This window comes from Choristoneura fumiferana, chromosome 10 (genome assembly GCF_025370935.1).
Source record: "Choristoneura fumiferana chromosome 10, NRCan_CFum_1, whole genome shotgun sequence".
Lineage (NCBI taxonomy): Eukaryota > Metazoa > Arthropoda > Insecta > Lepidoptera > Tortricidae > Choristoneura > Choristoneura fumiferana.
The window spans coordinates 16,202,084-16,274,172 of NC_133481.1; the positions used below are offsets into that span (position 1 = coordinate 16,202,084).

General features: G+C 36.0%; 1 protein-coding gene across 2 annotated transcripts; it reads right to left on the reverse strand.

The window, feature by feature from the left end:
• Positions 1 to 27,889: 27,889 nt before the first annotated feature.
• Positions 27,890 to 48,872, reverse strand: LOC141432184 (sodium-dependent nutrient amino acid transporter 1-like). Of its 2 annotated transcripts, none has more exons than XM_074093667.1 (10): positions 48,721 to 48,872; positions 34,724 to 34,967; positions 34,205 to 34,347; positions 32,721 to 32,761; positions 32,136 to 32,228; positions 31,407 to 31,670; positions 30,713 to 30,920; positions 29,471 to 29,687; positions 28,652 to 28,908; positions 27,890 to 28,500 (listed from the first exon to the last, which is right to left on the reverse strand). In XM_074093667.1, the coding sequence occupies exons 1-10, from the start codon at positions 48,802 to 48,804 to the stop codon at positions 28,063 to 28,065; spliced, it is 1,989 nt and encodes a 662-aa protein (XP_073949768.1). In that variant the 5' UTR covers positions 48,805 to 48,872; the 3' UTR covers positions 27,890 to 28,062. The 2 variants fall into 2 exon arrangements, with proteins under 2 accessions (XP_073949768.1, XP_073949767.1); XM_074093666.1 differs by having other exon boundaries at positions 48,688 to 48,872.
• Between the last annotated feature and the right edge of the window lie 23,217 nt (positions 48,873 to 72,089).

Below are 72,089 nucleotides of genomic sequence, written 5' to 3' on the forward strand. Positions count from 1 at the left end.
TCACTTTCCATCAGGTAAATATACCAATAACCATCTACCAACTGAAAACCGATTTCATTGTATTCCAACCAACACAGAATCGTTGCCCATAATACAACCACCAATTCAAGTGTAATATTTCAAGAGCACAGGTGTCTGGAGACATGGGACCCTCGTCAAAAAGCGATTACCTTCCGACACGTCGAGTTTTGTACTCTTATAACCCTTTGTTAACCGACGGTGGAAATGGATAGTGTGATTCGATGTTACGTAATTGAAGAGGTTAAAATATTTCACGTTTGTCGGAAAACATGGAAGGTTCAAACCTGAGGGGACTACGAAATTGGCAAATCGAAATTCGCATCGTACCGTCCCTATCACTCTCGTATTAAACAATATTAAGGTCAGCGGGATGGCAAGATGCGAAGTTTGAATTTTGCACCCCTGTACATTTTATAGTTATTCAAAATATAAGTGTCTAATATTATGATTTTGTAACGTCGGGAGACCATAATAGAAAATCCCTTTGCAGACACTTATATCTGTCTGATCGAAGTCCGAAGGGAGAGATAGGAAGTGGTATTCTTGCGCCCGGTTCCAGAAACTCCAATAACGCGATTTAGGCACAAATGACGTCACCAGCTATCTACTCATGCATCGTAGTAGTTCTTCTCTTCAGTTACTTGATGGCGCCAGGGTAGTTCTGCTACAAACTCATCTTGAATGTAATACTATTGAAAATCTTGGCAGACTTGTATTTTTATTCGGAAACTATCTAAACACTGATTGAATTTTATAACAAGTATAATGATAGAACTGCGTAACCAACTGGATTGACTGGACTATTTTTTAGGGTTCCGTGCCCTGAAGGTGCGAAATCTAATAAATAAGCCTCAAGTGTTGTTCCGGTGATCCGCAAAAACTTTTTTTTATTTGAATTTGGCGTTCATAAGGCATTCAATCGGTAATTCAGACATGGCTTGTTTATAAGTATACGAAATTATATTAAGATAAAACTTATAATAAGGAGTATTTAAAAAAATGGTAATATATAATATAGATTTTAATACTGAACGCGCAAAACACCCAATGTACTAGATATGTAACTATATATATATAACTAACATAAAGTGTAACATTTTAATTATTACCAACCCAATGTACGTGCTAACATATAACCTGAAAGAAACGGTTTCAAAAAATGACGATCACACGAATTACAAGACACCCTTCATCTTCGAGTGCCTATACCTGCATTTCATCACAAAAAAAAACAATCAAATATTTTATGCAGCAAAAACAAAGTTAAATTGAGATTAAGTAAATAAATACAACTCAAAACTGCTGCCATTTTAATCGTAATTATACTTTCTTGATCCTCTTATTAAAGGTAGATTAACGAGTGGATTAATTAGATTTTGCCAGTCCTATTACAAACTTGAATTGCTTTACCTCCTTTAATTTTAAGCTACGAATGCTGCGAGCCTAAAATCCTGTGGACGTAGAGCTTTACAAATATCACAGTATAAAGAATTACAGAATAGTTATTCAAGATTTTTAATTGAGAATTTTTCGGCAAATGACATTTGGGTGTGTGTTGCAATGTTAATTTAGAAGACAATAATTACTTAATGTTCTATTTTAATTAAGATCAACAACTTATTTACTTTACATTTTTTATCAAGAAAGAAAGAAAGATTTTTTTTTTAATAATGATGACATGTTTAATTCATCATATTTGCAAAGTTATATTTGAACCACACAAATTTTACCCGGTCACTATTACCTGTGATTTTATTCATTTTTATAATTAATTTAGTTTAGAAAGATACAGGTTTATTCTCCAGTGTAATGTCATTCGTCTGCAAAAAACCAATAAAAAGTTAGTTTGACATTTTTAATTGATCTATTTAATCGAAATTGATCAGTAGATTAGATTTCTCTATTTTTAATATCGGAAGTTCATCAATCTCGTGGGGCCTGGCGTAATACAAGCTTTCTTCAAGTTTTTCCTGTATATTTCAATGGTGGCTGGTTTCATTTGACACAACGCCTCTGTACTATTACTTAATTGACATTAGTTTGAATTGTGAAATATAAATTAGTCGTGAGATCCTAATCTAAAAAATAATAAAGTAATAAATCATAAATCTATAAACTGTTAGAACTGATTGATATGAGTACATGGAACTATGTGGCAATTCTTATGTCGCCTTATATCTCTACTGTTTTCAAGTATCCTGCATTTTCAAGCTGAAGACAAGACACGTGATACATTTTATATAAGACTTCACTGCGCACTTAGACGAGACCATAGAGACACCGTCTCAACTTACGGCCAAGTTGCAACTGAGACTTGGTGTTAGAGAACACTACAATATAATTCTAATTCAAGAATGCATCTCGCAGGTTCCAAAGGTTCTTGTTAGGTTCTAAAATGGATAGATAGATAGATATAGATAGAGCAATTTATAATTTGAAGACGCGTGAATCTTTAAGATATTTTTTTAAGGAAACAGGTATCCTAACCCTGCCGTCATTTTATGTTTTTGAAATAATCATGTATAAAACCTAAAAGAAGAACGTATGTGATTTTCCCACTAACGTCCATAAGCCAAAGGCTACTAGAAACACAGGGAAGCTTAAAGTTCCATCATACAGACTGGCTAAAACCAAAAAGTCGTTTCTGGGAAATTGCATACGTTTTTATAATAAAATTCCAAAAAATATTACAAATGAAACGGATACAAAATTCAGATCAACTGTCAAGAAGACATTAATATCTAAGGCGTATTATAAAGTGAATGATTATATCATGGACAGGGATAATTGGAAATAATTCCGATCCGCATTAGCGATCCCTTCAAATAGCGAACCTACTGTGTTAAAAATAAAGTTGTGTTAAATTCTTGTGATGTATAATACTATACACACATTATTCGTTTTGGTTTTGTATCTCGAAAGAATCGTTTTCAATGTAGCCGTCTAAAAATCCAGGCTGATAGAAAATTTACGTATGTTTGTTGTGGTCAAGCAGAAGTCTATATTTTGTTATACAAGAAAATAAACATCAAAACTCTTTATTATATGATCACTTTACTGTCCGTCTGCCTATCTGTCTGTAGGTACATCTTTATAACTGTGAAGATTAATTTTATCATTTATACCGCTATTAGAGAATTACAAGGTGGGCCCTGTAACAGAACAAAAAATTAAACCACAGCTTCCACTCTTCATCTTGAGCTAATTTAGTTCTACAACTTTTGAAAATAAACTTGTATTATGATTTTTATTAAAGTTTAATTGGACAAGCAATGTATAATGAAATCCGTCATTTTGTTACGTGACAGGCGATGTCATTTAGGCTATTGGATGACGTACATTGAAAATAATTTTATTTGTCTGGAATAAACATAATGATAAAATTACATAATTTTTGAAAGTTTCAGAACTAAAGTAGTTCCATTTGAGTAGCAGAACCTGGGTTTAATTTTTTGCTCCTGTTACAGGGCCCACCCGGTATACCTGACGTATTTGTAAAAGCGCATGATCTTTACGATACACAAAGTAAACAATGTACTTATTAGGTATACAATATCATAATTCCCAAGTCAACCTGTTAAATAAATCTTATAGTTCTCCATACAATGCCCTTGCGATCTAGTATTAACACAATAAATGCATTTACGACGACTAGACCTGTCTTGTAACATGAATATTTTATTAGATTACCAAAATAATCTAAGGGTATTTGATACAAGCTATAACAAGACGTAAATCTAAGGAAGTAAGACTGTCTTCTGGAAGAACACGATGTTTGTCTCTTAGGAGATTTCGAATCAGGGTACGTTACAGGTAGAGATGTGACAAGTTTAAACTGAATGGGATTTGGATTGTTAATCTTGTTAAGATCTAATTACAATGCAATAGAAAACCATTATTCGTTTATGGAACCACATGAGGATCAAAAGACAAAGAGAAAATAAGGTAAACTATAGGCAGCCTGCTTTTTATCGCACTGCTCAAAGGAGAGTTGTGTTTTTAGTTTACTTTTACAGATATCATGTAAGTACAATTAAATGAGTTTTGTAAAAACTGACTTGATTTTTTTTGTTTGTCTATTTCATATTTTGCAATAAAATATATATAAAAACAACATTTTTCATTAAACTTTTATAAATATTTATGGAAGTAACAGTCATTAGTTGCTTACTTATTGTCAGACTTGAGCAAGCTGGTAAATAAACTATTATAACGTGGGATCATAACCTCGTAAGTCCTTGATTTTTATGAAACGTTTTTCAAAGCTCATAAACAAACTTCAAACAATTTTGTTTCAACCTTCAAACCTACGTTGTATATTCGGCAGTATTTTTTTACTATAGATTTTATACTCTTTAAAGTGCACTAAGACTTACTTAAATAAAATTTTGGCTTACGATAGCATAATCAATCATTGTGAAAATTATTGTCATTTGCGTTTCGAGTATTGAAAAGGTCAACTTCACCTACATGTCCGAAATAAGAAAAATGTTTTCTATAATAATAAACAGTTTCTTAGCGAGTGCAATTTCGCTGTTAACATCAACAATAAAGGTTGGTAATGACTTCGAACGTTCGATGCGACCAACTGTTTAGGCGGTAACTTGATGTTCAATGTGTAGATAGGACAGATCTTTGCTTTAGAAATATCATCACTACCTACTTTGAAAAAAAGTCTTGTATCTCAAATCAAAACGTTACTTAACACAATTGAATCTTAAAATAATATCTATGAAGTTCTTTCAGAAAAAATAACGGTTTCAAGGTTCGAGTTTTTTTTTAGTAGTGACTATAATGTATAAGTAGGTAGTCAATTTTAGTCTCCGCTTCGCTTCGTCACTACTTAAACCACTATAAAAAGTGTGCTTATATAAGTGATTAACTACGAGTATTAGCGATAACTCTAGGAGAACTGAACAGCGTAAGTAATATTACACTTAGAGAGAAATATCCAGGAATGGACGGGAAGTAAGAGTGTCGCAGAGCTTTTCAGATTGGCAAAAGACCGAATCAGATATGCGGAGCTGACTCCCATTCTTTACTAGTTGGAAAGGCACTTGAAGAGAGAGATCCTATGAAGGTTCTGTGCCTTCTACACTGTTCCATCTTTGACCTTAGCCAGTTATTCCTCGCCCCGTTTGTCCCACATTGTTCCACGGCTCTCTAATTAACTGGCAGTCAATAGCAGCGCCTCCAGACGCAACAGAGGCGTGCGTCCAATTACTCGCCTATTAATTTTGCAATAACAAACGGTGCGTACACTGAGAACGGAAATTGATTACGGGTAGAAAAATAATTTGATAAACGATGACTGCACATTCACGGGCTTTTTGGAAGTTTAAGTACTAATTAATTGATTCACGTGATTTACTGAGATCCATATATCGACGTTTCACATTGTTCTAGGGCTCTCAATTAACAGAAATTAATACCATTCTTATTTCTTGACTTGAAGGGGCTTTTCTGTTTTGTAAGCCCAGATTACTCCTGGCCTGTTTTTTCTGAACCTAATTTATTGAAAGCACTTAGTTACAGCCTATTTATCGTCCCGTTTGTGCCATATTGTTCCACCTAACCTAATTTATCTTGAGAGGTATTTTCATCTACGGACTTTCTCCTCTGCAACAAAATTAAACGAGAAATGGGGAAAGGCTTATTCTCAAATAATTTATTGGCTAAAAGTAAAAGTACAGATCTCAGTCATAAGAGCAGTGTCCATAAGTATGAGAGCCTCAAGGAGGCACATTAAAGCCCTTGGCTGCGAGGAAGGAGCTGGGATTCTGTGAAGAATAGGCTGCCATTGCCACCGATAATCACACGAATTCAGGACTCAGCTGACATCCTCAAACAGAACATGACAAGGCGACAAAACTCCAGTTACATACATTTGAAACTGTTTATTTAAATGAATTGTTATTACTTCTTTACTAAACTTATGGTGATACTTATATTAACACTTTTGTTTTTTTATGAAATAAATATATATTACATAAATGTTGTAGTTTGTTAAAGTACTTTGTAATTCTATGAACATTCAACCTCAAAATTTTCTGAAGATTTCACTCGATAATTTGTCAATTTTAGAGTTGCCAGCTGTGTGAATGATTAATTTTCTGGAATAATGAAAATAATAATTAAAAAAAATCAAAAATCCGCCTGCAAAATATGCCTAAAAGTTTTTAAGGTAAAGTGACCCGAAAAGAGCGAAACAAGACGAAAAAAATAAAATAATCAAAAGCTAACAGAATTGAAGGAAAAAAACCGACACAAGATCAAACACAAACGGTTTACTTAACACATGTTCATTGGCATAGTCCTTCAAAACTTAATGCAATGTTATGAAATGCAGGCGGAGGCATGAGATTCTGTGATGGTAACAAATGCATGCCTCCGCCTGCATCTAAGGACACTTGGGTTATCGGGACGATTCTAATGATACCTTAATTGTCTAAATCCGTCCAGCGGTTTCAGAGATATGCGGTAATAAAGAATATTACATACAAGATACGCGCGAAAAACAATGCCACTCCTTGCAGTCGGGTAAAAATACGGGTGTTTGTTGGGCGTTTTTTTTTCGACTTCAAAAAAGGAGATTCTTCATTTGTCTGTACAATAGACCGTTGTATCTAGTAATGATGTTTAAAAGAATCTACACTTTTGTGAAAGTTTTACAATTGTTTCAACGAATGCAAAACTTTGTCTATAAAAGAATGGGAGAATGCACTTGGAAACAGGATAAATATATCATAAATTATAATACCTGTTTCTTTTTTATTATAAACCAGAAGCTTTCTTTATGCCCCTTGTATTACTTATATATAGAACGTTTAACCTCGGCTTGTGTTGCGAGTCTCACGGAACCGGGGCCACATGGCGCGGAGTCACTTAAATCTAATTACAGGTATTGATTATTGATTTTTAACTGTCTTAACAATTTACATTAGTAGGAGCACATATTTTATATAAAATATAGTAGCGTAAAATTTTGGACAAAAAAACGTCTAGAACGCATACAAATTGGGAGACCGTACACTGAATTTAGTTGATGATAGTGCGTATGTTTGTAACTCCTTCGCGTTAAAACGTTATCTATCTGTTGATAGATAATTAATTAATTTTGGAATGTAAACAGCTGGAACTCTGAAATGACAGGCTAATTTTAATCCTAATAATAACCTCTTAACCACAAAATCAAGAGGTAAGTTACTAAATTTTGCGTAGTGTTTTTTACAACGTAGATTATTAATGGGAAAAATACAGGGAAAACAGTTCCCGGGGAAGGCGGAAAAAATCATGGCCATGGAATATAAGGGAGTGGACCGGGATCAGCAGTGCGGAGCAACTTTTCCAGATGGCTCAAGGAAAGAGAAAAAAAAAACAACGTAGATGAAAAGCACGATTTTGAGGATTCTCATGGAAATTTTATGAAATCCTAAAATTTCTATTCGGCTGACAGACCTAATGGTGAAAGCAAGCAAAGCCAGTGGTAGAAGCTAGTTGAATGTAAATCGCGTACCGTAAATGCTTTACGATGCCTCTTGATGTTCAAATAAGGCTTTAGCTGGTAACTAATTCAAATACTCCTGATCCAAGCCCGTTTCAGTCCAAACTGATTGGTTTTAATCAAATCCACGTACAAGATTGATCGCACAAACAAGGTAAGCGCAAGAAAAAGGGCCACAGTTTGTTAACGTAAAACGGGAGTTAACTACAGAACCCAGATCAGGTAAACGTGCAGAATTAATCACACCTCGATGGAAGGGATCGTACGCTAGTCAGCGTTTGTTCTAGTGTGGCCAGGAGAATGGCGGCAACATAAATTAATTGGCATTCTCGTAGTGTGAGGAAGACTTGCCCACCGAGGCTCATGTCCGATTTTATTGGTGTGTCAAAATATACGCTGCCTTATATAAAAATCCTATTACCAGGGTATTCTGGCAAATTGTACGCAGTGTGGAGTGATTTTATGTTAATTGATTGGAACCCCATTTCGTTTTTTCAATTTTATTTTCATTAATTGATGTAGTGAAGCGGAACAAAGGTATTCACTAATTATACATTTTATGTCTCTTTAGTGCGGTTTTTGAGATACAGCCCGGTAACGGACGGACGGACAGTGATAGCGACATTAAAATAAGGTGTAAGTTGTCACCCTTTTGGATAAGAAACCTTAAAAAAATCATGGCTGGCAAGAGATAAAGTACCTATCAGATACCTAAATCAAAAAGTTATTTAACTATCCAGGACCATAGAACCATGTGTCAAATTAAATAAGGTATGATTTAAGGCGTGCGCTTTCCTCGCGAGGCAGTTTGCTCTTTAGGGAAACGGATAGTTCTGATAACAACATGCGTGTCTGGTAAATACTAAATGTAGTTGATTAAAAACAATGAAGATAGTTTTTTGACAGATATTAAAATTAAAAAAAAACTTGGGTAGGTGTATTTAAGACTTTTTTTTCTAGTTAGTACGTTATGTGTTCTGTTTGGCACCTGCCATGTGCTCAGTTTACCTTAGAGAATAAACTCGTATACCGTTTAACTAACGTCTTATGTAGTATTTGTGATAGTTTGGCAACAATAGCACCAAATCGCTGTGCTTCCGGCCCCAAACAATAGTCAGTCGTCCGAACCTTTTCTCAGTCAAGATAGAGCCTCATTCAATTATCTAAATGAAATCCGGATCAGCCTCGTGATAGCAACGTTAACGCAATTTGTGAAGTCCGGTGGAGTCGGACCGGGGATTATAAGTTCCATAATTAAATAAGTACCTACGTCCTGTTTCATTTCTGATAAGAATAGACAAATTTGAAGCATATGTGCTAGTCTCGGAACCCGTTATATAATGCTAGTAAAATTTTGCCAGGTCGCTTTCAACATCAGGGCAAGAGCAGCGTGAAAGATTTTGAACCAGTCTTCGTTATGATAATTTCGATCGACCAGCGCCAATTTCATTCAGTTTTGAAAAGTTCATTGACCTTTGCGTGAAGCACGAGCAACGCGTCTCCGTTTTACCTTGGAAAATAATGCTTTTGCACATGACACGAGTTTATCCGATACGCACCCCAGGTAATACGTTCCAGTGAGGCCTTACTGTAGCAGAACATTTCGAAACCCTATGGATCACTTATGAGTCGTTTGATTTGTTTGATATATTTAACTACCATTATCTATTTGGTATTATGAAATAATATGTATACATCACGCAACCCAACGAGCTATGGTGAGAGCTATGCTTGTACCTAGTTTCTTTGGGCGATACAATCGAGAATACTCAAAATTCGTCGAAGATTTAAAGTCGCAGACATAGCGGAAAAAATATACAAGTTGAAGTGGCAATGAACGGGCCACATCGCTCGAAGAACAGGAAAACCGTTGGGGGATTAAAGTCCTCGAGTAACGATCGTGGACTGACGACATTGTGAAATTTGCGGGCAACCGGTAGATGCAAGTGGCGAGTTGTCGTTCAGTGTGGCGTTCTAAGGGGGAGGCCTTTGTTCAGCAGTGGACGTCTTCTGGCTGATGATGATGATGATAGTATCACATCCTAGTAAATTATACTATTAGTTTCATGAAATTAAGTGGTCTGTCGGGATTTTGTTGTTGAGATTTGTTTGAATAGTTCAACTTGTTACGGATTCCGCGTACCTATATCGATATCGCTATGGTTTAATAGTTCTGAAGAGGATTTGTTAAACTAAAGCTACTGGAGTGGAAATTAGTTTTGCTACAACAGTTTGCCAGGCACTTTATAATTAAGCTCGAATATTGAAAGTTCATCATCATCTCAGCCGTAGGACGTCCACTGCTGGACATAGGCCTCCAGTTGGTTCGGTTGGCAGCGGCTTGCATCCACCGACCCGTAGACACGGCTACGCCTCGTTTGATAAAACCACACTCGTGTTTTAAGAATCCTTATTACGTAACAGTTTCATTAACGATTCTCTATCGTTTGCTCGAATTCCACATGCCATAATGTATCGTTTTCCATAATTTGTATTTGCCATAAAGTAATTATTTAATAAGATGACATTTAAAAAAATCCTGAAAACAGCACAGTTCTATATATTTTATGGTAAACATTATTATGACAAGTGAAATGCGGGCAAGTATAGGTACGAGTATACGGCGTTAGTCCACCTAGCGGGAGACCTGCTAGCACTACGTCTACTTCCTGGACTTTACTCATACCTTTTGATATAAATTCCTTTAATAACCAAATAGCTCGACATATACACGGACACTTGTACTTGTAAGCTGTAAGCTCACAGCGGAAGTGAGCGGCACGAGCGCCGGAACTCGACGGTGTACACCGGATATGACGTACAAATTCCTGATTTCCGCCCAACGGTGCTTATATTTTTGTTTACGAGTAATAGGTTTACAGAGTAAAGTTGTGGGTTGAAAATATAACTTATCATTTTTGTCGATAGTATCGCTACAGTCCGATCGTTACTATGGATGAAATTTACACTAAAATAGTTACAATGTAGAGTCGATAACACGTATTTTTACACAAATCAGACCAAGTTAGATTATTTGTGTGCCCCCGTAAGCCCCCACATAACAAATTTCGGCGAAATTGTTGAGTTCCTCTCCGAGATCACCGAAATAATGAGTAAATACAAGTAAACAACAATTGCTAAACTAGATTATTTGAAATGGTCAAAATGTTACCTATGTTTAGTTTATATTGTTGTTTTTTTTTTGATGATACTCTCTATTGTTGGTTAGTTTACTAATGAAGTTAGTAATGTTAAAACGTATATTGCTTTGAATAAAATTGTCAGTACAATATTATAAAATGCAGGAAATACTCGTACAGCTTAGCATAATACATTAGATGTAAAGAGAATAGGATTAAGCAAGGAGTTTAAATCTTATTACAAATGCAAAAAGTTCAAATTACTAGGCGTGTTAGGCCGCCGTGTGCACCGCCGGAAGACAAAATAAGAAAAATGGTTAAGACTAGCTAAGTGCAACTAAGTTGTATACATTGGGTTCTGTTTGTTTGATAAAATACGCAAAAAAGTTTTATAAAGTGAAATGGCTTTCTTGCAAAGTAACAATGCAGGATAATTTTGTGTAGATACATTTACCACCAATTTTTAATTTATACCAAAAGAACAAAAAAAAATAGATAAACACTTTTATTCAAGTGAAATCACAGGAAATTTTTAATCAATGAATGAATATTTGCAAATATTAGTTTTGTTTAGGTCTTTTTCTTCTGATTAATTAGATTTTTCACTATCACTTTTATTAAAATAACGAACTGTGAAATTATAACTAAGCTGGCATTTTAGTAGCGGCCATTTTGTACTACAATTTAAAAACTAGTGCTGGGTATCAAATAATTAAGGGCTTGACCAGTAAGCAGTACCTACCTGCTAAGAATAAAAATACAAATCCAAGATGGCTGCCACACAAAATAATGGATTATCTTTTTTTGACTCATCATTAAGAGTATCTAATAAAAGAGTTTAATTAGTTTATTCTCCGCCTGCGGAACGCTATTATATTGCGTCTAAATGAACGTCGTTAGGAGAATTGTCAATTAATCCTAGACTCTTTCTTTTTCTAGATTATACTGCCAATGAGATCTACCTACAGACTAGAAAGATTTATAAATCTTAAATAAGCATTAGGATTTGCAGGGTAGAATTAAATTGTCTAAGGGAGAACAGATGTAACTACCTAAATTTTAGTGGAGTATTTTGAATGGAATTGTATAATTTTTATATGATGATGATGATGATGATGACTTACATTGTCACCCAACCTAAATACATAATTTCAAGTCAATTCGATCACCGAAAATGGATCAAAAATAACTTGCTTCATTTAAACAATCAAGTTACGAATAATATTATGTACATAAAAAAAGATTGTAAACGTAATCTTAATTTATATTGAGTATATATTGTTTTCATCAGTGGGAATTAAATTTAACTCAAGTCGTATTTTCAAATTTGGAATGTTGGATTTTTTTGTAGCAATCGTCAATTTACAATCCCAGGTAATGTCACTCCGCGTACCGCAAAACTAAAAATATTGCCGAAATTTCCTATATCCAAGAGTGGTTTGTGTATGACAGATACCTGTGATAAATTGCTGGTAACTTATCATTGCCGAGACAGATATATTTCGCGCGTGATCGGTATTATAGTCAGATAATGTAGCGAGAACCGATACAGTTCAGCAAATATAGTTTTTTTGGGATAAGTAAGTTTGAGGATTGCTGTCGTTGTCTTAGTATGATGGATTGTGTTGGATATTTTTCTTAGATATGTTGGTTAGGCTTCGTGATACAATACAATAACCCTTATTGCACACCAACACAGTAAGCAGTACAGAAAACACAGGTATATATATATATATATATATACATAGAGATTTTCTAAGGTAAGCAATAGGCGGCCTTATCGCTTCAGAGCGATCTCTTCCAGGCAACCTTTACAATGGACAGAAGTAAGGAATAAATTTTAGCAGGTGGTACAATTTACAGTAGATTAGACCAATATCAAGAATATAAAACTAACATAAAATACACATACAGAACAAATCTAAACAGATAGAAAGGTAGACAGATATGGATATGGATGGTAGGCCATAACAACACACATAAGCTAACTATAATATTCATACGCAAGATGACAGATAGTTCTATCTAAGCGTAGACTTAAAGATAGGCAAGGACTTTCCGCGCCTCAAGTCTATCAGTATTTACTATCGTATCAACTTCTTCGTATAATTAAATGCACCAAATTTTGAAACTATTATAATAATAAACCAATACTGAAGAATACACAATCTTTATAAGCTGTTTTATTTGTAATACACACTTAGGGCCTTTAAGTGTCAGATAAAAGTAAACCGTCTTTGTTTATTCGGAAAAAACAAACAGAGACGGCATCACTGATATCCGTCACTTAAAGTTAGTCGACAAGTGAACAGGCCCTTAATCTACTAGAACAAAGTTTAAATGTGAGGACCATTTGGTTTCCGCTTAAACGGCAACAATAAAGTCACATGGATCAATGGAGTCATATTATAATTTGAGTTCAAAAGTTACTATGTAAATACCAAAATGATTTAAAACGATTACTTGGATTAAAAAGTCACAAACTATTATGATTTTCAACTCAAAAGTCTTGGATCTCAATTACCGCACTAAAAAAATCCAACTCAGGAAAACGTTTCCAAGAGAAAAGGCACCAAAACCAAAAAGCGCTAAGCGCCAAATATTAATTAGTGACTCGAGTCTTTTTGGAGCAGTTGAACTGGCACAGGTTAATTTGCACCAGAATCATGAACTAAGTACAGAACACTCGTATAACAAAGTTAACGAACCGCGAATGGGTGGCCAGGAATAGTCCGGAATGGAGGATTGCAACAATCGCGCGAAACGCAGTCATTTGGGTTTGGCTAAAGTTGCAGAAGAGAGCGAATTATGCAAAAAATGCAGTAGTCGATTAGTGAAGGATGTTTTCGATACTTCGTTTTAATTTTGGTTGTTTCGGTCATCTGTGAACTTGACTTAGAAAAAAATATTTCCCAGAAAAATTTCGTGCCTGTGATCTGAGTAGATTGTCTTATTTTAAATCATTATTGTCTTTGGAAGCGTAGGTTTGTATTTTACCGACTGCGCCTAAGCGAAAAGACTTAAGTGAAAAACAAATTAAGAATGCAAATTCTATTGTTTCAAAAGGGCATTCGAGCGTTGTGACTCGATTACATCCATTAATTACTTTTCTACCTTTGTTTGCACAACGTAAGAACAAGTCACAAGAATTTTGATTACGCTAGATTCTAAGTTAATTGAAGAATAGCCAAACTAGGTACAGTCCGAAAATAATGTTTAATATAATCTAAATATACCTTTTTAGTAACCAAAATTTTTTTTTTAATTATGTACTTTTTATTTACTATGCCACGGAGTGGGTGCCACAGGCCGCATGGCGATGGCAGGGTAAGCCCAGACGGAGATAGCGGGACGACCTGGATGTATTTCTCGAGGACTGGCCTCAGGCTGCTTTGGATCGGGAGGAATGGAGTATTTTGAGGGAGACCTTTGCCCAGCAGTGGGACGTCGTCAGAACCCAGGCTAAATAATTATCAAATTATATAATTATTTGATCCGCTAATAACCATCACTTTTGTCTTATTTGCACCAAACTCAACCGCGCCATTTGTACAAAGTTGCGCTGCTAAACTTTGAGCGAATTATTCACTGCCATTGAGGATAACCTAGCCGTGTCATAAATTCTGAGGTACATGTAAATTATAATGCGTATTTGCTGTAGTACCGAATAAATAAATAATTCAGATTCAGCAATGACGTCACTATGACGTTTACTGTGAAATGGTTCCATGGTGGCTCTAGAATTAAAGTCCTTGACCGTATCGAAAATACAAACTGAGACATGGATGTACAGAAAAACCAGAAAAAGAGACCTACACGGGGAATCGAACCCAGGTCCTCAGCATTCCGTGCTGCGTGCTATAACCCCTACACCACTGCTGGACAGAAATCTAGACACGAATTTTTCCGATGCATACATATCTCAGGTTGCATATTTCTACTTTGCTACTTACGCAGCAGCACTAGCGACATCTATGTTGCGTCGACAGACGTCACACTCTTTCGGAACCAACCGCTCACCCGGACAAGAGATGTCGCTACTAAGCAATCAAATTATGATTGTTTTTTTGGAGTCTTTTTGAATATTTCAACTCCAAATTTGTTACTTTTACGGGTATCCCGTGAAACCAACCGTACCTCCTCCTCCTTGACCGTACCTACTCGGTTAAATAATAATATGGTAAATACTAAATTTTAACTTTCAATACTTGTAATATTAATGTTACACACTAAGTCTTCATACTTAACTACTTAAGTAGTTAAATAATTTAGTTCTGTCGTCCAACTTTATCCCATGGTACCTATTCTAATTGCACGAAAGTCACACATAGCAACTTCTAAATGAAACTTTCCTAAGACTGTCTCGAACGTCAACTTGCAGCCAGGGGGTGTATTATGCAAGTTAGATTTCATGCACTAGTTTGCGAACACAAAGACAGAAGCGGTGTCGGTGATTTTAGATTAGAGTTTACATGATTTTACACTTAGTTAATAGCTGTAGTAGCCTAATTGTATGACTTACTGCCTCTCAAAGGTCGTGGGGTAACCAGGCATGTATTTTTAAGTCACCAAGCTTTTTTAGTTGTAACTGATTTTTATGGTTCCGTACCCAAAGGGAAAAAACGGGACCCTATTACTAAGACTGCGCTGTCCATCCGTCCGTCGTCTGTCTGCCGGTCTGTCACCAGGCTGTATCTTATTAACCGTGATAGCGAGATAGTTGATATTTTCACAGATTATATATTTATGTTGCCGCTATAACAACAAATACTAAAAGCAGAATAAAATAAATATTAAAGGGGGGCTCCCATACAAAAAACGTGATTTTTTGCCATCTTTTGCTCGATACTAATAACGGCAATAGGTAGACGCTTGAAAAATTCATAGAATATTTGGTCATATATTCACTTTCAATATAAATAATAAAATAATAGTAAAATAAATATTTAAGGGGGGCTCCCATACAATTAACGTTTTTTTTGCCAATGTCTAATGTTGTATAGATAATGGTACGGAACCCTTCGTGCGCGAGTCCAACTCGCACTTGACCGGTTTATTATTTATTAATTAGCTGAACACCTCAATAAAATGTAAGATTTATAAGTTACTAATAAGTTTTATTTGTTTGGTAAGTTTGGCTATAATCATGGTGTAATTAGACTGAGATGATAAGCCAAGAGATTCGGATCAAATCCCGGATAGCACACTCGAACAGCTTTTCATTTAAAAATAAATACTTCAAAAGACTCTGGTGAAACTATTTTAACAATTTATATCCCGTTCACAATTTGTACTCAATTTACATTAAATAACCGGTGTACACCACGAAGATTCAAAAAGCTGGCAGCTTCCTCACATTACCTTCGCATGAGCAAACGTTACACTTTGGTTTTATGCCACGGGTGGTAGGTACTATTATGTTTAATTATAATTGGTACGTAATAAATCAAAGCAAAGTCAAAATATCTTTATTCAATTTAAGCTATAAAAAGCACTTTTGAATGAATGTCAAAAAAAACTAACACCGTTTCGGAAAAACCTCTGTTGAGAAGAATCCGGAAAGAAACTCAACGAGGTATATAATTTTTTTATTAGTTTATTTACATTGACAAGTTATCTTAGACAACTTAACTTGACAAGAATTATAATTTAAATAATTTATTGAATCAGGCGTTACTTTGCGGAGGTCCATATCAATGAACTAAAATAATTTCCTTGCTCACCCGCGACCTTACGATAGCTAAGCTTATGCAAAATATGCGTGTTCATGCAGTTCCTCCACCTCCACACTGTAAGAACACACACAAATCACACAAACCCATCTATCACCACCACCACACTACACTGACGCGTTTCGAACTCAAACAGAGCTCATCTTCAGAGTGACACAACCGTACACCATGCTACCAGTTGTTAGGTGTTGTTAGCTATCGTAAGGTCGCGGTGAGCAAGGAAATTATTTAGTTCAATTATAATTTATCTTATCACAATTAACCACACCTGCAGTTATTATAAAATTCAATGATGCGACATTTTGTAATCTCAATGTCATTCATTTCGTAGCCACAAGCAAGGGTTCCACACTCAATTTTTTCATTTTCAATTATTCCAATGGATATAAGTCGGTCGGTTCGTTTCGTTTCAATCTAATATAGGTAGTGCCACGAGAGTTGAAGTGAATTATTACACACACAGCTACAAAAAGAACTGATTGTACAAAAGGAGAATGAATGAAATAAATGAGTAAATGTCAAAATCCAGCTGTCATTACACTATATGTTCTTGTGAGCGTGACCACTATTTTTGATGCTGACTGTACTACCTATTCCACAGGTTACATAACAGTTGCAATGTATTAGGCGACACCTATGATTGACAAAACGGACTTCATCTACTTAATAGCTCTAATAGAGCTTGTTAGTTCTAATTTATTGTTCCCACGGGTGGCAGACAAAGTAGCGGGCGGTTTATAAATCCTACTAATATTATAAATGCGAAAGTTTGTGTGTGTGTGTGTGTGTGTGTGTGTGTTTGTGTGTATGTTTATAAGTCCTTCACGCTAAAACAGCTGGACGCATTTAGATGAAATTTAGTATGTAGATAGCTGGACATCTATAATAACATATAGGTTACTTTTGATCCCGATATTCCCACGGGATAGGGTTAAAATAATAATTTAATATTTTTTTTATTTCATTTTTTTATTTTTATTTTAAGTTAGTTTTTAGATAAGGTCCTCACTGAAAATCTTGCCGTGGCATTATGCTGAGTGGGGACCTATTTAGCGTCATGTATGTCTTTATTTGTTCTATGTTTGTTCCTATGTTTGTTTTTTATGGCGTTAAATAAATGTATTTTCTTTATTTCTTTCTTTTGTTTCAAAATGTCGAAATAACAACCGTTGGGCTTAGAGTCACGAAATTTAGCATAGTGGCTTTTAATGCAATGTCAATTAAAACCACGATGTAACTTTCGGGAATTCCCACGGGAATTTTGTAAAATCCCGAAATTTCAATTCAACTGCTGTATCTAATGAGTTTCCTGTGCGAAGCCGCGGGTAAACTCTAGTATAAAATAAATTGATAAATAGCTAGTCTAGCTAGTGATTGCCGTGGTGGCCTAATGGTTTGACCTATCGCCTCTCAAGCAGAGGGTCGTGGGTTCAAACCCCGGCTCGCACCTCTGAGTTTTTCGAAATTCATGTGCGGAATTACATTTGAAATTTACCACGAGCTGCGGTGAAGGAAAACATTGTGAGGAAACCTGCACAAACCTGCGAACCAATTCAATGGTGCGTGTGAAGTTCCCAATCCGCACTGGGCCTGCGTGGGAACTATGGCCCAAGCCCTCTTGTTCTGAGAGGAGGCCTGTGCCCAGCAGTGGACGTATATAGGCTGGGATGATGATGATGAGCTAGTCTAGCTTGTTGCAACCCTAAACTTCAGGTTGGTAGTCACATAAATTAGAGCTCACTGGTCCGGGGAACTTTAATAAGACGCCACCTGTCCCTACTACGGATTTACTCTTAATTGCTGTTCAACATTTTAGTCGGCTAGTGATGGGACGCGGATTAGTTTTATTTAACCTTTTTTATTATAAACTCATAATAAATAAAAACTTTTTAACAAAAAAATTTAACCGCCGAAAAACCGAAAAGCAAAAAATAATAAACCTCTTTCTCCTTTCTCTCCTATTTAACCTTAATCTAGGTACTAGTTCGAAGTCGATGCCTCAGCACGAGCCAGGAGGAGTGATAGAAGCCCATAAGGTAGACGACTATAGGTCCACTCCTGATGGCTAGTGCTGAAGGCACCGATGTATGGTAGTATCATTTGATTATACTTACAATTTTTCACTTTTTTTTTGTATTTGAAAAATTATCTTGACATTTGCCTGGATAGAAAGCGCCGATGATATAGGATGCTTCAACATGACCCTTTATTAAAACATTTTTAGGACATTTTGTTAATATAAAACCGGTGAACGTTTACATCACTGGCGCTTAACTTGACTTTATATCGAATTTTATCTATCCGAGACAAGAGAAGTTGTTCAAAATTAAAGTTCAGTTCTGCGTAATGGGAAATTGGTCCTTCGTCTCACATTTAAATTAAATTATTTAGGTTCTAAAATTAATTATTGTTTTCTGTTGACGTAAAACTTGGGGGAACGATTATGGTTACTTTGTTTAGCACGAAATATTTATGTATATGAGGGCGGAGTGATAAGTCTGGTAAAAATCTAAATAAGTGTATTGTTTTCCCATAAATTGGATAATATTGACCTGACCCTTTTGGAGGTAACTTTTTGGGTCTCGTTATTTCTACAACATGAAACTGATTGAAAAGTCAAGCATAACCTTTTATCAGTGCGCCTTTTTTTGGCCTGGGGAAAATCCTTTATGGATGCCACCAGCTCGGGGAGGCTGGTGGATATGAGGGATTCCCGCCCTTGCAGGGGAGCAGTATACTCGTACCCATTAAAAACCCCAATGTGTTCCTCTTCATCGCCGTTTTTCCGCCGGGCTGTGGGAGCTCTATGCCGAAAATACAAACTGAAATAAAGATGCATAGATAAACCAAAAAAAACAAGACCAGCGCTGGGAATCGAACCCAGGTCCTCGGCATTCCGTGCCACGTGCTATACCACTACACCACCACTGGTCAGTGATACAGACACGAATTTCTCCTATGCACCACATATCTCAGTTTGTTTGTTTTTCTTATTTAGTCACTTAAGCAGCGACACTAGCGACATCCATGCTGTAGCCCTTATCGAGAAACTTTCAGCACCCCATTGGAACTAACCGCTCACGGGAAAAAAATTGTAATTTAAATAAAAAATACAAAAAGATTCCAAAAAAAACAATCTTAATTTGGGAGCTCTATGCATCCATGGCCTGGCAGCACGGGTGTCGCCCAGTTTGTGGACCGACTTCAGGACCTTCCGAAAGCACTGAACTTGAGATAATTCACTTGATATTCGGCAGACATAATCATTGTAGATTTATACAATGAAGGTTTTTTTTTTTCATGTATTGCGATAGGGGAATTAGCCTATTATTTTTGTTTCACGCGGACAAGGCTGCGGTTTTAAAGAAAGAAAGAAAGAAAGAAAGAAAATAATTTATTTATAACAGCAATGACACATAATTAGTAAGAAATGTTGCCGCGAAATAAAAAAGTACCGGCTCAGCATATCGCTGGTTGAAAACCAGCACTGGTCTTCCGCCGGGCCACAGGAGAGTGAAATTACGGAAAGTCACACAAAACAAATCACATACAAAAATAGCTACGAAACTAAAATATAAGTTGGCTGTATAGCCCACATTATCATGGCAACAGTACATGTAATGAAAAAGATAAGAATAATTTGACATTGACATATGACAATTATTATACAAGTTTTAGGCTAATTTATGATGTGATTTATGTTATTAATGTAACGATTTCGGTTTTCTATACGAGAGGGGAAAGTGTATTGATACCTAACACGTGAGAAAACCAGGCGCATTGCCAGCTCTTACAGAATTAAACCGGCCCGTTTATTATTTAAATCGTCAAGTTATTTAACGGAATACAAAATTATGCAAGCTGTATCTAAATAATTTATTGAATCAGGCGTTACTTTGCGGAGGTCCATATCAATGAACTAAAAGAATTTCTTTGCTCACCCGCGACCTTATGATAGCTAAGTTTATGCAAGATATGCGTGTCCATACAGTTCCTCCACCTCCACACTCTAAGAACACACGCAAATCACACAAACCCATCTATCATCACCACCACACTACACTGACGCGTTTCGAACTCAACCAGAGATCATCTTCAGAGCAACACAACCGTACACCATGCTACCAGATGTAAGACTAGCATGCTTGGGTAGGTATGGGTGCCATGGTGGTGATAGATGGGTTTGTCTGATTTTTGTGTGTTTTTACAGTGTGGAGGTGAAGGAACTGCATGAACACGCATATCTTGCATAAACTTAGCTATCATATCATAAGGTCGCGGGTGAGCAAAGAAATTCTTTTAGTTCATTTAGCTGTATCTAAGTTTATATCGCAAAAAAATGCGAAATATAGGATAATAAAAAATCATTCTTATTCTCATTCGCGTCAGGGATAAAAACCGGCCAAGAGCGTGTCGGACACGCCTGAAATAGGGTTCCATAGCCATTACGAAAAATAGAATAGTCCCTGAGCAAAGCCGTGGACGGACGGACAGACAGACAGACATGGCGAAACTATAAGGGTTCCGTTTTTGCCATTTTGGCTCCGGAACCCTAAAAATGGCCTAAAAATAAATGGTATAAGGTAAGAGGAAAACGCACAGTGCCTTTTGTCGCGGGCCTCGACGTTACCCGGATTAATGGCAACTAATAATGACGTCTTATAAAAATGGTGGCGGTAAAATGCCGCTCCCCTTGCAACTTTAGACTGTGTTTCCACCAGAGACTGATGTGTGAGGATTGTGTTTGTCATGTTTGCAATAGAAGCGTTTCATTAATCTATCCTCGCTCCGCCGAGCTGTTTCCGCTAGAGATGTGCGGTGCGAGGATTGGTATTGGATTGGCGTTCCTATTGGTTCATGACATACTCATTCCTCGCATATCTCTGGTGGAAACTCAGCCTTACCCTCAATGGATCTACTGCCAAATTCAAAATTCGAATTTTGTATGATGCCGTGCCCTCACTATTCGAATTATACTATTAGCGTAAGCGGGATAGCATGATACGAAATTCGAATTTCTCACTTCTGAGTATGAGGCCACCGGCTATCCCTGAAATACGAAATGGTGGTTTGTGAGCCAATTTTGGCCCATGAACAACAAGTCATGTCATTTAATTAAAGTGACATTCTCAAAACGCTATTGTGTGAACGTATTTTTGGAGCTCCGTAGATAATATATATTCAAAAGTACAGTCAAGTGCAAAGATATCGACACGGCCAATGTTACAAAAATGTACACACGACTTTAGGCACTTAACATTAAGGTCGTGTCTATATATTTTTGTAACTTTGGCCGTGTCGATTTTTTCACTTGACTGTACCTACATTAAAATTTATCGGTAGATGTATGATTTTTTTTATTCGACTGGATGGCAAACGACCAAGTGGGTCTCCTGATGATAAGAGATCACCACCGCCCATAGACACCTGCAACACCAGGGGGATTGCAGATGCGTTCCCAACCTAGAGGCCTAAGATGGGATACCACAAGTGCCAGTAATTTTACCGGCACAGTAATTATTGATGCTATCAAATGAATCTATTAGGTAATAATGTCTTGCGACTAATGTCTAGTTATGATTTGAGTAACAATCCGCACTTTTCCTTATATTTTTGTGCTCTTTTCTTCCGTCTGTTCTTTTTTAACACATTTCACAAAAAAAACTGGATTTTAATGTACCCATAACACAGCAGATACACAACTTGAAGTGTATCCCAAAGAAAAACTTCGTGAGAGTAATTTGAGAAGCGTTAACCAAGGATACAATATAGTCGTGTTAAAAAAAACTGTCTAATAATATAGGTATTTTGGAAACAGTACATTTTAGCGCCCCTCCCACGATCAGATAAGCCAGGTCACACGGCGGGGACAAATGTGGCCGTAACTCACGCGCGGAGATTTCTTATACCGCCTCCATTACGCCACTGTACACCCACCTTAATGTGTCCATGAACTTAATGGTATGGTTATTTGTTTTCAGTTTTTAGGCGGTTATATGATATGTTAGGGGATGGGGGGGTAATTACAATGTGTTGTGCAGTATCCACACAGCCCACGGAAATATTTTTAGATATTTATTTTAATTTGTATTATTGATCGTCTCTATACACTGGAATATGTAGCGTGGGAAGCCCTCAAACAGAATGGATCGAAGATCAGGTGAAGGTCGCGGGAATCAAGGGGGCTACTACGAAATTATAAAATCGAAGTTCATATCGTACTGTCTCTCTCACTCTCTTATTAAATAATATAAGCGTCAGTGGGACGGCAAGATACGATGTTCGAACTTTGCACTTCGTAACTAGTATAGAGGACCAATTGGATACGGTCAGCGCGGGACCAGTTGTACTGGAACGTATCAAAATACATAAATTTTTAAAGTAATAATGGACGAAATACATAATAATTTATTGAATCAGGCGTTATGAAATGACATGAAATGAAATAGAGTTTATTTGTCATAATTGGGTGTCGTTACTTCGCGGAGGTCCATATCAATAAACTAAAATAATTTTTTTGCTCACCCGCGACCTTAAAAAAATCATGGTTTAAGGTCGCGTTTGAGGAACGAATATTTTTTTAGTTCATTGAAATACATAATGGCTATTTGATATGATGCATATTTCCCAGAAATCGACATCTTTACAGGATCGTTATAAAATAAACCTAACCTAAACTAATGAGTAAAATACACAATCATAAAAGCTTGTATAATCAATAGTTTTATCGAAAATTATGGTATATCAAAATGACCATTATGTGTTTCCTTTATCCTTTTTAAACTTTATGTATTTTAAAACGTTTCCAGGGGAGGCCTTGGTCTGGTATTGGACGTCTTGATATGGTGATGTTATTATGATTATCATGAACTTTTTTTTGTGACGTAGAGTTGCAAAAGACTAAGCGAATCAAACGTGATAAATAATTAACACGCTATTTTAATTTAAGTTATTTTTTTTCAAATAGCTAAACAAAACCGTCGACGTAGAAACAAATAATTAAATACAAAAGAGAAACACAATTCGTAAAATTTATCATTGTTCACAAGAATTCAGTCTAGTGGCAAAGAAATAAATAGCATCGTGAAATTTATTAAAACACTGTGAAGCGTAAATACGTTTTATAAATTACGGTTCCGTTTTGTATTTATCTGTAATCTTAATTTTGTAAGTCTTTTATTTCTTATCTCTTCTAGGGTTGGGCAATGTTAAAAAGATTATTGTTTAGACGTTTCTACGCATGAATGTTGGTGTCTTAAGAAAAGTCTCTTCGTTCCATTCTCCGTAAAAACGTAGTCCCGGTCTCATTTGAAAACTAGGCAACAGAAATAGATGAAATTTTGTAAGTATAGACTTGACGTAATTATCTATGCCTGTCGTTTTTCAGATTTTCATATAAATGTGTAATATCAGAATTACACGAGCTCAAAAGTCGACAAAAAAAATATGTCAACTTTGCACGAAAATTACAGACTAATAAAGCATTTTTACAAAAATCGAAAAATCACAGGCATAGAAAATATAATGAATATCTTGATGTAAAATATCATTGATTTCTGTGCTATACTTTTCGTATAATATGAGGACAACGAAACCCTAAATTCAAGCACCCAAATCTTGAAAAGCCTACAGCTATCTCGATATAAATTACGGATGTCGTTGCGGAAGGCATGGGGGGGACGGCTGCGAGCGCTTATGTCACGAGCGATAAAGTCAGCAATATCCCAAACGAATATCTAACGCGGCCGCGCGGCCGGCAGGGGAACTTCTCTTAAAGAGGCTCAGGGTCAGGAGTCGGAGTTTCTTTGTGCGATAGAATGTTGTATACAGAACTTCATCGATGAAAGGCAACAATATAGCTCGAAGAATATGCAAGTCGAAGTGTAAATGGGCGGATAATATCGCTTGAAGAACAAAAGATCTTTGAAGGAGAAAAGTTCTCGAGTGGCAACCACAAACTGGAAGACGACTAATGCCAGATGATAGAATATGTGTGTGTGTTTTTACAGTGTGGAGGTGGAGGAACTGCATGAATGCACATACGAGAGTTGCCTTTTAAGTTCTGTCGTTTGCAAACCTCCCGTGATTATTAAAAAAAAACTAGTATCAACTTAAAATATTTGAATTTAAAATTCGAAAACAAAAGAACTACGCAACGGTTGAGGCCTACAAAACGGCCATTTTCGAGACCCCGACTTCGGACTGGAATAAATGTTTCGAAAACTGGTTCGATCGAATAAAAAAGTGTATTACTACATTATAACGGTTAATTACTTTGAAAACCAATAAATACCATTTAATTCTTCAATCAATCAATCAATCAATATATATATTTTTTTTTTAATTTTTTCTTAAATTGTCTTTAGTTTTTCCAAACGACATAACAAGGCAACCTTTATTTCATAGACGTAGCTACTGTAAAGTCGCGAGTTAGCAAATTGTTTTAGTTCCTCACATTCAATTTCAATAAATTATTCAAATTACGAGTATTGAGTTAGAAATCGAGTAATTGGTGACTTAGCGAAACATCCGATTTTTATTTTAATATTTAAAAAAAGTAAAACAATTACTTTGCTCACCCGCGATAATGATTACTATGTTTATGCAAGAAATGTGAGTTCATGCAGTTCCTCCACCTCCACACTGTAAGAAAACACACAATCACACAAACGCATATAAAAAAGTTCAATTAACGCGTTGTAAACTGTTGGATTTTTTTAATTATAAAAAGTAATCATGGAAAGTAAAGCATACAGCCAAAAGAACCCCAAAGTTCGCGACACGATCGGATCGCGTAACACCGATATCAATTCATCGAACACGAATGAAGTTTCCAATTGAAAAGTTAAATGCAAAGGATGTTATCGGCCTTATGTTGTGAGACTTGTGAATTTTTCTTTACGTCTCTTGAAGGGAACAAATTGTTATTCGATTCGTCGGAAAAGCGTTTTATCGACTTCGCAGCTGTTTTATTTAAATTCGACAATGAACTTTAAAGTATTTCTTTGTTCACCCGCGACCTTATAATAGTTAAGTTCATGCAAGATATGTGTGCTCATGCAGTTCCTCCACCTCCACACTGTAAGAACACACACAAATCACACAAACCCATCTATCACCACACTGACACGTTTCGAACTCAACCAGAGCTCATCTTCAGAGCAACACAACCGTACATCGTGCTACCAGTTTTTTTTTATCAAATAGCTGGAAAACGAGCATGCGGGTCACCTGATGGTAACCGATCACTGCCACCCATGGACACCTACAGCATTATTAGAACTGCGAGTGCGTTGCCGGCCTAAAGGGGAGGGGGTTAGAGGAGGAAAAGGAAAGGGAGGAGGAAAGGGGAAGGGAGGAGAGGAGTAAAAGGAGGGGGGGAGTTGGGCCTCCGGATCTCCCACTCACCGTACGAAACACAGCAGCAAAACTATTATTTCACGCATCAACACGCATCACGAGTCTAACATTTTATTAGCATGGTGTACGGTTGTGTTCAGCGTGTCAGTGTAGTGTGGTGGTGGTGATAGATGGGTTTGTGTGATTTGTGTGTGTTATTTCAGTGTGGAGGTGGAGGAACTGCATGAACACGCATATCTTGCATGAATTTCAGCTGTCATAAGACCTCCGCAATGTAACGCCTGATTCAATAAATTATTTAAATTTGACAATTCAGGACCGATTGATCGAGTTAAGCCCCATTTAGACGATTCTCTGCCTATGATTTTAGCATTCTAATTAAACTCAAGCATTGTTATAAAAAGCATCTGGAAGTGACAGCCCTAATTTTACCGTCATAGAACTTATCTGCGTTAACTTTATTATTTTCATTAGCGCTAGGGGTGATCCAAACAGAATTGAAGGCTGGAATGATGTGGAATACGTGCCTTATCTTGAAGTGGGAAATATTAAATAGGGACAGGTAAATCCTCGGACGGATGGCCAAAATGACATTGTGAAATTTGAAGGTTTTTGGGGTGATGTTATACGTTGATATAATGTATAGCCGAGATCAAAAATATCGTTACACTTTAGTATCTTGTCTCCGTACAATACTTTGGTCAAAAGTTCACACACGAAGTGACAGCGACAAGGTAGAAAAGTGTATAGATAGATATCTTTCACTTCGACAAGCTTTTAAAAATACCCCCTTTTTCCGGTTACTTCTGTATTTTTGACCAATTAGTTTGTAGCTCAACAAGTTAAAAAAAATGTTTCTCTTAAAAGTTATATGTGCATAAACATGTCTATCTTGACTTTAAAACCTCTATTGGCTTTTGTTAGTTGAAAAGAAAAAGTTGAACTGACTGAATAATGAAGCGGCCACACTGCTGCTTAAAAATCGGTGACGGTACGGAATTGCATTGACGCATCGTATGCGCACCGTTTTTATTGCATGATATCCACACCGCTGCTTAAAATACGCAAACGGCGCGGGATCGCAGTGACGTGCCGTAAACGTCTCTACTTTTGTTCGGTAAAGTCCTGACGTTTACGGCACGTCACTGCGATTCCGTATTTAAAGCAGCGGTGTGGAGAGCGTGCGATAAAAACGGTGCGCATGCGATGCGTCACTGCGATTCCGTACCGTCACCGTTTTTTAAGCAGTAGTGTGGTCGCTCCTTTATTCATAGAAATTTACATGATGTATGAAGTAATAAACCGGGATCCAAATCTTGGGCGTAAACTATTTTTACCTATACAAGTTTAATGAAACTTATCTCACAGCGTGATAATTATTAAACTCCTTATAACAATCGTTAGTTGGTAAAACCAGTTGTTCTAGAAAAGTTCAATAAATGGTAATGCTGCTATTACAAAACTTATTGGCCATCAATGCACAGTAAATACCAACATTACATGCAGTATCAAGATTCCATTGACCTTTCGCAATAAAATCCTCAATCAACTCGTCCCCGTTAAATTTAAACATACTGTAAATCGTATCGTAAAGCCACAGTCATTTCAAGATGGCTATCGTGAGGCAAATATAAACCGAGAATACCATCTCAAAATAGTTTTCACCTCAGTGCCAACATTCTCAACTTATTTTAAAAGTTAACTGCAGAAACTGAAGGAGCCATCCCAAGTAATACTTTTCAGAGTTTTTCCCTAGATTTATGATAAAAACTTGGGCCATTTCTCATTTTTTCCCACCCGCGCCCGTTTTCTACGAACGATTATCATTTTCGTATTTTTTTTCTTGACCGAAACTAAAGTTTCTTTTGACAGTTACGCACGTCGGGTTTACGACCCCTCTCTTAAAAAAACTTCGCTCTTTTCTTATTATTTATTATTATAGGCTTGCAAGTTTAAAACTTACCTATTAGCACTAAGGCTGTTCTGAAATTTGGTTTTTATTTAATTTACCCAGAAAAAAATAATTAAGTAACACCTACAATAAAGTTATGTTTTTTGGTAAAATAGTTTCCTTTACAATCAAATTAGCACGAAATAAAAAAAAATATCTATGACGAATATTGAACTTAATTTAAAATAAAACTCATTATGTATCACACCTTGATCATCAATTTAATACCATCCTAATTACATATTCGTTTTCTTCAACTAATTAATTTATCCTTAACTGTATGGAATCAATATAAATAGACTAGGCAAGACCTTCGTTGTACAATTTGAACTTGTTACAGATTGTCGGATTTATCTATAGACTAGTTGTTACCTCAACTTTCCTTAAATCCGGCACATTAAGAGTAAAATGTCTATTACAATTACAAGCTAAGGGACCACCTAGTTCAGTTTTAGCTATACAAATATTAGGTGATCGAAATTTCTCATCGTCTTTCTTTTTCTTCTTACTTCTTGGTATTGAATGTTTTGTGTAAATTGCACCTATGTCTTTAATAACTGTTTCGTCTTTAGATAAGTAACCATTTTTAAAATTGCTTTTACCATTTGGTATGTACTCTGCTGGTTTTAACCAATCTTCGTAAGATTTTTCGTTTATTTTCGGAATGATTTGAGGATAGTTTTTGTTTTCGGAGTTAGGTTCAACACTGCATCGTTGCGACATCCAAATGTATCTAGCCATTGGTTCTTCTGGACCCCAGAGTCGAGATGGGTTGAAAGCAGATGCTATTTTCTGGAAAAAAAATGTTGTTGATGATGTTGTTGTACAAGGTTGACTGGTAGATTTCTTAAAGGTATAAGTTCACCTTTGTACATATATCTCAACATTTGTCAAATGTGTTTGATTATTGTCTGGGTCTTTAATAAGAAACGTATTAACTTACAGAGAACAAATTGAATTGCTCCTCCTTTGCCACAGCAATGGCCGCCATGATCACGACAATGACCAGTAAACCTATGAACACCCCAACTAAAGGCCAGAGTGTCATGGTCTGGCTCCACGAGACCTTCAGAAGGGTTCGCAGCCACCAGCCCGTGACCCCAACCATGAGGATCGGGGCTGTCCACCACGCGATGATCCAAATGCAGGCTAGCTGCTTGCCAGTCAGGAATTCTATGTCGATTGTGAGGTAGTACCAGCCTGGAAATATTAATTTGTAAATTTTGAAATATCCTGTCAATTTTCAACGATTTAATTTAACGTTTCATTGCGGAGATTTATGAATGGTTAAATTTTCTTTACTCTTCCATGAAGCTGGTATACTCAACGGCGCAAAATTTGGCCCACTCTACATGCAAAATTGCCTATTACTGCATACATTCGAGAGCTTAAACAAATATGTTGGGCTCTTATACCCGTACATATAGTACCATCAGATATGGTAATTCATTCTACCGCTTTTAGTCAACTTTTCCCAGGTTTACCTTGAAGTTAGAACAAAATTTTGCTAGTTATAAATTATGTTAGCTATAAAGACATATTGTATTAGTGCATTCGTAACAACTTTTTGCTTTATTTTTTCAGATTGTATGGCTGATTGATGCTGTTGATCTGCAAAAGAAGAGCTACCACTGGTACGTGGATAATATTTTATCAGAACGATATTTCTTCACTAGGATTTAACAGATGAAAATCAGTACTTCCAAGGGGACTGAAAAGATATCAAAGAAATACCGTGGCAGATTTTACATCAAAAACTCACCATAGATGAACACAAAGCCAACAATTTCCACAGCGGTCGTAAACGTGGCTAGAACAGGCACTACTAGCTCGTCCAAGACTGTCGCGACTTCTACTCCCCTCGTCAGCACAGCGATGGTCAACGTGGTCCCAAGGGCTGATGACGTAGCTGCCGTCAGTCGCCAATGGTCGTTGAAGACACGGCAGAGTTTGTTGAACACAGGGAAGAGGAGTATCAGCTGGAAGGAGAAGCATTGTAGGTATTTTCTGTTGTTGTAGAGGCTGAAGTAAGGAATAGAAGTAAGATATTTGTTTTGTAACAAAAGAGTACAGTAGAAACTGAGACGTGTACCAAAATGAACTTGTTTGCAATCAATTTCACTTTGATTCGTTTAACTAATATACGGATTGAAAAGGTTCCATTAATTTACGCAAATCAGTTTATCCAATTGGACTGTACTTATCTACGCTCCAATTTATAGTTATGTATGTCACGTCTGTTATCAACGACTGCCTGTTTTCAAATAGTTTCAATTTTTAAAACACATCAAAGATCTAGACTTCGTAAATATGTTTAGGCCAATCTTCCTAAAAGTCCAGACACATTACCGATGCATCAATGCACCTGATGTTCGCTTAGAGCGATGAACTAAAACTTTGGCGGTAAATCTTGGTTCATATATAATACAGAGTCTATTCTGGGACCTAATTTGATTATCTAGCTCGTGTTGCGAAGGTATCGTGACAACGGCTAAGACTAAGGGGAGATTTCGTAAATAAGTCATTTATGAGATAATATGAAGACCGTTACTACATTATTCTCAAAATATGTTTTTTTTTATAGTTCCATCATCATCATCTACACCATTTATTTATTTATTAATTTGCCATACTCGTATTCAGCCTTAGAATGTTAACTTTTGAACAAATGCCTCTTCCATGAACCTCCAGTTGCTTAGTTTGGTAGCGGCCTGCATACACCGTGAACCTTCAGCTTTAGCCAGGTCATCCGTCCATGTCATCGGTGGACGTCCTACGCTGCGCTTGCTGATCCGCAGTCTCCATTAAGAACTTTTCGGCCTCAACGGCTGTCGGTTATAGATGCTATTATATGTCCTACCCCTTGGCACTTATACGAGTTAAATCCACTAAAATGGAGAGCTAAAATTGACGTCATATGGCTGAGTAATGATGATGATGGTCGTATACTATTTTGAGTTCTATTGCAGTCGATTTATCTAGCAAAATTATAAAAATTACATACCACAGTGATTATGCTCGATATCAACACCATTCCAAATGCTAATAATGGCCACTCTTTATCCCTTCGACCAGTCACAGATGACTGGTATATTAACACTAGTATTGAAATAAAACTGGTATCTTTTATGCTTTCTCCACCAATTGACTCCCACATAAATACCCAAAGCCAACCGGCTATTAAATTAACTATTATTATCATTATTGATGCCCTGAAAAGAAAAGAGTTCGTTGAAAATTCTAGTTAAAAATGTTATAAGTGGATTTTGTATTTTTGGTACAGATTTAATAGGGTTGTACATTTATATATATTCACCCAAGTAAATACTTTAAGTTCAATTTTTTACAACTGACTGTTGTTTGTTTTTTACATACAATGCCGGAATCTCTTTTTAACAGTGCCTCCCAGAATTTATTTTTCAATGCAATTGAATGTAGTATATGGATTGAAAAGACGCTACATTTCCGCCAACTTTTCAAGATCTTTATTTCTATAATATTGCCTACATTATGACATTTAGGTGCTGTTTCACCATCCATTGATTAGTGTTAACTGACGGTTAAATGTGATGCCGTCTCTATTTGTTTTGTTCGAATAGACGGAGTCGGCATCGCATTTAACCGTCAGTTAACACTAATCAATGGATGGTGAAACAGCCCCTTAATTTATATTAATTAGTTCTAAAGTGTTAACATACCACCGGACATCAGCATGTCTGTACACTGTCCCTCCAGCACTTATTAAATATCCCCCCGCTACTTGCGTCGACAGCAGAGCTTGCACCATCGCGCTGTGCCAAATGTAAGGCTCTGACAACGACATCCATTGCTGGCAGGACTCAAGCACTGAAGTCAGCACTTTACCGTCAGACAGAAATGTACACAGCACTATGGCAAATATCAGTATTAGTGGTGCTAGTATACTGAGAGATACTTTCAGTGATTTGCGGAGGCGATATAATCTGAAAAAAAAAGAATATATAACACACGAAGTTTTCAGTATAATTTAAAGATATATTTTCAAATTTGCAACAATTTCCCTTATATAAAGTCTTTTGTGCCTATTTACAAGTTATGCCACTACGCCTCCTTTATTTTAATCTGCTTGGGAAAAGACAACGAAATCAAAGTCTATACATACATCCATTAGGTACAGACTCTTCTTAGTCACTTTTCTGAGCAACAAACGTTGTATTTTATAATCTATAAGTAAAGGTTTTTTTCTCGCAAATGTGATGAAAAATATTATATATTTTACGGCTGTTATATAAACTAAGAAGATCGACTCAGAAAACCCTCAATTCCTTACTTAACGCCCTTAAGACACAATGTACTAATACACCGGTCTTTATTGTCATCGTTTTCTCCTCGTTATGCCAGGTGACTAGCACCCTCGTTAGCAATAAAATAACAATGATATTACTCACAAAATGGGCACGAAGAACCATAAAATAAATATAATTATGGCCATTATCCCGAGGTACTGCGGATATAATGTAAATGGCGCTAAAAATGTTGAACTGAAATAAAAAACGATACAGGTTAAGGTGTCATTAAATTAGAGTGGAAATGGTTTACAGGCCCTTGGGTGTAATTTATTAGGGATAATTTTATTTAGACGGTAAATTACAAGAAAAAGGGTAGGTACGTCGTAAATGAATGAGACAACAATAAAATTAAGGGTTTTGGAAACAAAGTCATATTAAAATCATCATAAAAATTAAGAGATTGGAAAATTTCCTACTATTATTGATTCCATTATACATATATATATTTAAACTTCAACAGCGTATTATGTATATTTATCATATAAAAGATAATGTTTTGTTTCAGAGAATTTAATTTGAATACAATATTCTTAACGTAAGGAACGCGACTGAGTATGACTACTTTACCTTATTTCCAAATAAAAAAACTACCAAAAAAACTCATTATGCAATAATAAAACAATTGCCTTTCAAAAACCGCAATTCAATATCACGCCACATAATCATCGAAGTGTGAAAACTTACTTGAAACATTCGGACGCGTTCATTTTGTTTTCATAGCCGTGCTGAAAATCAAAACAGATAAATTATTCATCTATGCTATTTAAATTTCGAAACAACGAAACTTTGAAACTTGATCGTTGTGAATGAAATTGTGAATTTTCCGCTCAATCTGTGGAGTTTACGAGTATTTAGATATTGTTTTACTACATTAGCATCGGTGTATTTTACTGCACTATATATTCTAGTGTTTTACAGTCATTTTGACAAGCGTTAAAGTAAAACATATTTGAAATTTGAATCTTATTCGGTTCACTATTTTAACGTTTATTTAAATATAATTTTCGTGGGCACATTTTTGTAGAGGTAGAAGATTTTAAAAAATAATTAAAAATGTCATCAAATTCTACACCCCATTCATAAAATAATATGATTCCAAAAATGAGATGATAGAATAGCTCAAATAATAACCTTATTTCCTACTAGTACATGATATTGAAACTACAAGGTGACAGTGAGTTGGCGAGTCATTAGACTGACTTATAATTTTATTCTAGTCTGAGAAATGAATGGAGTTGTGAAGGTCAATCCCTAAGCGGTTGGGTCACGAACATGTTTATTGAATTAGGTTCCATTACAGGTTATTTTCTAGAAGCATTTTTAAACATTCTACTCTTAACAGGCTTAGAATACTAGTAGGCTTTAAAAGTTAAACGAGTCAAATTCAAAATTCAAATTCAAATGATTTATTTAGTAAATAGGCCGCAATGGGCACTTTTACACGTCATTTTTTAAACTACCAGCGCTTTCGGAAAGACCATCATTGCCAAGAAGAGTGCGCCGCAAGAAACTTGGCAGAAAGTAATTTTTTCATAATAATATAATTACAAATAAAATACTTAAAAGCTTATATTATACAATTAAAGAAAAAAATACAAAAAATAATAATAATAATACAGGGATGTATGGGGTACCTTAGTTACAATACTAAACACTTACTATATCTACTTTCAGTGGAAGTGTAGAATGCTTCCACCGTCATAAATTTTAAAATTATAATAACAATAATTTAGTTCTGAAATATACATTTCAGGTCAAGTCACTATTAAGCTTTTGGATTTCAAAGGCAAGTTTTCGAAGACAAGTCAGTTTATGAAATCTTAATATTGATTTTTTACCGCATAAATATTAGTACGCAACCCTTCATTGCGCTTGGCCCGACACGCACTTGACCGGTTTTTGTAAAGTTCAAAGCGTTTTGCCGATTTAAATGAGATAGATAGACCTTAAGAATACCAAAGAACAGATTTTATTCTGGAAAATTCCGTACTCCTCGCGGAATAGCGATAAAGTAATTCATAACTGACGGAAAAAATATTTACAACATGATTACATGATTGTTTCGTTGTTTTTGTATGTTTCAAGTTACTTGTAGGACAGAAATGTATTTTGTAGCGTTGTTTACATTTTCGTGTCTAAAAATAGTACGTATGATTTAAGTTACTCACCGGAGTTATTTGCAGTCTTGTGCAGTCTTTCAATGGAAACGACCCCTTGCCTATCCATAGCAAGTACGCCGTCGATAGAGCTGCATACACCATCATGTAGATGCAGCAAATGTATGATGTTATAACTTTTAAATGTCCCACGCCTAGAATACGAAACAATATGAGCATAAATTAAAAAAAAAATAGTTTGCTTATCATTCTTTATTTATGTTGGAAAAAGATAAACTAATAAATTCTTGCTATATTTAGTTAGATTCATCATCACATCATTATCATCATACCAGCCTTTGTACATCCCACTGCTGGGCACAGGCGGAGGCCTCTGCCCTCTGTCTGAGACGAGTCTCAGAACGAGAGGGCTTGGGCCGTAGTTCCCACGCGGGTCTAGTGCGGATTAAAATCTTTAAGCACACTCAATTGAAATGACTCTTTAAAAACGGAGAAGTCTTGCGAATTTTGACTTTTTTTTGCCGACCGTACCACATATTTCTAAAGCACACTTTCCAAAATCTAACTCACCTCTTAATATAGGAACTGCTCTCCACACCCCAACTGGATCTTGCTGGCTCAGCTGCCCTACAGCCAGTTGCAGTAGGCTGGCTGGCAGCGCAGCCAGGACCAGCCACAGCGAGTAGACCACCAGGTAAGGAAGAGTGCCATATCTGAACGCCTCCCTCGGCAGACGAACCGAGTTGAAAAGCGTCAGCGCTATGGCAACCGTGCATATTTGCGTTTTGATGAAGTCAATAGCTGACTTTAAAACCTGGAATTGAGAGAAGATAAAATTGAAAAGAAAGGAAATATCGTTAATTTTAAGTAAGTTTATATTTTCTAATTTTACCCCAATTCCGTTGAAATATCGAGATAACAAATAGTCTATGTGTCATTCCAAATGTCCAGCTATATACAAAGTATCTATTGAATAATGTTTTACCGTCATATTTTGTCAGATAAGTTCGTAATAATATCTTGCTCTCCAATTAGCTTCAGTAAACTTCAGTAAGCTAGTTGAGAAAACAAGATAAATACGAACTTTTCCGACAACAAACTTATCCACTACATCAGTATATACCAAATTGCATTCAAATCAGTCCAGCCGTTTTAACGTGAAGTAGAAACACACACACACACACACACACACACACACACACACACACACACACACACACACACACACACACACGAACTCACAAACTTTCACATTAAAAATATCAGAAAGGTTATTTGTCATCTGCTGAACACGATGAATAAAAAAATATTGTCATTTTAATCTGAAAAGAAAATCGTGGCAAAACAGTCATATTTTTATGCAAAATACGTAATCAATCTTGTCTGAGAAGATTGCGAAGTATTCCTTCGATGATCAATAAGAGTATAATAATCAAGAGTCACGGCGGATGCGCATTTTCCTTGATCTAACGAGATCACGTGGAATCAGATTTTATTTTCATTTACGTGACTCGAGATTCAAAGACATTTAGAAGTCGAAGATTTATTGGGGACTGTTTCATTTAATAACAGCCACGAACTGGTTTTGAATACTGAAATTCATCGTCGTTGCACCATCTCTAAACTAGTGGGTGGAAAAATTAAAAAAAAATCAGCATGGTAGTAAGTATATCAAACTTATAAGGAAAACTATAACGGTTAAGTTTTCTTGAGAATTATTAGTAGTTTTAGAGTAAATAGCAGCCTAAGGTATAAAATATACCAAAACGTGGAATATTATGTACAAAATACGATATCCTTAGAAAAATATTACTTATTTTTTTCGTAATGGCTACGGAACCCTATTTCGGGCGTGTCCGACACGCTCTTGGCCGGTTTAAATCTGCTAAGGTCTGAGAGACCGCACGTAGGTGATTAAGGATAAATAAAAAAATATCGTAATTTAGTCGTAATGTATGTATTTATCTGCCTGAATGTCCGTGGTCTAGTTTGTATCGAGAATACAGTCATCAGCACGTTAGCTACTAATATCTGACACAACACAGACGTGCGTAAACATCTGATACGACTCTATTTATAGGGCCGGTAGAAAGTGTGTTTTTGCACGCTCCGCTATGGCAGATATCAATTCAAGTCAATGTACAAGCTTAATTTAATTTGACATGTCAAATAGTGTCAATAGTCCATGATACAATACAATACAATACAATACACCAGAAATAGTAAGCGATACGAAAACAGGTACACAGAAAGAAAATTACAAGGCTAGATAACAATAAGCGGCCTTATCGCTTAGCATCCATGATGATCATATGAGCCATGATCTAATACAACTCGCACTTAACCGGTTTTATCAATTTCTTAGATTTTCACTTTTTTTTTGCTATAGTAACATTATCATAATCAGGTTGGGCCTACTGCCTATTTCCAAGTATGACGGTGTAATGCAAATATTTGAAATATCGGTAACCCATTGTCTGGAAGCCATATGTTATGAAACTGAAGACTGTGTACCTTAATTGTTGACGGCTACGTCGATTGAAACCGAAAGCGAATGGATTCCTGTCATAGCTAGTTACTGCATGCCTGTCATGAAGCTGAACTTTGAGAATAGTAGTTGATACGCTCAGCATTATGCTGAGCCAGTGTCCGATTCACAACCGCAATGACAGATACTATCTTAGGGTGCGTTCAAGTAATACGTAACGCATTTTTGGAGATTTTTGCCGCTACTACGACGGACAACAAAAAAAAAAGATGATCTCTATAGAGAAACTTCCTCTACAAAGAAACGTATTATTTTTGTTTCTGAGCATAGGTAAGTAAATATTCTGCAAATCAATAAATAACAATAATCGGTCAAGGTGATACCCGTAAAAGTAACAAAATTTGGAGTTGAAATAAAAAATACTACAACTTAGTAGCGACATCTCTTGTCTGGGTGAGCGGTTGGTTCCGAAAGTGTGACGTCTCTCGATGAGAGCGGAACATAGATGTCGCTAGTGCTGCTGCATAAGTAGCGTAGTAGAAATAAGCAACCTGAGATATGTATGCATAGGAAAAATTCGTGTCTAGATTCCTGTCCAGCGGTGGTGTAGGGGTTATAGCACGCAGCACGGATTGCTGAGGACCTGGGTTCGATTCCCAGCGCTGGTCTCTTTTTCTGGTTTTTCTGTGCATTCATGTCTCAGTTTGTATTTTCGATATGGTTTCACGGGATACCCGTAAAAGTAACAAAATTTGGAGTTGAAATAAAAAATACAAAAAGACTCCAAAAAAACCAATCATAACAAGGTGACCCAGTTTAAAAAAATGATTGTAATTTGTCTCTTATCGGTTTTACTTTATGAACGTACTTAGATGTACCTACTCGTAATCACGTTTGATGTTTAAAAATGGACGGCACAAACTCGGCCGGTTTTTTTAACATAGAGACTGTTTACATAGACATAACTTAAATAGATACAATTAAAATAAATAGTAAATTTAATAAACCACTTAAACGTTAAATATAAGTACTTTATGTCAAAAATAGTTATTGTTATCGTTAAAGGAAATCCGGTATAATTTCGAGAGTCCATTTAAACTTTAAGCGTTTAAAAAAATGGAAATTTATCGAAGTTTTAAACATACCTAACTCTGATTTCATTGATTAAAATTCCATTCACACCATGGCTCAAATTATTGATTAGCATATAATTTGGTATTTATGGGTATTTTTAGATACTTAAGTCATTGTTATTAAATAGAAAAATAGAAATTGAAATCATTTATTCGTGACAAAGTAGCGTAGCATAACAAAAAGATAGCTTGATCATGTAAATATTGAAATTGATAAACGAAAATTCGAGAATATCGAATTCACAATTCTCGTGTATTTGTAATTGTGATATGTTGTTATTTACTTTCGAAGTATCGACTTGTGACCACCGCTGTAATGAGATCGAACCGACAAGGTAATAATTTAAGCAATAAAATATCAGTCATGGATTATGTCCTGAGCTATATCCTACTAATATTATAAATGCGAATTTTTGTGAGTGAGTGAGTCAATGAGAACGCTGAAACGGCTAGACGTATTTGGATGAAATTTGGTATGTAGATAGCTGGACATCTGGAATAAAACATAGGCTACTTTTGTTCCGATATTTCCACGGGATAGGGATATATAATCTCAAAACGGCAACCGCTGGGCTCAGAGTCATGAAATTTGACATGATTGTTTTTAATGTAACGTCAATGAACACCACGATTTAATTTTCGGGGATTCCCACGGAATCTTTTTAAATCCCGATGTTTCAATTCAGTTGCTGGATCTAATGATTAACGTGTGTGAAGTCGCGGGTGAATACTATTTAGTTATAAATAATCTATTTTGTGTGGTACATAGTCTATATCAGTAGGTAAGTCCCCACCAAAGACCATAAAACGATGTGTATGTGCAAATGGAAAATCAGCACGTCTTGTAGATTACATACTTAGCTTTTACTGTGTATTTGTGCTATGTAAATTAAAAAGTCTTCCACAGATAATACATACCACGGGCTATTAAATGCGAGTATAATTATAGCCTAGCTAGTAGTAGCTAGCTTTTATGAGTCAGCTTTTATACGAAGAAAACAAAAATACGGCTATTAAAACAATTATCTTGCTAATAATATAATACATACACATTTTGTGAATGCCGTCAACTATAATTTCAATTTTAAAGTTTTCTAGTGCTAAACATTTTAAACACTATGAAAAGTGTCTAGGTAAAAATCAGATTAAAAGCGATACAGAAAACAGGTACACAGAGAGAAAATAAAAAAATAACACGAACACCTCTCAACAAAAAAACATCTTACGGAACCACTACTTAAGGCATTCGCTTAAATATTATTATTATTGTGTTTGTTCGTCATTCACAGTCGTTAACGCGTAAACATTGAAAGCAAATGGAGGAAAAGTTGCATAAATTTACGAACACGGCAAACACATTAAAGTCATTGAGTATGTCAAATAAATTACATGAACTAAATCCTACGTAATATTTATTATAAATGAGAATTTTTGCGAGTGTGTGTATGTGTGTCTCGAAAACATGTAATTTTTTATTTCAATATTTTCATTGGATTGGTATGAACGCATGTAAAATTCTTGAATCTCAAACTCTACCACGTCTAGAGACATGATAATTATGTTGCAGAAATGTATTTTTTAATACAATAATGGTGGTGTAATAATATCATGTCTTAGTAATAATGTAAGTGTAATGTGTTGGTCACATAATTATTACACATTATTATTAAAACTTTAGTATATTAGTATTTAACAGTATAATTATTTGATTTAATGATAGATAACATAAAACATAATAAGTCACTTTAGTAAATTCACACATAGCACCTGAGAACAAGATGGTCTTTACAATGTTCTTCATATAAGGCAAATGCAGCATTACGTGCTTTTTTGCAACTTTATAAATCCCGAAGTTCCAATTTAACTTCTCAAGCTTAGTGTGTTACCATTTCTCCTATCAGATCCTATTAGGTAGGTACCTAGTACTCGTACTTAATAGAGCTGATATCAAGTGTAATAAACCTTGATGCAACGAACTATCGTGACAAATTGGGATTACTGTCTGCTATATCACCTGCCAGTTACTATAAGCAGTTGTAATTTAGTACTTGTCATTTACCCCATTAATATCGTAATAATTTGCTATAACAGTTTACATAGCATGTTTTCAAACGGACAAAGTAGTTTATATTAAATCGAATGTCTTCTATTTTATTTTATTTATCTTTCTTCATTAGTTTACGTGAACACTTGATATTCTGTCTCTTCATCTCATCACACGCATGCAAGCCCAAAGCGGAGGAGTGGGACAGAATTTCGCTAGGGAAGTTCAATACCGTGGCCATCTGTACCGAGAATTTAGAACACTGGTCCCGACTGTGGAACTAACTTAAGAGATCCTAGACCACTAGACTTATTTTTTATTTTTGAAGCAGTCCGTTTTTTTTTTAAGATATCAATGTCGCCCACAGGTAAAATCGTCCATAGGTTTATACCTATTGTCCCCTTCCCCTATTGTCCAAACGCATTATAATAAATCCTTGTGAAATAAATTATTTCCAATAAAAATATATGTCGATACTATTTTAAGAAACTGTGCGCTTGCAACTTTCATACTATTACAAGCATGACTTCTTATATTTCCTCTGTTTCATACTTACGTATGTCTTACACGCTATAGTCAAGTGAAAGAAAACCAGCTCATAATACAACCCAATAACGTCCATTTTCTACTGTGCTGGAGAAGAGGACGGAAATATTATTTTCATTTGTTTAGAAGGATAATTTAAGCGGCTCGTAGGCTATCAGTCAAATATTACAGTGGAATTGACAGGTTTACGTTACACGTAATGTATCATATTTTATGAGTGGCAACTTCTGTGCATGTTAATTACACATTACGTGCACTCATGCACGCACCGCAAAAACCTTATGCGATCTTTTCATAGTCTGTTAAAGTCTGTGAAAAATAACTACAAAATTTTACTCCATCAAGATACTTCCAGTTATCCTAGAAACTTTAAATTTGGTATATAAAGGTAAATCTTATTGCATAAAATCATATATAAAATAACTGCACATTTATACAAACAAATTTGCAAGGAAACCTCAATGTGTGAGTCCAACTCGCGATTGGCCGGTTTTTTTATGAAATTAAGATGAAACCACTTTTTTATATTTAAGATAAGCCCAAAGGAAGAGATAAAGATAAAGATAATTTTATTTATGAGAAACTTACTTAGTCATTTTCAATATACAATGAACCCTGAAATCATACCTTTCATAAGGATCAAACTAGATTAAAACATAAAACAGTGAAACATAAGCCTGGCTTAATAAGGTAGGCTTATCATAGTTTCTTGTTATAATAAAGTTAATGCATTTAATCCTTTCTGGAGGTGAGGTTACTAATTTATACTGAAGGGAAAAAGGTTAAATTAGCCTGTTTGTTCCAGTATTTTATTACAACTAGTTTTTATTTTAGTTTTACTTTATTTAGTTCCTAATTTATTCTTTGTATCTAGATAACAGCTACAAATAGAAACTGGCTATGGACAATAAGATTTTTATGGAGCTTAGCGGACTGCCAGCCAACCTCACTATAAGAAAAAAATACAGATTATCAAATATTTTAATAGATACTTTACTTAATTTAATACACATCGTCATCCTATCCTATATGCGTCCCACTGCTGGGCACAGGATTTCTCTCAGAATGAAAGGGCTTGAGCTATAGTTCCCACGCGTGCCAAGTGCGGATTGAGAACTAACACACATATAAGAACGTGATACAAAAGCATGTCAATAAAAAAACTTTTTTTTAACGAAAAATCCTCATGACAAATATTTAAAATTATACTAGGTACTTAGCGAAACCGTGATGTAAAAAGTTGTTCAAGTATTTGAAAATTACATGGTTGAGGTCTTTTGGATGCCAGGAGAGGCACATTATAAGGGCCATCGCTCGGGCACCTTTAATTTGCGGGTCCTTAGGTCTCACCCTAATATATGTCACGGTCCGCCTAGCCCGTCCCTTTGTGTGTTTCAATCTAATAAGTACGTTTTTAGAATCAGCAGCTGAATCAGAAAACGTTAGTGGAAATTAGTATCAACTAGAGTTTACCCGCGGCTTCGCACGCGTAAACTATTCGATCTGGTAGTTACAATTGAAATTCCGGGATTTAACAAAATTTCCCTGGGAATTCCCAAAATTTATATCATGGTCTTCATTGAGGTTGTGTTAAGAACAATTGGCCAAAATTTTAAGACTCTAAACCTGGCGGTTGAAATTTTGAGATTTTTTCCCTATCCCGTGGGAATATCGGGATAAAAATATGCTACCTATAAACTTTTTGCCAAATTTCATTCACATCCGTCCAGCCGTTTCAGCGTGAAGAAGTAACAAACATACTCACTCACTCAATCACAAACCTTCACATTCCAAGCTAATTACATTTTCGAAGGATTATCAAAGTCAAAGTCAAAGTCAAAATATCTTTATTCAATTTAGGCTATAACAAGCAATACGATTTTTTTTTCTTTAAAAATATGGCTCTGTCCATCGGAGGACAAGCCAGTGTCTAGTAGTTTTTGCCGTTGTACGGTAAAAAAATCTAGAAAACGAAATATGAGAGGTAATGGTGGATGAACGATGACCTGACCTGTGCTGTTATAGAATTAATAGAAGCAATACGATTATGATTTGGAGTAGGTACCTCAAACGTTACGTTATTTGTGCGACATTTAAAAGATCTTATTTTATATAGCTATTTTATATAGTTTTGATTAAATAACTGAAAATCTGAATGTAGTTTGTTCAAAATTGAGAGGAAGGGGCATGCCGACCTTTTAGCGAAATTATTGAATTAATTTAATACGTTGCTGAATAATTACCAGTAAAGGTTTAGTTTTAAAGCTGTTTTGAAACATGTGTGAGATGTTTGAAGACTTATTCTTTAAATTATACACTGTTGAAACGCGATTACTCATAGTTCGTTCAATAGAGAAAATCTCGAAGTGGTCTTAAAAAAACAAACAAAAACCTTAGTACGGCGTAAATTATTGCGCGGCAGGTCATGAATTTTTAATAAAAATCATAACAAACTAGATGATTTATAACGCGTATACACGTCACATTTTAAAATATGTGTTTGTTTTACTACATACATACATACATATAATCACGCCTCTTTCCCGTAGGGGTAGGCAGAGACCACTTCTTTCCACTTGCTACGATCCTTACATACTTGTTTCGCTTCGTCCACTTTCATTATTCCCTTCATACATGCTCTTCAGTTTAGGGTACTCTTGACCTGGCCTTTTTCAAGACGTCCCTGATTTGGTCTCGGAACGTCCGCCTAGGTCTACCCCTTCCAACACTTTCATTCACACTCGCATCATACACTTTTTTCGTCAACCGTTCTTCATTCATTCTCCCGACATGGCCAAACCATCTCAGCATACCTTTCTCAATTTTTGTCACTACATCTTCTTTCAGACCGCAACGTTTCCTTATCTCACTATTTCTTATCCTGTCACTCAGTTTAACTCCTATCATACTTCTTAACGCTCTCATCTCAACTGCATTTATTCTGCTTTCATGTTTCTTCTACCATACCCAACTTTCACTTCCGTACATGAGTGTCGGAACCAACAACACCCGCCCATGCACAGCCAAACGAGCCTTGTTAGACACCTTCCGTCTGTTCATAAAGAAGTGCAAAGCTCCATTCACCATGTTTCCTGCATTCACTATTTTGTTTTACTAATACGAAGAAAATACCCCAAAACGCGCGCGTTCTGGCCATCCTATTGTGAGCCACTCCGCTTCGCCTTTATCCTCTTTCACCCGCTTCTCCCGTGTCCACATTGATTAGCACTAAAAACTTTCAGCCTTATTCATAAAAAATCCTTAATTGAGGTTTGATCGGTCTGTTACTTAGCAGACTGATTAAGCTTGTTAGACGGTTGTCAAGAAGTATGATTCATAAACGCTTGCTGGCAGTCTGCTAGTTGTTGAGCAGTTGATAGATGGATTAGACGCGTTATGTTGGCAATCTTGACAAATCAAAGGAAAAAAATGGCCTCATCGATAATTTAAAAAAAAATGACAGCAGTGACAGCAAATTAACAGGAAAAAAAGCAAGATGTTTGTTTTCCCGCCATTTCCGATCCGCATGTTTATGTTTAAGTGCAAAAAGCCGTAATTATGTTAATCATCCTAATTTTATTTTTTCATATTTATTGTTAGTAAAATAATAAAGTAGCAGTAATTTTAGAGGATTTTTAAATACAAATTCCTGAAAATAATTTTTCCTGGTTTTTTTTATTATCTTTGCGTAACTTCACCCTTCGCTAAAAATATCTTCGGTATGGTTTTTTGCTCTTGTCAAAGTCAGCTGTTCAAACTTGTGGAGGCCATTTTGTGACTTAGCAGGGAGAAAAAGGAGGGTCTACGGTCCTCTAACTTTAGCAGAGCCTTGATCGACTGATTAGCGCTAACAGACTTTTATGAATCACGTTTTTTAGCATCGCGCCTTCAAGGAGCCTTCAAGGAAGCTCCAACTTTTTATGAATAAGGCTGTTAGTCTTTTACTATGTCTCAATAATCCTGATGTTTACAAAAGAAACATTTGCGTTAGTGACTTTATTTAATACCTACTTTGTAAAGACAAAGATATATTTTCAAAAATCTGCTGTTCCCGTTACGTCCATTACGAGCATTACGAAAACGTCTACCATCCAAAGATTTATGTACCATTTAAATATTAATTTTCTTAATGCAATGTAGGTTTTAAGTCCCATACGTTGCGTTATAATTTATTCAAAGGGCACGGAACCCGCCGAGCATGTCGAATTAGGTGTTAGTCCAGTGAGCCCTACTTCATGTTAAGTTAAACAAGTGTATTAAAATAGTTTGTATTAAATAAATATTGCTCTACATTTCAGACAATGGAATATTAGCTGTTGCTTGTGACTCCGTTTGCAAAGCATACGTTAAGCGCCTACTCCTTTCTCAAAGGGTCGTCAACGCATCTGTAACTACACTTATGTTGTGGGTGTCAATGGGTTGCGGGAAGTACATTACAACAGGTGACTGCCTGCTCATTCGTGTACTACCGTTTCGCAATTTTTTTTCCCAATGTTTCATTTGGCAAATGTATCATTTCCCAATATCAGATTTCTCCGAAACCAAAAATTTTTTCTCAGAATATTTTCTTTATGGTTTTATAGAGCGCAGTTGGTTAAGTAGGTTTGTTTTATGAAATTTCCGAAAATAATACGGTTTCGGAGAAATTTGATACTTGGGAAATGAAACATTTGTGAAATAGTACATTGGGCATCAAGGGGCGTAAGAAGGGGATTATTAACGAGAGTCTATTAAAAGCCCGATGCCGGAGGCGGAGGCTGAGGCCCCAATTCAATTCCAATTTTTTTGTTAGTTTTACGGTCATCCCGTAAAACCTATATCGAAAATACAATCTTAATTTGATTGCTTAATAACGATATCTCTTGTCCGGGTGAGCGGTTAGTTCCGATGGAGTGCAGAAAAGTTTCTCGATGAGGGCTACGGCATAGATGTCGCTAGTATCGCTGCTTAAGTGGCTATATTATAAGAAACAACACAAGCTGAGATATGAGGTGCATAGGAGAAATTCATGTCTGTATCGTTGTCCAGCGGTGGTGTAGCGGTATAGCACACAGCACGGAATGCCGAAGATCTGGGTTCGATTCCCAGCGCTGGTCTTATTTTTCTGGTTTTTCTGTGCATCTATATTTCAGTTTGTATTTTCAATATATTTTTCATCATACTTGCTCTTAAATAGTGTCGTAACATGGAAACTACCTTGGTTGCAACCCCCCAAATAAAACCCTCGAGCTTAATGTGCTTGTCATGAAACCCGTGGTCGGTAAATGAGTTATTGAGCGCAAATTTACTTGTCATGAAAACCAAGGTCGGTAAATGAGTCAATGCCCGTACTGATACTGCTGCGTGCGCTGCTGCTGCAGGTGCATGGCGCAGCAGCAGGCCCACACGCACACGCACGTCAGGCGCATGCTGCGGGAGGGGAAGGGCGGCGCTACCAAGAGCGCAGCCTAAGGTATCGCCAATATTTGGAAGATTTACTCGCTAGAAATTTTACTCGCAAATGTGATAAGCCCTCAGTCTTGGACTTCGGGTTTCTAATAGACTCTCGTTCGTAATTTCTTACTTGCCCTGCCCTTAAGACACAATGTACTATTTGCCTGACCATTCCTATTACGGTCATGGTACGATACGTCGTAGTGTGTAAAGACCTTTAGAAAATGCACGTTTGATTTTTTTTATCAACATTTTTGGCAAAAAGCCCTTCTACATTAGTTTAGCGATTTAAGCGGGAAGAGAATTGCTTTTGCGTAAAGATGAGGTCAAATGATCTAACCTCCACGTTAATAAGGTTAATTGGTTGACATATTTTATTTGCTCAATTAGCTCTATCCTGCTGTATTGCTCCGGTGGAAGAAAAAAATACTATTATGACGGCGCAAGATGGTTCATATTGTTAATGTTCAGAAACTTCATAGCATTGCAATGTATCAGGATTTACTTCATAACGGCCGTTGACTATAGACTAGGGATGGGCCGAATATTCATTTTATATTCGGTATTCGGCATATTCGGCAGGTTTACCGAATATTCGGCTAAATCACCGAATATTCGGCAATGTGGTACTCGAAATTTTTACAGTATTGGGCCATGTATGAGTTGAGTGTTAAATGTGTCATTTTTATGCAGCACAGTGAGGCTTTATGTTTGTGTTGGCACGGTAGCTTTATTTCCAATAAGAGCAGATAAAAAAGATAGTTATTAATTAAAAACCAAATATAAGTTGTATGTAGTTGTTTTGACATTAAGCTACAGTGATTTTTATAATAAAATAATAAGTTCATAAAATATAATCAATCATAATTTTTTTGTGAGAAATTAAGCAAGTCTTTTGTTTTGATTAAGAGTTGCATGATTAAATTGCAATATTTCAACAAAAAAATAATCCTATTTCTAGTTTCTACTTAGGAATCAATTATGCCGAATATTCGGTTCGGTAAAAGTTTTACCGAACATTCGGCCAAATATTTGTGTTCGGTGAAACCCATGTTCCGGCAGGTGATGATGACTATTCCGACGGAGTATCAGACTCCACTATTCATGCATCTTTGTGATATTGAAGGATCTGCTAGCCAAATTTCAAGTCCCTGGCCTAAGTAGTCTATAATAATGTCCTTTTAAATTAGCTCAGAGATTTAACCTATAAAACAGTAACATCACTGACTGACAGAAAACCCACAGCCTAAACTATTCCACCACATAGTTATAAGGATGAAATCTACATTGTTATGTCTACTTATAAATAACTTTTTTACTTATAAAAACTCTGTCCGTTGTGTAAGTAACAGACAAGTAAGGTAATTGTTCTAGTATTTGACATATATTATTATGTAGTATTAATATTCCTTAAAAGATGACAAACTGTTGTCACCTGTATTGCTAATGATAGAATTAAAAAATACTCGTAACAACTACTGGGGTAGTGACCAGCCCTCGTATATCAACTTTATATTTTTGAGACATTGTTCTGATTAAAAATTTAAAAAAGTGGTGTGCAGTTATGTACAGTTTTACTTCAATTATTAACTTTGTTCTTATTAATTTAATAATTAATAAAACTTAATTTTCGATTCGGGTGTTATTTTTACAAGGTCCATTTTGTTGCACTATTGTATATCGGTGACATTTGCACGGTAAAAGGTAGCACTTCATTAAAACACAGCATATTTTGTTAAATTTCAAGTATCTAACTACTTTCTTGCACTGGTGTTGTCATCGGTTCAAAAGATACAGCCTTGTGACAGACATACAACCACGGAACTCTTAAAAGGTTACACAACAAATGATCAGTTACTTAAACACCTATTGTTAATTTGATTTAGGTTTTGCCACGAACTTACTGAATTAGAAACAAGTGTTTATAAAATATTTCGCTAGAAAATATTTTTTAACAAAAAGTACTCTGTATAAACAACTCCGACCCGGCTCCGGGTGTGGACCCGTGTGGTGTCAGTCGGGTTAGAATTACACCTCTCCATTTTTTCGTGGATGTCGTAAGAGGTGACTGAAGATATAGATTAAGGTATATTATTTACCGTAGGCGACAGGCTAGCAACCTGTCACTATTGTACCGTTTCTGTCAAATTTAAAACCTAAAATTGATAAAAGTGGCTCTGAAGCGGTTCACGTTTCGTATGCTCTGCCTACCCCATTTGGGAATACAGGCGTGATGTTTGTGTGTGTCTGTGTGTGTGTGTGTGTAAACAACCCGTTTTATTTAACGTCTTGTCAAATTACTTCAAACACTTAAATTGACTAATTTTTACAAGTTTCAAGTGCGTGATGATGCATTAATATTTCTTTTACTATTATGAAACAGGTAGATATGGGTGCATAACCACAGCTATAATAATAAGTTGGTATTTCCCTGTAAAGGTATTTAGCTTCTCTCATATCCAATGTTTAATCTGTGCGACTGCGCGTCTAATGCAATTATGCAATTAAAAATAAGAACTGAATTGACCTCAAACGTATTCCATTCCAAGAGATACAAAACTTTACGTTGTTTTAATAAAATTAAATAAATAAATGTCACTGGACACTTGATAGATATTGACCTAGTCCCAAAGTAAGTAAAGCTAGTGTTATGGATAAACATAATTAAATAGAGAACTCGAGAGAAAATAATCATAATATCATACAAATATCTGCCCCGACCGGGAGTCAAACCCGGGACCTCAAGCTTCGTCATCATCGTGTCACTATAACTTTGAGCATCGGCTACCTTGAATACTGAACTAAATCCAATGTCGAAATTGTAACTGAAAACGTGCTTAAAACAAAAAATCGTTTCGATTTCAAAGACTTTAGTCATTGTGCAAAATACCTGTCGCACGTTCAAGGTCATTGGGGACATTACCCTGCCATTTCTGGAGGTCCTCCCTTGGCATCCATTGCTGCGGTCCGAGGTGTATATTTCACATTGCCAAGGAGCCACTGCCATATAAATACTGATCTATGAACGCCACGGTTGGAAAACAAGAGACGATCGAGCGCACGCGCTCCGCACGTAAAACTGAATTGCTGGGCAGGAAGGTGTGTTTGATAGAGATTTGTTGCGATCGATAGAGTGACCGTTGTCGATAAATAAAATTTATCGACTTTTTATATCCAGTAGGCTTGCTTTTAGTATACGATGATGAAGGAAAGGGGGCGGGGCAACTGTTGATCAGTTTAATATAATAAAATATTTCTAAAAATAATTTGACAAAAATAAGTAGATAGGTAAAAAAAGTTCATTTTTAACTAGTTCAAATGATTGACTCTAACCAACTTTGGTTTCATTGAAATGGATGAAACTAATGTCCCAAACCCAGATCTAGCGATTGTTTTTTAAACTCTAGGACGTGCAAGCATCCCTTCGAAAATAAAATAATGACACTGTGGCAATTAAAATTTTCTCATTAATTTAAACCTCTTTTTTAATTTGAAGCCCGATTATATCCATCTTAATAAGATTTTGAATATAATTCACACGCCATTCATTACATTTTGCATTTTGTTTTGAACTTGGTAAAGATTTGAATGTTTTTCAAGCATTTGTAATATATTTTTTTTAATTTCTACATTAAAGTATTAATTACACAAAAATAGGCTACAATTATTTAATCAATCTCCGGTCCATAGCTTCCTGTGTAGACTACGGAAGTAAAATTCATCGAATTCGCCCTTCACTAGTGCGCAAGCGCATCGCCACGGTACAGCGCGTGCGGCACTAGTCAGTTATGGAAATGAACCTGCGATGAGTAAAATAAAAACATGGGTTAATTGCAGAGCCACTGACCACTAACTTTAACTTAAGGTTTGAGATGTTGAAATGAGGGCAGTCAACTTTCTTTAATTGAGAGTACCATGACGTGCATTAAAAATTAGAACAGAGTACGAAAACAATCAACGCTGGTCCCTACTTTTTAAATCACAAAATTAGTTTGTGTTAAAAAATAAATTTTTAATATAATTTTTTTTTGTTGACCGTACTGAGATTGTCATCCAACTTAGTTTTAATTTGAAAGTAGTATGTAAATAATCTTTATTTACATTATACCGGGTGTAGCCTGTAAACCTGTAACATGTGTATGCAATGTATTGACAAATGCAATTAATACGGCCTCATAAAATCTACTTTTCACTTCTCATGCTCGTAAAGTTAGTGTTTATGCTGGGTCTAGGCGACATAAAATGACTTTTTATGCACTAGTGCATAAAATAAAATCTTCGTCTAAGACCAAGGTAAATTAGGTGTCAACAGCCACAACTAAACAAGTTTCTTTATATTTTTTTAATACATTTTTTATTCATATAAAACTAAAAATCAATCAAATCAATCAAAATAAATCACTAAAATTATAAAAAATAAAATTATATAGTAATGCATGAAAAATAAAATTTACGTAGTGAGTGAACAATTGTTTTCACTGTTGCTATTTCAATTCCTCGCCATCGAAGTGAAAAGCAGAGTGTAAAACTCGAGCATTAAATCCATTTTCCCCTCGACGTGTCTATCCACCCTCACCGTACCGGCTCGGGTGGCTATACGAACGTTTTGGGTAAAATGGCTCGTTTTATGCTCTTGTTGTACAATCTACTAATAATAGATAGTGAACTTTAATGCGTATTTGCGTACAAGGAAGGTTTTTTTTAATTTTTGATCTTTTGAGCACCTGTCTTTGTTGACCGCATTAAATTATAATATAGGTTGTCTTATTTTACCTTGTTTTATTCCATTTTGTTAATTTAATATAGTTGATTAAAAAAAAACAAATATACTTACGTGTCGACTTGACAAAGTCCTCCGTTTCTTTTTCATCCGTTAATAAATTAATTCAATCATATTATTTAAAGTCTGCAAAATCGTATCACAAGTTGTTTATATTGTATAGTGCGACATTAACAAATAGGAAACGTATTGAACTACATTTTTAGTTTTGATACTGATACCTATTTTGTTTTTATAAATATACAATTTTAACTTTCCACCTTTTCCTCACTCTTAAGAGCTCAAATTTTAACATCGTAGTTCGATAAATCATGTCATAATTGTGTCTTTAACAGAAAAAAGTAAATAACAATAGTTGAGAAACTTTGTGAAGTTATAAGTTACTTACCTAACGCAATATAAACTTAAAAAGAATTACCCGTTACGTTTTAAAATTTAACATCAAATTCGTTACAAAGCGGTAGTTAAATTATATTTCCGCGTTACAAATGGAATGTTTGAAAGTAAATATGTGAATAAGCAATGCATGAAACTATTATGTCATCAACGTATACTGGGTTTATAAATTTGTCTAATTTGCAGTTTATTGTCGAAGCGTGTAGAACGACGTATATAAATGTTGTTGTACGTAATAGACCATTTTGATCTACAAACCGTAACGACGTGATAAAACTGGCTTTTTGTTTCTGAACAAAGTTGTAATTGTTGTTCTTGTTTAGTTGTTATTTGCTCATCCGAAATACCATTGAATTGGATGTGCTATTGAATAACTTTAGCTGGAATATTAATTCGCATAATTTATTAAAAAAAGAACATAGCGAACGTTTTTAACTACATGGGTTTTCTAACAATTTTGACGTTTGCCGGCTGTAAGCATCTTAAACTAAGTAAAGAAAAATCATCAATATCGGGCTAAAGATTTTAAAAACTCTGGCAGAAGAAAGAAATGCCAATAATTCTATCATAACTAATGAAACTTTTAAATAATGATAACTTTTTAGTTTTTGTCTGAATACTTCCACTTTAAGAGTGCAGAGATAGTAATAAAAGGTGACCGTCAACAGTGCGGGTGACTCACAATTATAATACTTGCGTTAATCATCTGTTTAAACAATAATGACGCCATTCAAAACATACACTGAAGGGAAAACATTACTACTCACAATACTCGTCGGTATTACGATTTGAGTATTACTCAAAAAATAGACCAAGTGCGAGTTGGTCTTGCGCATTGTGGGTCCTGTTCAAATTTGTAGCTATCTCTGAATACCCAGTGTCCAAAGCAAAATATTTATCTTTTGATTGCGTACACTTAGAAGTTTGATTTTTTATTGCTTCAAGTATCAAGATGTGACCTGAGTATTCAATATGAATTTCAGCTTGATTCCTCTACGCGTTCCTAAGAAGAAGGACCTCGGCAGATGGACATACAGCAGAAAAATGGACAAGAGAGTGATTCCATAAGGGATTCATTTTTCCCTTTTGCTTACACTTGGCCCTTTTTTAACCCCCGACGCAAAAAGAGGTGTGTGTAAAGTGTTACAAGTTTTACCGCTATGTGTATGTGTGTGTGTGTGTGTGTGTGTGTGTGCGTGCGTGCGTGCGTGCGTGCGTGCGTGCGTGTGTGTGTGTGTGTGTGTCTGTATGTCTGTGGCACCGTAGCTCTTAAACATGTGGACCTATTTGAATGAGGTTTTTTTTATTTCAAAGCAGGTTTTCTAGCAATTCTTCTTAGACATGTTTTATCAAACGCGTTTCAGCCGTTTCAAGATCATCAGCTCTTTCGTTCACTACGGTAGGAGTCTTAGACGCATAATGGGTATTTACTTTACTTTCAAACATATTTGGGACCTAAAATTTGAAACACCCATGTATGCTATATAACTATGCAAGACTATGGAATTCTCGGCCTGATGCTGCAGCCAGGATATTATAATAATTATGCACTACCTAGCTGTTGCACGCGACTTCATCTGCAAAGAATTCGTTTATCCCTATCCCGCTGATTTCCCACAAAATTAGCCTGAGTTTTTTTCGGGCGTTTTTTTTTAATTGCGTTTTTTTGTGTCGGGGGTTTTTTTTAATTTTCAATTTATATATAAGTAATTTATAATATCTTCATTTCTATAAATGTGAGATTTATAGTATCTGAATAGTGAATTAGAAATTAGGTCATTCACGAAACATAGCAGAGTATTTTATAGCTCCGTCATATATTTTGCTCTCAACTCGTGTATGAATGTTGTCGTTATTCATACAAATCTGTTATCATTGTGGACATAAAATATTTGTAGAGCTCGTAATTTGTTAAGAAACCTTGAAGTGCTTTAAAAGTGTTACAAATTTACCTTTGCCGGTGAGGAAAATCCGAACCAGTGCAACACAGTAATATGTATTTATACCGACGTATGATACAAGTGGTGCTTACGGTGACATCTTTAAATTTGTCAAGCCATATTTCAGGATCATGGGCAGGAATATTTTTGCGTCTTGGTCAGCAAACTATTTTTTATTACCTACTTTACACAGTGAAAGATAATGTAAAGCAGAGGTCTAGTGTTGTGTTAATGTAATATTTAAAGGTAATTTGTTATTTATTTTAGGTTTACTACATAGTTTACCTTTGATTTAGACATTTTTTTCAGTTATTGCAACTGTAACCTGAATATATGTTAATATAATTCAGAATCAGATAAATCCAGAAGAACAAATGAGAAAGTAATTAAAAGCAAAATCTTGCTGTTTAATTTCATCACGTTTATGTGTTTTAATTCAAACTTTTTTTCTATCAACTTATTGATTTTATTTAATCTAAAAAGCATCAAAGTAACCTAATACATTACATACATTAGTATTTCAGCACAACATACGTAAAAAGTCGTCGAACATCGTAAATATTCTTTATTCATACCATTAGCAAACAATAGGCTTTTTTTTTTCAACAAAAACCACAACACTCGCAAAACCGAAAATGTAAACCTAGCAAAACAATGTTGTGATGATGTAGATATTTATCTACATTATCACAACATTATGGAAATTTCAACACAATTCCCTTTACTTAAGTCTCAAAACACAGTCGACCTTCTGTCGCCTGATCTCTAACCTCTAGATATAACCTTATAACTAATTACAATCATTAATGTACCACGTAATGACAATGACGTGTTTGACATGCCTTCCTTCCTAATCAGTGATCACACACACTAATTGATTTCGACAATGCTGTATTACTAATTATAGATGTGTGAGAAAGGTGTCAAAACTATGTCAGTTATGCACAGTTAATTCCGTACTATCGGTACTAATATAAAACGTGCGGAAGTAATTCTGTCTGTCTGTTACGTTACGTTGAATTTCTTGCCGGCTTCTTCTCAGCAGAGAACCACCACTAGTTTTTTTAAACTAGTGGTAGGTAGATTTTTATTTGACATTCAACTTGCAATTTTAGTAATAATAAATCGATGGTATGGTTTTATCAAGAGCAGCGGATGCTGAACGTTGCACTAAAGTTATTATTTTCAAGAAAATAACTTTTTTTTATTACTACTGTTGACTGCGATTTGGTTTCATTATAAGATACTAATTTATGTATAAACTAAAAGTAAAAAAATACAAAGGTCTCGGCCCTGAATACAACTTTGTTCCATTCGGGGTTGAGACCTTAGGTCCGTGGGGGCCCAGCGCAAAAAATATTTTTTCACACCTCTCCTTCAGAAAAGTAACTTTCCTCCCTGACGAGAGGGAGCAAAGTGAAACTTTTCTGTTCAAGGCTTTTCTAAGTATTTTATTGCCATTTTTTGAAGTTGATAATTGTAAAGCCACACCATTTTCTATGCTGGTTGTTCTTTAATAATGTTAAGATATTTTTTTTTCAAGTTTCTTAATGCTCGGTGTGAAAAGTTGTATGAGCCACTCGGCGCAAAATTATTTTCATCTTGGTCGTTAACACTTGAATCCCTCATTACGCTCAGGGAATTCAGCAGTATTGTAGTCAATATTGTGATCTCAGCGAGATGATTTGAGTTGACTTATGGACGTAAAATGGCCACATCTGACGGTATTGGCTATAAAAGTGCCACTTAATCTTAATAATGTGACTACTCAAGCCTGGTCTATTTATATGCAAAATTTCCACCAGCACTGAAGCAGAAAGGGGCACATTTCCACCCTTTTTAGTCTAAATGATATTTTATTAGGTGAGATCGAACATGAGTTGCTATCCGTTCGGGTCTGGCTCGCCTCAGGGAGCGCCCTGAAAGCCTCTCTAAATGTTTTATCTTTTACAATGTAACACTTTAATGGAACATTGAGTTAGGGTAAAAAGGTTATTAAAAAGATCGGGTGTTCTGGCATTATGGTAGGAGCTATGTTTAAGTACATTAAATTTTCTTTTTACTTACAAGCTTTTACCTGTCCCGATGTTTGTCATCAAATCTTGCATATTAAATTTGATTCACTTCCCGGTTACCAATTGAGCTGAAATTTTGCATACATGTGTAAATTGCGTGACAATACAATAATGTGGTAGTAACATTTGGTAGTCTGGCCAGGATCGTCTCCGCAGGACGGAACTCTTCAACGGTTAATGGCATTGACTTGAAATTTGGTACGCAAATGTAGTTTGGGACACAATGCAAGAGCGCATTCAACAAAGGTACAGTCAGCAAAAAAAGGCTTAAATCAAAAATGTTTTTTTTTAGCAAAACTTACATATTTGCAATAGAGATTCTCGTACTACTAAATTGCTCAGAGTCTGTGACCCATTTCTTCCCGTGGGTGTTAAAAAAGGTGACTAAGGGACCTAACATGAAAATGGACAGCAGCTACTCTGGACTACTCCAGACTCAAGCACTGTGGTGTGGAAGGCAAAGGAATACCACCACACTATTTTCCCAACACTGGGACTTATGATGCCACAGATAAACACACATACATAGATCAAAATGTATCAAGTGCTCAAACTTATAATACCCCTTTTTGCGTGTTGGGTATAAAAAGAGCCGGCCTTATCCGCTGAAGCTACAAACTTGAAAGATTTACCTTGAGTGTCGAATTTAACATAGAAAGGAATTTTCGAAATCATCTTGGAACAGGGAACTAGTATTTTTTATTCTTTCCCTGTGCCGAATCCGCGGCCCTGGCTATTCAAAACAAAACAGCTTAAGCAGGAACTCAGCAAAAATCACGCCAAAAAAACTATGACTTCTAATGCGTTGCGCACGCAGGTACCTACTTGATTCAAGACGGCAATGTCAAGATCATCTTGTAGGTAAAACGAGTAGGAAATCTTAAACCGCGTCACAGCAAGCAAGGACATAGTCATTCACGGCTTCGGCCCTGATTACTATCTGTTCACAGCTTGACAACTGCCATTGTTACATAACGAGTGTTTATGCAGGTTTGTTGTAGGATTTAAGTAGGTAGGTAATTAAAAATTTATGAAACTCAATGACACTCTGTAACTGTATACTCAGTAAGTAATAATAAAATATTGTTTGAGATAAGATAGAGTTATGTTTTTATGCCTAATTATATCGCAACAAGGTAGGTGTTCAAAATACAATGGTCAAATTAGTTTTGCCAAATTTAACATGCTCCTGAGCTCTCGGTTTTTTTTGGGTTTGAGTGTTTAAACCTATGTGTTTAATAAAAAATAAACTGTCTGAGTGATTGACTGGCTGACGTCCAGCCAGAACTACTGGTAGTCTGGACTTGAATTTTTAAAAGTACTTCAAATTATTACATGTAACCGAGCACTTAGCATGGATTTTTAAAATTTCAACCTATACTCCAATACATGGGTGAAATAAGACATGAAATGCTCTTTGGAAAATTGAAACTACTAAAACTATAAATTAAATTAAAGTTCATCTAGGTTTTGTCAATAGAAATTAGCGGCATTTTTTTTAAGAACATTTAACATTTAAAAAGTTTAATAAAGGATGACTTGTTTAGGAGATAAGATTAAGGGAGGAGGTGAATTTTCATTAATTCAGGCAAGAACGAGTTAGCTATTTTATAATTTGCTTCATTTTTGATTCAACCAACATATTTTCGAGAAACAAAACAAATTTATTTTACTTTTTAGATGTTATTTCATACATTTTGCAGTCAATAATTTCACGTCGAACCTGCAAACAATCGACATAAGCAAATAATTCCCAAGCTTCAGTTTCGCTTTCATCGTAAAACAAGAGCTCCATAAAATTGAATTAGTATCTAAAATCAACTTATCCAGAGGTAATGGAAACGAAACTCGAACGCCGCAGTAAACGTTGCCTGACAAAACACGGTAAATATTTTTAAATCGATCCAACGAACGTTGTCCACGGAGAAAGTTAAGTAACCACACCGTCTGAATACAAATTTTACAACATTGATTCACAACGGGGCCAGCCACGCTACCAATCCAATCGAAAAGTTTTTCTACGGCTACCGGATAACCCTTGGATTTAATCCATCGGTAATACGAAAATTGATGTAAAAGGTTCAGCCGCACGAGCTTCGTACACGACAACCCGCGGTCCATACGAAGTGTACAACCTCGGGAAAGATTTTCAGATTTTCCGCCAGAATCACGGTCGCGAAGGAGGCGGCCGAAAATAAAGCGTGTTGCGTCAACCAAAGGTTTACATCGAACCGATCTTCGGGATTATTGGAAGCAATTCCGTTCAGAAAGAACTATGGTACGTGATCGGCGTGCAGAATCAATGGCGCGCGTGTGAGGGGCTAAAAAGTGGAAGGAGGGGTAAATTTATCGACAGGTTATTTACCTTTTCATAAAAAAAATCAAATATGAGGTCGGAATAAAAATTTTGTTACAAGACCCGAAGTAAGCCTAGCTTGAGCATAAACATGAGAGTTTAAGACACCTGCACCCGCTTGGCTTGTTGCCTAGGTGTCCTAAGTAGTATTGCGGAAAATAAATATGCAAAGTTTCCATTAAGTTTAAGTGGAAAAAAACGGAAATTTGAATTTTAATGTAAAAATTGTCGCCACCGGTTGCAGTCACAACAATTACCTAACTAGAAGTATTATATTTTATGACTCCTAAAAAAAAATTAAATTAGTAATTTTGTAAAAAATCCAAAGGTGGATCAACGAAAATTAACGTGCTCTCAAAATGTTACGGCAGTCGATGGAGAAATAAAAAAGGAGAACAGATAAAAAAAATCCTAAGCTTATTATGAAGACACATACATAGCTTGCGCTTTGCGTTCGCTCGGTCAATAAAATGCCTAGCTCAATATAACTATCATGCTCATTTTAAGGGTTCCAAATTTATGCCACTGTGTAAATGTTGACTTTATATGAATTATTGAAACATTGTTAGTAATAACATTGATAGCAATTGACGATCGGATAGCTAAAGCCGAGTTTAGATTTGGAAGAAAAATAGTGCAAGTTGTATTACATTGCGAAGCCAACGAGTTTGTATAGTGGTCAATCGAGCGCCGCAATGTAATGCAACTTTAACAAAGTCGTTACTAACCCTGACTACGAAGCTAGCGGTTGCGGGTTCGATCCAAGCGATGATAAATACGAATGTTTTTATTTGAATCTTGGATGTTTGTATGTATTTAAGTATATAATGTATGTCTATATGTTGTCTAGCACCCATAGTACAAGGTTTGCTTAGTTTGGAACTAGGTCAATTGGTGTGATTTTTCCCAAGATATTTTTATTATTAATTTCAAAAACAGTTCTTATGTAAAATATTGCTTTAAAGACATTTAAACTAATTAAAATATCTGTTTTAGTCTCGCAGCAAAATAACAGAACAACAAAATTAATAAATTCTACGTCCCTAACTTGTCAACTTTGGAAATGAAACAAATTTCGAAATTAAATCAGATCCTCTTTGTATTGTGATTTCGTGACTTGTATTTGTTTCAATCAATTTGAGGGATTAAATTACTTCGAGGGAAATTGGATAAAGTTTCATTGTATAATTAACTTTGGAGTTTCACAGAGACGCATAATTAGATATGGTACTCAAATAGGCGCCTAAAATCTTTAAATTGTTTATATAAATGTGATTAGGTAAATAGGGAACGAATAATCAAATCCAATGTGACAAAGCATTATAATGTAATTTCCAAAACAAAATAAATGAGTATTACGAACGCGAAACTTTGCTGCGTTATTTGTTTGTTTGTTACTTTTTCACTCAGTTTCAGACTATTTATTAGGCAAGTAATCCATATACTAGGTACATTTTAGCACGTCATTATAACAACGAGTATGTACAGTCAAGGCCATAAGTAATTATACAGCCATGGTGTCAAATAAATGTATATGTCGGCGGCCGATCGTAAAATCCGCCAGATCACGAAATTCCCAGGCAGATCGTGAATATGGTGCCATTCCATGAATTGGCTAAGAGACATCCGCCATATCGTTAAAAACTCACCGTTTAACGATTTGCCTAGTGACGTTTAGGCAAATCATGAAACTCCTAGGCATAATATCATTAAACGCCGCCATTTCATGATTTGGCCAGTTTAGGGAGATCATGAAATTCCTAGGCATATAAAGAAAGAAAAGAAAGAAAGAAAATATTTAATTGCCAACAGTACAAACAATGCAAGACAACCATATAAACAATACAAGATAGTAGTCTGATGATATTAAGAAACGCCGCCATATCGGTACTACAACTTCGCGGGCCGCTACCGCGGCAAGCTCGCCTCGCTCGCTCGGCTCGTGCGATTTGGTCACAATTCATACTATCAACTCCTCGCTTCGCTCGTCGTACCAACTTTTATCTTTTTTTCGGCGTATCACGATGTACCCGGTATAGAGCTAGGAATATCAACAAATGCGTTGCTCCAATCTATTGTTTTTCAGGCACATCGTGATATGCCTGGCCAACTTTTAGGTATATCATGAAATGGCGACATTTCACGATATGCCTGGAGTTTCATGATCTGGCGAATTTTACGATCGGTCGCCGACATATACATCGACCTTATGGTTAGTGGCATAAAGGTGTATAGATATAATTGACGGCTTGGTAACGTACGTACATTTATGCCTTTGACTGTACATTAACATGCATCATGTGTTTTTCTGTATTTTTTTATTTTATTTGTGTTAATTTTGCTGTATATGTGTGTCTTCTGTGTAAGTGAATAAATGTCTTCTTTCTTTCTTTCTTTCATCAAATTTCATTGTTACTTTAGATTTGAACATGTTACATAACAATAATAGTATCAAAATAATACTGAAAAATACAACTCATAATAACAAACAATTACTAGAGCTGTATCAGGTGCTTAAATATTTTTTAGTGGCAGGAATTTTTACACAGTGTATAAACTCATTGAGAGAGTAAAAGGCGTTATTCTGAAGGATATATTTACAATATAACCCAGATTACTCATAAAATATTTTGTACCCTGAAAAATTAATTAACCAAATTTTTTGGAGTTAAAATTCCAGCAAATTTTTATAATTTTTCTGTAACAAAGGTTTGGTGATTGGATGAAATTTCGAACCAAGCTCACAAACTTTAATCTCACTAAACCATACTCTACAATGCCCCCGATACACTATCAACTATTGATTAAGCTCTAAATGGGCACCTGATAACATCTCACGTTTGAGACGTATTGTCTCTAATCCCTTTGTGCGGGAACTTCGGGATTGTTCTTAGCGGAATTAATAGAAGTTCGTACGAGCCCGGGAGCCCTATTGTGCCCTGATTTATCGTTGAAGAACAATGATAAATCAAATAGAAATTGCCCCGGCGAGCGTTCTTCGGTTAACTCGGTGTGGATTACCACACGTATTGGAGATGCATCTGAGTTAAGATAACTTTGTTATTTTTATTGGAATTTAAAAAGAAAATATTTGAAAAAAATGCGCGTTACGGATATTGGAAGCCAATAGCTGCCGATAGTTCGATCCTGTGAAGATAGCTTTTATTAAGGTTCCGTAGACAAAGGGTGACATATATGGTACGCTCTCCGCGCTCTCCGTCTATATGTCTGTCACAGGACTTTGACAGATATTTAGACAGCAAAAGTTTAAACATGCCGTAGGTATTGTGAATCTCTATTGCGAAGTATGTAGAATGAAAAATAAATTAAATTAAAAATTATGGAGGGTCCCAAGCAAACTATGTAAAATGATTCCACACTGCGTACATTTTGTTAAAGCTCTGGTAACACTGGATTTTTACAGGTGCAGCCGTTTTTAGCATGTGTGACATAAACCTACAGATTTGTACGGAACCCTCGATGCGCACGTCGCATTTGGACGATTTTATAACTTTGAAAGATAGAAAGAAAGAAAAAACATTTATTGGCCTTAAAAAATACCACAATTAACTTTTAATATTCATAAATACTTACCATCGTGCATCGTGTAGGTACATAAATCGAATTCCAAAATCGAAATAAAGACGAGGTTGTAGACAGCTGTAGTAAATTGAAGAAGAAGCGTTAGCAGTTCACTAGTTGAACTGACGATATCGTGAGAGTTGCAGGCAGCCGGTGAAACCAAGTGGTGAGTTGTCGTTCATTGTGGCGTTCAAAGGGGGAGGCCTTTGTTCAACAATGAATGTCTTCCAGCTGATGATAAAATTGAATTAACCGATCCGCAAAAAACCTAGCACGTCAGTTTAGCCCAAACTCCAACACCAATTCTGAAGAACAAATGAAACATCACTTTAAAACCCCTCTCTTTATAAATTAAACAGAATTATTTCCAAGTCGCATTAATACCCCTAAGCTAATGAATTAGTTGAAACGTTCACACGTAAGATACCGGTATTATGTGACAAAAAGCACTCGTGTGCGAGGGCTTATCTTGAACGAACATTCACTCCCTCGTGTAGTGACACCCTTATTGTAATAAAAGACAATTTTCGTGTGTTCGGTCCGTATTTGGATAGTAATTAATGTGTCTTTAAACCTTGAAGTGTATGAGAAGCTTTGTACGGGGTTTGTTTGTATTGGGCATAAACATAGCAAGCAACCCAACAAGAAAGCGAATGTGTAAGCAATGAAGTATGTTTAAATTTACAGTTTACAATGAGACGGACGGATGACCTGGTTAAAGTCGCGGGTTCACGGTGAATGCAAGCCGGTTCCAACCGAGGCAACTGAAGGTCTAATGGGGGAGGCCTATGTCCAACAGTGGACGTCCTATGGCTGATATGATGATGATGATGATGATGATGAATTTTATTAAAAAGAAGATAAGCAGACAGTTAAAATGACTATAACTGACCACTGACCTTTAAGATATAACTGCGAGTGTTTTTGACTATAGTACCTGTATGTGAAGAAATAAATCGTATAGGTATTGCCGCAAAATAAAAACATAAAGTCGTAGTGTGGTAAAAGTAGGCAGATAGTTGTGCCCTGTCGCTATAACAGTTTCCGCCGGTTTTTCTAATTTTTATAAGGGACATCAGTGATGACAAACTTGTGTATACTGTCTGCTAGGTTGTGCATTCACAGACTTATGTAGGTACATATAATACCTATCTATCGCTTCTTTTTCTCCGGTTGCTTAACGATATCATAAATGATTGCTGTATGCTGCTGGTCTAAGTCACGACATGCATATATCGGCGGCCGATCATAAAATTCGCTAGATCACAAAATTCCTATGAATAATCATGAAATGGCGCCATTTCATGATTTGGCTGAGTGGGATACGTTATATCGTTAAAAACTCACCATTCAACGATTTGCCTAGTGACGTTTGGGCAGGTCATAAAATTCCTGATGACCAAACAATCGGTAAGGTTAATGCTTAATTCGGTTCTTGCACTTCGCTCGTCGTTTCTTAATTATTTATGATTACAGAGAAATCAATGGTGTGTGTGAAGTTCCCAAACCGCACTGGGCCCGCGTGGGAACTTATGGCCCAAGCCCTCTTGTTCTGAGAGGAGGCCTCTGCCCTGCAGTGGGACGTATATAGGCTGGAATGATGATGACAGAGAAAAGTATTTTGCAATGTGCCCGGTATAGAGCTAGATATATGTGACGAATGCGTTGCTCTAATCGATCTGCCGTATTGTTTCCCAGGCACATCGTGATATGCCTGGCCAACTTTTAGGCATATCATGAAATATATGCCTAGGAATTTCGTGATCTGGCAGATTTTACGATTGGCCGTCGACACGTCCCACTGCTAGGCATAAACCCCTCTTAGAATGAGAGGGGTTCTACCATACTTCCCACGTGGGTCCAGTGCGGATCGGGAACTTCACAGAGACCATTGAATTGTGCACGATGTTTCTTTCGCCGTAAAGCTCGTGGTAAATGTCGAATGAAATTTCGCGCATGATTTTGAAAATCTCAGATATGCGAGCCCAGGTTTGAATTGACGGTCCCTTCTTGAGAGACAATAGGTAACTAGCCACCACCATTTTAAGTACTTACTTGGTTATACATGTCACCGATAACCGCTGGGGTAAGCGAGTTCTTGAGTGGAGACCGCGAATCGGCAAGCGTGGCGTGGGACGCCCTCAGACATAGTGGAGCGATGATCTTCGCAAGGTGACTGGTAGTAACTGGATGAGAGTGGCCGAGGATCGTGCTCAGTGGCGTGCAATTGGAGAGGCCTATGTCCAGCAGTGGACCAAGATAGGCCGATGCATAATGATGATGATGATGACATAAGTTACATTACCAAAGCTATCATCATCATTATAATACCAACCGTAGGACGTCTGGTCTTGAACATAGACCTCCCCAAAGTCATCATCAAAATTAACAATTTAAAAGTTATAAGACAATCTGCCAAAGTGCTTCAGAAAACAACGCAATTACGAACAACCAATCAGGTCGGATTGGTCTTCAGCGTCACGATTCGCGGTAACTTAATAACCGGCGGCCGCGAATTCCTATAATTTCTCCTTAGTGTTTGTCGGAAAGCTTGTTAAGAGAGCACGGCCCAGCTGGGGTGTAAATTTCACCAACAACCCCCTGAGGGTGAGGCCACGAAAGTGACTTTTTAGGGTTTCATACCGGTACAACTTCCTTACTCCTCTTTCTTCCATACTTTATTACCGTCGCTTCGCTGTTCGTCTGTCTGTCTGTCACGAAGCTATATTTCGAGAACTGTAACGGTTTTTTGCCGCTACATCGGATAAAATTAAAAATAAAGGGGTACCCATACAAGAAACGTATATTATAAATGCGAAAGTGTCTGTGTTTGTATGTTTGTGTGTTTATATGTTTGTCCGTCTTTCACATCGAAACGGAGCGACGGATCGACGGTATTTTTGGCATAGAGATAGTTATGGGCCAAAGAGTAACATAGGCTACTTTTTATCCCGGAAAAATGCACAGTTCTCGAGGGAACAGCGCGCGATAATCGAATTCCATGCGGGCGAAGTCGCCGCCAAAAGCTAGTTATTTTTATTAGCACGGGTGGTACGAGAATTACGAACATCGACTCAATAAAGCCCTCAGTCTTCGACTTCGGGCTTCTAATAGAATCTCGTTCGTAATTCCTCGCTTACCGCCCTTAAGACACAGTGTACTATTAGTTTACGCAAAGTTTATCTTACAGCCCGCTGGTTGCGCAGCCACGCTGTCCCCTAAGCACTGTCTAATAAATTAGCTCGTGCTATTGTGTGGCTCACTCACTGGCAGACTTATTTACCTTATTGCGCGCCATATGCCGGTTGCCCAGAATCCAGACTTGATTGTCTTGTTTTACTAGTAATTATTAGTTTTGGAAGGTTTAGTTTTCGACCACGCGAGCCCGGAAAGATGGAGATACTGCATAGGCCAAAACAACGGTGCTGTCTTCTATTTTACAGGGTAAAACCAGTGGGAGATGGAATCGTGCATTTAAAACAGAGTACTTACAGAAAAAAGGGGATGTATCTGAATATCGAAAATTAATATATCTGTGTGTGGCGACCGGATGGCCAAGTGGTTAGAGAACCTGACTAACGAAGCTTGAGGTCCCGGGTTCGAATCCCGGCCGGGGCAGATATTTGTATGAATAATACGAATGTTTGTTCTCGGGTATTGGGTGTTAAATATGTATTTATGTATGTATTTTATCTACATAAGTATGTTTATCCGTTGCCTAGTGTCCATAGCTTTGCTTAGTTTGGGACTAGGTCAATTGGTGTCAAGTGTCCCATGATATTTATTTATTTATCTAATGTCAAAAAGTTGACGGTCAAAATATTGACAGCAGGTTAGTTAGGTTCGATATTTTGACCTCCTTCGATACTCAGATACGTGTCCAGAAAAATCTCTGTTTGTCTGTTTCTTTGATAAACAAAAATGTTGTACTCTTGTGAAACGATTTTTTTTTCTTTACTTGTCATGATATTGATAATGAGTTCTTGGCCAATTTAATTCTATGTCAACAGGAAGTAACCTATAGTTTCAGATAATTGTTGTATTAAAACAATAAAACACACTTTTAAAAGTTTATAAATTTTAATCTCGTGCAGATCTTTGTTTTTGCAGTCGCTAAACTATGGTCCTAGGTGTTTATTAATAACTTTAACCTGATACTTACCTCAATCCATTCCTGAGGAAATATTCTAATAGTCTTGAAAGCCTGATACACAGAAGGACTACAAATTCTAAAATGATTTTGGTTTTTAGGGTTCCGGAGCTAAAATGGCAAAAACGGGACCCTTATAGTTTCGCCATGTCGGTCTGTCTGTCTGTCTGTGCGTTCGCAGCTTGGCTCAGCAATGCTAGAAAGCTGTAATTTTGCACGAATATAGTGCAAATAAATAAAAAAAATTTTTTTTAGTGTAAGTACCCCCAATAGGCGTAAAGTGGGGGACATTTTTTTTTCTCATCGAAACCTGTAGTGTGGGGTATCGTTGGATAGATCTTAAAATTGAGCGCCCCTCCCTCTAAAATCTAAACCGGTGGGTGGAATTTTTTTTTTTTATTAGGATGGTAGCAAGTATATCAAACTTACAAGGAAAATACTAACGGTTAAGTTTGCTTGACAATTATTAGTAGTTTAAGAGTAAATAGCAGCCTAAGGTATATCTAAATTTGGAAGATTCCGTATTAAATACGAAATCCTTCGAAAAATATTACTTAATTTTTTAGTAATGGTTACGGAACCCTACTTTGGGCGTGTCCTACACGCTCATGGCCGGTTTTTTAGTTTGAGATACGAAAACCGTAAAAAAGAAAATATTATATTTGAAGTAATACTAATATGAGCTCGATAAACTTAAATTGATCATGCAATCAACTTAACACTTAAAATCAAACTTTTCAATTTAAACTCTCTGTATCCTAACTCAAAGAACAACAAACTAGTGCCCCGTTTTCATTCGTCTAACTTTAATGAAGTTTCATTACCGTCAAATAACAAACTAATTTACTCCCTCCATAAACATAACTTCCCTAGAGCAGGTGTTCGAGTACAATTTAGATAAGTAAACGTGCAAGGGGTGGCCAGGGTTATTTCAGATTCTGCCCAAATGGGGGTCATTTTTGTAATCACACTGTACCCATCTTTATTTTGTCAATATACTTACGAGATTATGTTGGAGATATTATGACAAAATTGGTATCTACCACAGGATTTTTTTTTCGAGTCATCACCATTATCATCCCAGCCTGTACATACACGTCCCACTGTCGGGCACAGGCCTTCGCTCAGATTAAGAAGACTTGGGCCATAGTTCCCACGCGAGCACAGTGCGGATAGGGAACTTCACACACACCATTGAATTGCTTCGCAGTTTTGTGCAGGTAAAGCTCGTCGAGGCCAAAAGTAACACCACTATGCCACCATGGCGCTTCGGCTTCAAGCCTAACTCTTTGAAATGTTATAATTGTTTTCTCGATTTGAACATTAAATTAATGAATGCATTTGATAAAAAAATATTTCTAATTTTCATAATAAATGAATTGTGCAAGGAATCTCTTCCAGCTAACCTAGTTATAAGAAGATAATTTTATTAAGTATTATTATAGACTCAAAGTTCCTTGGCGAGCTATGGACAGAGCTATGCTTGGGGTTTCTCTACAGGCTTGAATCAAATGAGGAGATACGTAGAAGAACAAGGGTCAGCCTTTTGTTGCAGCAGCCGCCAAGTCGTGTTGCTCCGAGAAGAAAGGCTAAGAATTAGCCTGAAAAATGTCGAGCTAAACTTGACTTAAGACGTAAGTTATTATGATCTGAGGTTATCCGGATTCGGATTGTTAATGATGAAGACAATGTAGTAATTTTTGAAAAATACTATGTTAATTTCGGAAAATATATAAAATTTACTTAATAATCCATGCGAAAAAGCAAGTATTAAAATAATTATCATTGGAAGTTTGTCGACGAGCCGCAAAGTCAGTCCTCTGCAAAATTTAATCCCGGATAAAGACTATCGTACCCGCTGTCCCGGGGTTCACGGCTGCGGAATATATCCCGGTTTATATCCGGCAAGTGGTCACGTGGGGGATTTGCCAATCCGCCGCCAAAAAATACTTTTCGCAATTGCCGTTCTAATTTTTTTTTGTCGGGTTTCTGCTGTTTTTACTCGGAAGCGCACAACTACAGTTCACTGTGGATGTTACTTGTAATCGTAGAATGCGTTTGTAAGTTTTTTTTTCAGTGTAATTAAATTAAAAAATTGCTTTAAAATAGCGTTGAAATTAAATATTTGCGTGTGTTCTTAGAGTGTGGAGGTAGAAGAGCGATTCACTCTGGGTACTGTAGTGCCCAACACTATTTGGACATCGCTTTACCTTTGGTACTATAGTGTTCACGATAGGGTGAGTAGTCGGAGCTCACAAAATATATATCTTATTTACTTATTCTTAAGAATAAAACGGCTAGTAAATGTGTCTATCCTTTTCTTGAAAAAGCTAACCTTATTTCGACCGCCAAAAGGCGCGGTGAACCAACGGTATTTTGGCCTTTATCACGGGTGAAGCGACGGTTACTATAGTACCCGTAGTAAAGCGAGTGGACAGACATATCACATGGTCGCGGGTGAGCAAAGAAATGGTTTATTGTTCATTTTGTTTTTTTTTTTTTAGCAAAGTAATTGTTTACAGCTCTTTTTTTCATTTATGTACCAATTGACATTTAAATTGTGTCATCGAAATAAATCTAATGTAGTATCGATTATCAAAATCGTCTTTTTTATTCGACTGGATGGCAAACGAGCAAGTGGGACTCCTGATGGTAAGAGATCACCACCGCCCATAGGTTTGACTGTTAAGAAGTTGCCAGCGGACATAGGCACAAACATATTATGTACATACAGTTCAAAAACATAACCCTCCGTTTAAGCTTTGCAGTAGTTCGATAAAACCTATCAGACGAGTAGTTTTTTTTTCAGAAAATAAATCATAAATCTGCCCATCCATTCATTTACAAACTATGACAGATGACTCAGAGAAAGTCACAGACGTAATAGTACATTGTGTCTTAAGGGCGGTAAATAAGGAATTACGAACGAGAGTCTATTAGAAGCCCGAAGTCGAAGACTGACGGCTTAAATGAGTCGATGTTCATAATTCTAGTACCGCCCGTGCGACATACAATGTTTTTCATCACATTTGCGAGTAAAATTTTTATTTCTAAAAGAAAATATATAATTCTTTCAAATATTGGCGATACCTTGGGCTGCGCTCTTGGCAGCGCCGCCCTCCCCCTCCCACAGCATGCGCCGCAACGTGCGTGTGTATGTGGTCCTGCAGCAGCGCGCGCAGCACCATTAGTACGGGCACTGACTCATTTACCGACCTTGGGCTTCATGACAAAAAAAATGTACGCGCAATGACTCATTTACCGACCTTGGGCTACATGACAAGCACATTAAGGCCGAGGGATTTATTTGGGGGGTTGCAACCAAGGTAGCCTGCATGTTACGACACTTTTTATGAGCAAGTGTGATGAAAAAGTAATTACCACTCCGTTTAGCGAGGAGGGTTTACAAATTCCAGCGTTTTTAATTCAAACACACTAAACCAACAAGACTGCGCAGAGCTAATTTACATGCAATACACGAATCTCAATGAATTCCAGAAATTTGATCTACACGGAGGTTCACGGATATCTGAAAGCAAACAAAACTTATCCCATGTGATTTTAATCGACGAACTTGTGGGGTGAAGTTCTTTTACAGTGCTACGGCACGGAGCCGACACGATCAATATTATTCAGTGCAGTGTTTTAGGTCAAATTTAAAGAAAAATACCGAATGACACTACTGTCCAAATACTGCAGTGTAATAACAACAGTACATTTCATAGAAAACAATAAACAGTAAAACATAATAGTGATAGATACGTTTATAAAAAAATATAATTGCACTACAAGTTTTTCGCACCTTGAGAATCAAACCGTCACTAAACATAATAATAGTCAGTTCGCAAAATTAAACTTTGTGTTAAAATGCTTCCGTGTCATTTTTAAGAGGTGAAAAATTTATTTATTTATTTACGGTTTGATTTTCAAGATGCGTTTTTTAAATATTAACTCAAAACAGGCGTTACTTTTGCGGACGTCATGAAATTGATAACTTGCTAGTCTGTAACACCTAGTAACTATTTGTTCTATGATGTTTTTTATATTTACTTTTATTGCTTTTTTATGGTTAAAACATGGTAAGATTATTGTATAACGACTGTGCAGATGCTGGGAGTTGAACTGTTAGAGTCGAACTCTTGCGATATAATATGATTTATTTATTTTTCCAAATTATTTTTTGTGTACCGAATATGTGTAAATAAATCTCTCTCTCTCTCTCTCTCTCTCTGCATTACATTGCCTTGGATCTGTAATACTTTTAATTTTACGAGGAAAACAATATGTATTTTTTTAATAAAAACATTATTACAATGTATTACGACATTTTATCAATACCCTAAAATATTGTAATTAATTTTAAAAACACGATTTATAAGAATCCGTGTTGTATAAATACAATCTAACAGTATAACTTTCTCAACATACCGACCGAGCAATTAAAACTTTCATCTTTGCGATGTAAATATTTTACAAATCAACCACGGATCTTTGCCCTCATCGATTTAGATTATTTTTATAGCTTTTATGTATACGTTTACATACTCATCTAGTTGTAATGAAGTTATGCTTATTAATACTATAAACGTAAATCACATACAACGGTATGAACACTGTGGGATGAGTAATTGCATCAAGTTTTTGCAGAATCATAATTTTAAAGATAACTGGTTTTCTTTTTGTTTAATGAAATAAATATTTAGACAAAGATTTGGTTTGCACAGCATTGTACTGCCCTAAAATCATCCATATTTTCGAAAAATTAACACTGTTTATAACAATATTAAAAAAAACTTTATTGTGTAAATGGGCAACAAAGGGCCTTTTTACGTAGTTTTTTAATGCCTACTACCGGTGCTTTCAGAAAGACCACCACCAGGTAAAATTATTAATGAAATAACGAACTATTTGAACTTTGATTTGAGAAGTTTTTTAATATATCTGTATTTTATTTGCATAAACTTTTAGCATGTAAAGTGTAAAATATAATTCAAACAAAAGAAACTGCGCTGTAGTTCACTAAACACCCATTCTTCTGTACTAAAAAATTTAAACAGTAAATTTAAACTTATTTTCATAGAAAAAGGGGAACATTTATTAGGGCGATAAATTTAAAGAACATTATTCACTCAAAGCCTGGTGGACGTTAGAGACCATTTAGGAAGCAAATGGGTGGGGATGTACGGAATGAATTTATGCTTAGGGCAAGAGGGAGATTTGATTTGGAATCTGAGTTAGAACATTGGAGTAAATACATTAAAAATGATACAGGTGTTGGAAGTTTTATTTGTTTTATGAAGGAAGGGATTTTATTAATGAAAGTTTAAATTAGTTGTAAGAAATATGTACTTACCTACCTATCGTTCTACCGGTTTCTTGTTTGTATATATTTATTACATTTAAATTCAAAAAGAGGCTATATTTAATACATTTTAATATCCGACACAATGCCAATTTTATAGGAATAAATTGAATTGAGTTGAATATTTGCCGTTTTAAAGCACCCGTTTTTAGTGGTGCAAAGTTAAATTGATAATACGGAACTTTCGGTATAGTTATTTTTAGCTTATTCGACCGTCCGAGATACAGCGCGAAGCCGTGGCGCGAAATAAACACTTTTATTTAATTTTACAAAAATAAATGGACAACCCTAACGCTCCATTGGAGCGTAGGTATTTATCTCGAAAAATATGCCTAGCTTTAATACTGCTTTAGCTTATATATATATACTGTGCCTTAGTCATCGTTACGAGGTTCAAAGTTTGTCATAAATTGTGCTTATATTTGCACTTTCTTCTATATTTAAGGAGAATGTGTTTAATTTAATTATTTCTGTTTCTATCCGACTTCAAAAAAGAAGGGCGTTCTCAAATCAGAGGGTCTATTGCGTAATGTTTCTGCCTTTCGCGTCGCGATCACAATCAAATGCCAGTTTTCGCTTACAAAAACTGTAATTTGTTTGTGATCGCGAGTGTCAGAAACATAAGACAGTACGGCCTCAGTTCGTCATAATTATTTTTATGTATGTGTACTATAGCTGTTGCCCGCGACTTCGTCCGTGAAGACTTCGTTGATCACACGCCCTCGAAAACAACTAATTTTTTGGGGATAAAAGGTAAAGTCTCCATCCTAATAGTTATTTTGGTCTTCTAATAATATGTAAGCAAAAAATCATAGACTGGGTTCTGTAGTGAAGGTGAGAACGCGGAACAAACAAACTGACTTTCGCATTTATAATATTAGTAAAGTTATTATTCGATTACTTGATAACGGCTTAAACAAATTGGGGTTATTATTTTTGTTTCTATAAGCCTTATAATTAAATTAAAAATTAAAAAAATAACAAAATTGAGAAGTAATCTCCTTTGTATGAAAATGGTTACTAAAATAAATAACAACACCAAAAAAATACCTAAGTATACATTAATTCCAAAATCGTTCATATTCACTACGACTACTTCATTATAACTCCATAAAAATATTCAAGCACAAGTAGGAAGAATAAAATTCTAGTATACACTCAGCTCAAAATGTACTTAAATATACAATCAGCAACAAAAGTACCAGAATAACAAAATGATGGCTTTATTTGATAAGAGACACGGAGAAATAGATAAGGCACAAACAAATCTTTTTGATGGTTCGAAGCCCTTGAAATGTTTAGAATTAAAAGAGAGATCAAAATTGACAAAATTAAATGTAGGTATCTACTATAAATAAAAAAGTGACAGCCAATGACTTAATATTCTGGCAAAATTGTCGTTTTTAGTATGTACCGGGTGTTGTTGTTTAAATGTTTTTTAATTTTTACTACACTTAAGTTTATTCGAAGAAGCAATGTAAAGCAAAATGTTTGATGTTTGTAGCGTCACAGGCGGCGTCAGTTGTGTTCTAGGATGGCGTACATTGATAGCAGTATTTAATATGTATGAAAAAAGGAAAATTCAAAGACTCCATTATTTTTAAAAGTCGCTGAACTAATGTTGTTTGGTTTGACGAGGACCCGGTATAAG

Bases quoted from the DNA above. Each gene is read 5' to 3' on its own strand.
- LOC141432184 (XM_074093666.1), bottom strand. From the start codon at position 48,804: ATGGCAGTGGCTCCTTGGCAATGTGAAATATACACCTCGGACCGCAGC. The intron at 34,968-48,687 runs GTATTTTGCACA...TCTCAATTCCAG, and splicing joins TGACCTTGAACGTGCGACAG to GTTTTAAAGTCAGCTATTGA. The intron at 34,348-34,723 runs GTGAGTTAGATT...TTCGTATTCTAG, and splicing joins AGCAGTTCCTATATTAAGAG to GCGTGGGACATTTAAAAGTT.